Below are 72,089 nucleotides of genomic sequence, written 5' to 3'. Positions count from 1 at the left end.
GAGAGCCTAGTATGTGTTTTGATGCCCTAATGAGGCACTATGAATTACCCAACCCAAACCAATTAAGTCTTAGCCCAGATAGAGGACTACTGAGGAGATGAGGACACAGCGTGCATTTAGGACAGAATTAACGGCTTCCGTAGCCTGGAAACATGTTGGGGGAAAGCCAAACCTTGTAGGCTCTCTGCCGTCCCTAAAACTGGCAGTCAAACTGTGATCCAGCCCAATGTTAGCTTTTGATGCTTTTGCTTCTTTGGCCTTACATTTTAAAAATGTCTGTAAAACATAAAATATGTTTTGAACATTACATAAGGCTATTAAGAGAGGGTGAATCATGAAAACATGGTATGTCAGAGACAATAAAGTAAGTGAAATGAACTGCCACTGACTAGCTGTTTGACCTTGGGCCAGTTGCTCAGTCCTTTCTTGTCAATCAAATAGGAAATTATAGCCCAATAATGTGGTTTTGGATTGCAGCTCAATAAGCAAACTCTAATCTCTTGGTTATGCCTTACTGTGCCATGGGAAACCAAGCACTTATTTTCATTTTAATGTGATCTCTTCCAGTGGACTGTGACTTCCTAAAGCACCCAGCACAATACCTGGCTTGGCTCAGGGACTCAGGAGATATGTGTTGAATAAATGTGAAATGAATAGTGGAAAAAGTTATTTCAACTAATATGGTGTACCTAGAAATATGTGAATAAACATACCATCAACACAAAGAACTGTTTGAAAAAGGATGATGAAAACTGATACCTTTTGCAGCCCATGCGCATTAATGGGGAGGAGGAAACATACCAGGAGTGCTGCCATTAGTGAGAAGTCTGGCCAGTGAGAAGTGTCTTCTGTGGTGACTGAGACACAACCTGCAAAGTCAGGCAGACCTGGGCTGGAGTCCTGAGTCTACCACTTGCGAGCTGTGTGTCCTTGTGCAAGTTACTTGATTTCTCTGGGTTTCAGTTTCTACTTCTGGGCCTGAAGTTTATAATAAGGTTCTTGTAACTTTGCAACATCTCAAAGGGCTTGAAGGACAATATATGATTTAAAAGAGCTCAGTCCAGGGTGATCATCATGGATACACACGAAGTCTAAAGTGAGGTGGAAAACTTCTTCCACTGGGTTGCATTTTAGGCCTACTGGATTTGTTTCAATGGGTATCAGAGCAGATTTTCTTGCCCCAATCTTTCTCTCTTTCTTTTTGCCTCGAATTCCCCCTGCCTCCCAGGGTCCTAGCTCTATTTTCCTAGCACTCAGTTCAGTTTAGTTCAGTCGCTCAGTCGTGTCCGACTCTTTGCGACCCCATGAATTGCAGCACGCCAGGCCTCCCTGTCCATCACCAACTCCCGGAGTTCACCCAAACTCATGTCCATCGAGTCGGTGATGCCATCCAGCCATCTCATCCTCTGTCATCCCCTTCTCCTCCTGCCCCCAATCCCTCCCAGCATCAGAGTCTTTTCCAATGAGTCAACTCTTTACATGAGGTGGCCAAAGTATTGGAGTTTCAGCTTTAGCATCATTCCTTCCAAAGAAATCCCAGGGCTGATCTCCTTTAGAATGGACTGGTTGGATCTCCTTGCAGTCAAAGGGACTCTCAAGAGTCTTCTCCAACACCACAGTTCAAATGCATCAATTCTTTGGCGCTCAGCCTTTTTCACAGTCCAACTCTCACATCCATACATGACCACAGGAAAAACTATAGCCTTAACTAGACTGACCTTTGTTGGCAAAGTAATATCTCTGCTTTTTAATATGCTATCTATGTTTGTCATAACTTTTATTCCAAGGAGTAAGCGTCTTCTAATTTCATGGGTGCAATCACCATCTGCAGTGATTTTTGAAGCCCCACAAAATAAAGTCTGACACTGTTTCCACTGTTTCCCCATCTATTTCCCATGAAGTGATGGGACCAGATGCCATGATCTTAGTTTCCTGAATGTTGAGCTTTAAGCCAACTTTTTCACTCTTCTCTTTCACTTTCATCAAGAGGCTTTATAGTTCCTCTTCACTTTCTGCCATAAGGGTGGTGTCATCTGCATATCTGAGGTGATTGATATTTCTCCTGGCAATCTTGATTCCAGCTTGTGCTTCTTCCAGCCCAGCGTTTCTCATGATGTACTCTCCATAGAAGTTAAATAAGCAGGGTGACAATATACAGCCTCAACGTACTCCTTTTCCTATTTGGAACCAGTCTGTTGTTTCATGTCCAGTTCTAACTGTTGCTTCCTGACCCGCATATAGGTTTCTCAAGAGGCAGGTCAGGTGGTCTCGTATTCCCATTTCTTTCAGAATTTTCTACAGTTTATTGTGATCCACACAGTCAAAGGCTTTGGCATAATCAATAAAGCAGAAATAGATGTTTTTCTGGAATTCTCTTCCTTTTTCCATGATCCAACAGATGTTGGCAATTTGATCTCTGGTTCCTCTGCCTTTTCTAAAACCAGCTTGAACATCTGGAAGTTCACGGTTCACGTATTGCTGAAGCCTGGCTTGGAGAATTTTGAGCATTACTTTACTAGCGTGTGAGATGAGTGCAGTTGTGCGGTGGTTTGAACATTCTTTGGCATTGCCTTTCTTTGGGATTGGAATGAAAACTGACCTTTTCCAGTCCTATGGCCACTGCTGAGTTTTCGAAATTTGCTGGCATATTGAGTGCAGCTCTTTCACAGCATCATCTTTCAGGATTTGAAATAGCTCAACTGGAATTCCATCACCTCCACTAGCTTTGTTCGTAGTGATGCTTTCTAAGGCCCACCTGACTTCTCATTCCAGGATGTCTGGCTCTAGGTGAGTGATCACACCATTGTGATTATCTTGGTCATGGAGATCTTTTTTGTACGTTTCTTCTGTATATTCTTGCAACCTCTTCTTAATATCTTCTGCTTCCGTTAGGTCCATACCATTTCTGTCCTTTATCGAGCCTATCTTTGCATGAAATGTTCCCTTGGTATCTCTAATTTTCTTGAAGAGATCTCTAATCTTTCCCATTCTGTTGCTTTCCTCTAGTTCTTTGCAGTGATCGCTGAGGAAGGCTTTCTTATCTCTCCTTAGGATAAGCCAAAGCTGGTGAAACTCTTACTCCAGCCTCTACCTTCAGAGGGTGATCAGAGAGTGATGATGATGGCTCATTGGGATAGATGATAGTTTCTCAAGATCCTCCATATTATAAGTATGAGTGTTCTGCATGCTATAATTTTTCAGAATATTCTTTTGCACATATTGATCACTTCTTGCAATACACTTTGAGTAACTATGCTGAAGTCAGCACCTGAGGTGAAAGTGGAAAGGCACGGAGGGCATGGAGAGAACAGAGAACCATTCCCATCCATCCTGGGCTAAAGCAATGCATACAGCTTTCTAGTCCTTCCCACATGGTTGATGGTTGACACATAATGGCTATGCTCAATCTGTATGGTGTTTCTACAGCTTTCTAGTCCTTCCCACATGGTTGATGGTTGACACATAATGGCTATGCTCAATCTGTATGGTGTTTCATAGTGGTCAAGGGACATTTTTTTACCTCTACCTGCTTTATCTCTTTAGACTTGTTTTGAGTGAACAAATGTGTCAAGGAACACAGAGGGTGGTTGAAAATCACACAGTTTGGGTCATCATGAACCCTTAGGCAAAGATCCCTGATTGGAATCCAAATAGATTGGATCCTAGTTCATTGGTCTCCAAGTGAGGTTTGATTTCTTGTCTACCTTCCTGAAATGAATGTCCATTTCAGGGCCGCTGGTGTGTGAGCACCTTCACATTCCTCTGGGGGAATTCCACATCCCTCCCTCCCAGCTCGTGACTGTGGAAATGATCAACAACCACTTCTTCCAGAAATCCTGGGAACCGTTCTCTTAGGTCACTTTAAATAGAGGCTGGCTCAAACAGTAAAGAATCTGCCTGCAATTCTTTGGAGGAGAACCAGGAGACCCAGGTTTGATCCCTGGGTCGGAAAGATTCTCTGGAGAAGGGAATGTCTACCCACTTCATTATTCTTGCCTGGAGAATTCCATGGACAGAGGAGCCTGGCGGGCTACAGTCCATGGGATCACAAAGGTTCAGACACAACTGAGCATCTAACAACCATGGAAAGGCTTTTGAAAAATACCTATTTAATCTACTATGAAATAATTGACTACTCAGTCTTTCCTGTTTACATATTTCAAGAATTTAAGCAGTGCAAGAATCTTAAAGCAAATATATCCCAACTCCTTTTTACTTTAAAGAAGAGAAAATATAAACTTTGGTTTTCTACAAATCCCTCATGTCTTTTTTTTTCTCCTTCCAATATTTCTGGATACCAAGAGCTTTGTTTTTGGGGAAAAAAAATCTAAAAATTATATGCCTGTAGACTATTTTGTGCAGACTGATGTTTAAAAAAATTCCTTAAGATAAAACAAAATTCACAGCTAAAGTTATGTAGCCGCTTGGTGAAGTAGTAACATGGCATAATGCTTAATATAGCTTATTTTTATTTATTTTTTTACACCCATGTAATAGCAAAAAGACACAATGACATGGAGAGCCATAAAGCCAAACAACTCTCCCATTTCATTTTATAGCACAAGGCAGGGAAAGGCACAATTTGGTATCCTGACCATTTTTATAGGGGTTCGGAGACAGGTTAGACATGTCTGAAATATGTCCTTCAATTCTTAGAACTCTTTCAGGCATTCCTGCTGAAGGATGTTCCTTGGAGAAATACTCCTATAAATACAGGATGTTTTCATTACTGCATGTGGTTGATTCAGCCTGTTGGCTACATGACAGTGAGAAGAAGTGCCTGAGAAACGACTTCATATAGTCCGCGTTCAAACAGTCCCTAGAGCTCCCCAGATTAGAATGACTCTAGTGGGAGTGCTTGGAAATGAACGTTCATATATCACGGGGGTCTTTAAAAAAGGGTTTAAGGTTTTGTAGGCTGTCTCCCTTAGTGCAGCGAAATGATGGAATGATAGCATGTATGGAGATGAATTTCTGCCTATGAAAATTTTCACTTCATATAGAGGAAAGCTACAAAAATCAATAGCTCAGATAGCAAGATAACAAAACAAATGTCCCACCCCCAAACCAAACCAAAATCCATGAGACAAACCCATGCAAGGAGATGGCAGGATAATTTATTTGGGAACAAATAGTAAATATGGAGTCATATGTTGTAGGCTCAATTTGGGTGTTTTCTTCAGGACTGTAGAGCTACCTGCCAATGGAGTGGAAGCTGGGCCTTTAAAGACTTGTATGTTATTTTAAATTATAAAATAATATTTCCTGTTTATGTAGCTCTTTACAGTTTTCAAATATTTTTACTTCTTTTTTTGAGCCCCCAAATAACTGTAGAAGATGGGTGATACTTTTATAGGTGATGAACCTGAAGCCCAGAAAGATGAAGGGACTCATACAAGGTTGCACAGCAAACAGGTCTCTAGATCTTCTGACTCCCAATCTGAAGATTTTTCTACCATCCCACACTGACAAATAAAATACTGCTTCTCTGTTTCTGTAATATTGCTGATGTTGTAAAACTATTACAACCCCCACTTCCCTGATCAAAAGTTAACTTTTCTTTATTGAATAGAGATTTTATGGTGTGAAAGACTAGGGAATACAGTGCTCTTGATGCTGGGTGAGAAAGAAATGACTTAGGCACGCATCGCTTTTGGAGAGATGCTGAATTGATAATGAAACGTGCAATTTCGTAGTAGCTTATTGCAAAACTATAGAACATAATGGGCAGGTTGGAGAAAAGCAGAATTGTGAATTTAGAAAATTATTTACTATAATTAGATTGGTCTGTGGGCAGGATAAAATTTATGAAGAAGGCTAACCTTTGTCTGCTAAGACAAGGGTAATACAATCTCATGTGTGGAATAAAACGAATTACCATCAGGAAGAACTTTTTTTTTCCCTCTTTCTTTGCTTGTTGTTGCCCTGGGTATTATAAAAATTTCTATCTGACCATCTATCTTAATTTTTTTTCCTTGCAACAACCTAAACAGTTTAGGAACTGTTGTCAGAGAAGTTTAAGAAAACACAAATAGAAATAAGGCAGTAGAAGAATTGGATTCTAGCTTGATATTGAAAGCTCATCACTTATGAGCATGTCCGTTCTTTTAAAGAGAATGTATTTAAGACTGAGTTGAAGGGTGATTTCTGGGTATTTAGCAGATATAAAAAAGCCAACCGACCATAGAACAAAACAAAACACCAATCCACAAATGAAAAATACTACCAACTCATCATGACATGCAACTAAAAGATGGGCCAATGTTGGCCTTCACAGCACTAGATCCCTCACCCATGTATTTCACCGACTTCCTTTCTGCATGTGTGACCTACTCATGCTTTTCTTGCCTGCCTACTGCCAGATCTTCCTGTTCAGCTCAGGACAACGTCTCAATCAGCACCCTTCATGGTAGCTTCCTAATATTTGTGCAAGAAATACAGAAGATTTTCTAACAAACATCTGTGTACTTCCCACCCCAAGTAAGTGCTAATGTTGGTTCTAAAGCAAATGTAACCAACAATTTGTTTATATTTACTTCCACCTCATAAACTTTCATGGATCATGATGATCAATCCAGGGGTGAATATACGAAGGATGAGAGGTCTGGATCTAAAAATATGCATATTTCAATCCAAAATTGAAAACAGAAATACTGGTTTGGCACAGTGAAGCTTCACTTGTTCAGATTATTTTTAGGGAGGACTGAGTTAGGGAAAATTGAAATTATACCACATTGTGTAAAGAAGTGTGGATGTGAAGCTTAAGAAGTTATAGAAATGTATAACTTGAAGAAAGTTAGCAGAAATTTTCCTAATAAAGTTGTTTTTACAAAGAAAATAAAAAAGAATAATTTTTGATGTGCACAGTTATTGTTTTTAGGTGAATGGAGTCAGAAGTATTCAGAATGTGGTACTTTGAAACAGCGAGCCTTTAGTAAATATTTATTGAATGAATGTATACTATTTGCTCTTCCCCGGTAGCTCAGATGGTAAAGTGTCTGCCTGCATTGAGGGAGATCTGGATACGATTCCTGGGTCGGGAAGATCCCTGGATTGGGAAGACCCCCTGGAGAAGGAACTGGCAACCCACTCCAGTATTCTTGCCTGGAAAATCCCATGGATGGAGGAGCCTGGTGGGCTACAGTCAACAGGGTCGCAAAGAGTTGGACTGAGTGACTATCAGTTTCACTTTCACACTTTTTGCTAGGCACTGCACCAGGCACTGGAAATGTAAAAATAAGGAAGATCTGAGTTCTTTATAAATGAGATTTTGTCTAAGAAAAGAGATATATGGATAAGCAGTTACAATGCAACCTGGTAGGTAAAACTACTATAAATGCAAAAAAGTTGCAGTTTTAAAAAGTACAATAAGTTTTCCTAAACATTTTTCATAAAACTTTATGTTTACACAATTCACTTGCATTATAAGTCTTTTGTGTCAGATACTGCTACTGCTGCTGCTAAGTCGCTTCAGTCGTGTCCGACTCTGTGCGACCCCATAGACGGCAGCCCAACAGGCTTCCCTGTCCCTGGGATTCTCCAGGCACGAACACTGGAATGGGTTGCCATTTCCTTCTCCAATGCATGAAAGTGAAAAGTGAAAGTGAAGTCGCTCAGTCATATCCGACCCTCAGCGACCCCATGGACCGTGTCAGATAACGTCCTGCCAAATTTATTATAGATTTCAAATGAATAGAATTCAATTTAAAGATGGTTTATTATAGAATAAGAAAGAATGTGTTTGTCCATCTTACATTTAAAATGCAACAACTCAGTGTTTTTAAGTGTATTTTCAGTATTGTGAAACATCGTTTTTTTTTTAGAACGTTTATTCACCCCATAAGAAACCCTGTACTCAGTAGCAATCATTTCCCAAAAGCACCCACAATCTCCCTATTCTTAGGCAACCACTAATCTACTCTACTTTTTATCGCCATAGATTTGCCTATTTTGAATATTTCACATGCATGCAATCATGAATTTTGTGACAGTTTTCTTCCACTTAGTATAATGTTTTCAAAGTTCATCTACGTTGTAGCATATGTCAGTACTTCATTCTTCTTATGGAGGAGTAATATTCTATGGTATGAATATAACACATTTTATTTATCCATTCATCACCTGTTGGACATTTGGGTTATTTCCAGTTTTTGGCTATCATGAATAATGCTGCTTTGAACATTTACATACAAGTTTTGTGTGGACATACATTTATTTTCACTTCTCTTGGGTATATACCCAAGAGTGAAATTGCTGGGTTGTATGGCAACTTTGCAGAGAAGGCAATGGCACCCCACTCCAGTACTCTTGCCTGGAAAATCCCATGGACGGAGGAGCCTGGTAGGCTGCAGTCCATGGGGTCGCTAAGAGTAGGACATGACTGAGCAACTTCACTTTCACTTTTCATGCATTGGAGAAGGAAATGGCAACCCACTCCAGTGCTCTTGCCTGGAGAATCCCAGGGACGGGGGAGCCTGGTGGGCTGCTGTCTATGGGGTCGCACAGAGTCGGACACGACTGAAGCGACTTAGCAGCAGTAGCAGCATGGCAACTTTGTGTTTAACCTCTGGATTAACTGCTACTGCTAGACTGTTCTTCAAAGTGGTATTTCTGAAAAAACATGTAACTGTATCATTTCATATTTCTATCAGCAATGTATGAGGGTTCTAATTTCTCCACATCCTTGACAACACTTATTTTTATCTATCGTTTTGGTTCTAACCATCTTAGTGGGTGTGAAGTAGTATTTTATTGTAGTCTTGATTTGTACCTCCCTGATGGTTTGAGTACCTTTTCGTGTGTTTATTGGTTACTTGTATATCTTCTTTGGAGAAATGTCTATTCAAATTCTTTGCCCATTTTAAATTGTCTTTTAATTATTGAATTGCATGTGTTCTTTTTATATCCTAGATACAAGTCTCTTAGCAACTATATGGTTTGCAACTATTTTCTCTTATTCTGCCAGCTATCTTTTCACTTTCTTGATGATGTCCTTTACAGCACAAATTTTAAAAATTTTGACAAAGTCCAATTTATTTACTTTTTCTTCTGTTACTTTTGCTTTTAGTATTTGTATGTAAGAAACCACCACCAAATCTAAGATCATGATTGATTCATATATTTTTTAGTTTTAGAGTTTTATAATTTTAGATCTTACATTTAGACTTTCACTCCACTTTGAGTTAATTTTTTTATATGGTGTGAGGTAGAGGTCTCACTTTATTCTTTTGCGTGCTTATTTATTTGTCTTAGTATCATTTAAAAAAAAGACTATTTTTCCTTATTAATAATCATCTTGGCACTCTTACTGAAAATCAGTTGATCAAGATATGGGAGTTTATTTCTGGACTCTCAAGATTTATTCCATTGATCTACTGATCCATCCCTACACCAACCTCACACTGTCTTGTTTACTGTAGCCTTGTCATGAGTTTTGAAATCAGGAAGTGTGAGTCCTTCTACTCATTTTTCTTTTCCACATTGTTTTGACTACTCTGAATTTCTTGAATTTTCGTAAAATTTTAGAATCAGCTTACCAATTTCTGCAAAGAAACCAACCACAATTTTCAAACACCACATTAAATTTTTAAAAATTTATTATTAAAAAAATAAAATCTCTAAATGCCTAAGGAAACATTTAGAAATACCCTGCAATTTTATAGCTCTGAAAACTCCCTTTGATTCATTAATACACTTTGGTAATGTGGACACATGTTTGCACAGAAGCATTTCCCTCTGATTAGACACACATTCTGGAAAAGTCAGAGGGCTTCTCCAAACCTATTTACTAATCTATTAGAAAGTGAGATAAATTGGACTAAACTAAATTTAGAGCTGGGCACAATTAGAGGAGTAAGGCAAGCCACAAAGTGAGAAAAGAATTTGCAAAGCATCTGACAAAGAATTTGTATTCAGGAAAATATAGAAGACCTAATAAATCAATAAGAAAAAGGTAGATCTCCCACTAGAAAAGACTGGAGCAGGAACTTCACAAAACAGGAGATACAATTTAAAGGGTGCCCACTTATAAGCAGAAAAGTACCCTCTCCCCCAGAGATACATTCACTTTCTAATACTCGGAATCTGTGAATATCATCTTATATGGCAAAAGTTATCTGGGTAAGCTCTATATGAAATTACCAGTACATGTGTTCTTATGAGAGAGACAGAGGAAATTTTAACACAGACATACACAGAAAAACACACAGAGATGGGAGGTGAGAGTGATGTAGCTACAATTCAGGGAGTGCCACAATCAAGGACTAGATTTTCCCCTGAAACCTTCAGAGGGAGTATGCTGCTGCTAAGTCGCTTCAGTCGTGTCCGACTCTGTGCAACCCCATAGATGGCAGCTCACCAGGCTCCCCCGTCCCTGGGATTCTTCTCCAGGCAAGAATACTGGAGTGGGTTGCCATTTCCTTCTCCAATGCATGAAAGTGAAAAGTGAAAGTGAAGTCGCTCAGTCATGTCCGACTCTTCGCGACCCCATAGACTGCAGCCTACCAGGCTCCTCTGTCCATGGGATTTTCCAGGCAAGAGTACTGGAGTGGGATGCCATTGCCTTCTACTGATACCTTCATCTCAGTCTTCTGGCCTCTTGAATAATAACTGAATACATTTATGTTCTTTTCAGCCACCACATGTATGGTAATTTGTTACAACAGCCATAGCAGACTAATAAACTGTCTTTATCAATATTAAGGATAAGCAAATTAAAAGCACAATGTGATACCTCTATCCACCTCCAGAAAACTAAAGTGAAAAAGATGGATAATTTTAAGTGTTAGTGAGGATGTGGATGGAGAAGGAAACGGCAACCCACTCCAGTATTCATGCCTGGAAAATCCCATGGACCGAGGAGCCTGGTGGGCTACAATCCATGGGGTCGCAAAGAGTCAGACACGACTGAGCAACTTCTGTGTGTGTGTGTGTGTGTGTGGATGTGGAACCACTTAAACACCCATGTTGCTGGTGAAGTGTACATTACAACCACTAGGCTAATAGTTAGAGGTATCTTCCAAAGTTCAGTAGATGATTCACCATTTCACTTATACGTGAAAATGCACACTTTCATCCAAAATCAAGAATGTAAATGTTCAGAATAACACTGTTACAATAGCTCCGACTTGGAAACAATTCAACTATCCATGAACAGTAGGATAGATAGTTATATGAATCCATAATACATACTGTGGGACACTGTACAATAATGAGAATGAATAACTACAGCTTCATACAGCAACACAAATTAATCTCACAAATACAATGTTGACAAAAGAAGCCAGGCACAGAAAAGTACATATGTATACCGTATGATTCTGTGTTTATAACATTTCAGAAACAGACAAAACTAGTTCATTGTGTTAGAAATCAGGGTAGTAAATACCCGTTAAATTGGGTAATAACCAGAGGGGCATAAGGAGTTGACTTTAATAAAAGGAGTTGATATTTATAACATCTGTCAGTTCATAGGATGTCTTATCCATTGATTCATTTATTTAAAAATATTTATTTAATAAACATTTATATTTGTTGAGCTTCTGTTGTTTGCCAGGAACTCCTCTAATGCTAGGATTGTAGCAGGATGCATGACGATGTTCCTGTGCTCATGCAGTTGACATTCTAGTAGTCCCTCCCTAAACACTCGAGTACACCGTCACTGTGTTGGCTCCCAAGTCCCACATGAAGCTCACAGCTTTAGGTAGTTCTTTCTCACATTGCTTTGGATGTGGCCACGTGAACTGCTTTAGCCATAAGACATTAGCAGAATACAAGCAGACACTTGGAAAAGTGCTTGCTCACTGGGGCTTTAGCTCTTGGAATGCTCTTTCTGGAAGCCAGCTGCTACGTCGTTAGAAGCTTGGGACTCCATGACTAAATGTTGAAAGGCTTCACACAGGAAGTGTGTGAAGATAAGAGCCCATCTTCAATGTTTCAGCCCCAGCCAAGTTCCCGGCTCAACGAAACTACATAAGTGACCTCAGCTATGTCATGTTAGGCAGAAAAACCACCCAACCTGTGCCTGGTCAATCATGGACTTGTGAGAAATAATGAATTGTAGGTTTTTTTTTTTAAGTTTTGGGAGTGGCTTGTTACACAGTATTTAATAATAAAAACATAAAAAAAAGGATGAGTAAATAAATAAGAAATACAATTGTAGAGTGTGATTTGAACTATAAAAAATTAAACAAGGTAATGCTATAAAGACTGAGGGGAAATTCAGAGAGACTGGTGTGACTTTTTTTAAAGACTTTAAGATTTAAAGACTTTAAAGATTTTTAAGACTTTATTTTTTTAATTTGATTTTATTTAACTTTACAATATTGTATTGGTATTTCCATATATCAAAATGAATCTGCCACAGGTATACATGTGTTCCCCATCCTGAACCCTCCTCCCTCCTCCCTCCCCATACCATCCCTCTGGGTCGTCCCAGTGCACCAGCCCCAAGCATCCAGTATTGTGCATCGAACCTGGACTGGTGGCTCGTTTCATATATGATATTATACATATTTCAATGCCATTCTCCCAAATCATCCCACCCTCTCCCTCTCCCACAGAGTCCAAAAGACTGTTCTGTACATCAGTGTCTCTTTTGCTGTCTTGTATACAGGGTTATTGTTGCCATCTTTCTAAATTCCATATATATGCGCTAGTATACTGTATTGGTGTTTTTCTTTCTGGCTTACTTCACTCTGTATAGTAGGCTCTAGTTTCATCCACCTCATTAGAACTGATTCAAATGTATTCTTTTTAATGGCTGAGTAATACTCCATTGTGCATATGTACCACAGCTTTCTTATCCATTCATCTGCTGATGGACATCTAGGTTGCTTCCATGTCCTGGCTATTATAAACAGTGCTGCGATGAACATTGGGGTACACTTTCAATTGGTGTCTCTTTCAATTCTGGTTTCCTCAGTGTGTATGCCCAGCAATGGGATTGCTGGATCATAAGGCAGTTTTATTTCTAGTTTTTTAAGGAATCTCCACACTGAAGACTTTAAAGTCATATGAATTTGTGTGGAATTACTAGGGTGTTCTATACAGAAACTGAGGAATCAACTGTTTCTAGTTAGGAATGTCAGATACTGTGTGGGATCAACAATTGAGGAAAAACAATGAAATTTATCAGAGCTGGATTGGAGTTAAGATTCTGCTTTTGACCTTGGGTGAAGCACTGGTTCCTTGTGAGTCTCAGTTTCTTCCTCTCTTATATTGGGGTAATAACACTCATCTTGTCTAAATTCCAGGATAGCTGGGAAGGTTATACTTGATAATGTTTGCAAAAGGACTCCAATGTCTTAAAACATTATTTAAGTGAAAGCATTTCTAGGAAAAAAGACATTTTGATCATCCACTTACATTCTGAAGTCTCTGCTCTGTCCGCAAGATGATACATTCAAAGTCAATGAAATAAATTTTATGTGCCAAACCCACACTCTACTGGCATGGTCTTTGTTATACATTAGCCTTTTTTATTTATTCAACATCCACTGGGACCAAGGCTCTGCAGTTTTGAATAATCCACGAAGTTGTCACTAAAAGCTGATATTCTCTATGTTGATAATGAAGAAAAACACCAATGAACAGCCTTATTAGTGTAAAAAGTCACACACTCCAAAGCCTCTATCCCATTAGGAAAAAACTCAACATATGTCACGTCACATTAATAAATACTGCATGTGCAAAGTGTGCCTTATTCTAACAGTAAATTCCCCCTTGGAAAACTGATTTGCTTTTAAATTTTAATTGACTTCTTTTCTCTTCTATGGACCCTAGTTAGTCCCCCCCCCCCTTTTCTTTCACAAATGATGTAAGTTTGCATGAAAAATACATCATTCTCTAAACCCAACAGCAAAAAAAAAAAAAAAAAGAAACAAAATGCAGAAAAAAAGAGGTAAGGGGAAATAAAAGGGGAAAAATAACAAATTGGTCATTAAAAGCGAAAAGATGCATGAGATAAAAGAGAAGGAAGCAAGACGAACATCTACTATATTGGGCTTCGGTGCAGATGTAAGTATAAAATGCTCCACAAGTCCTGTAATTGAGAAAATCTATCAAATGTCCTGACAGCTGCTCGGGCATTTCCAGAAGCGATAAAACTTGAATTTATTTCACTCCTAGAAAAGGGGCAGTATCACCTTCTGGCGGCTTTAATGAAATGCCATAAAATTCGAGGAAAAACTGTGTTGTAAAGTCATAAAAAGGTAGTCGGAAGTGGATTGTTGGAAATGGGGCGGGAGGGGTTGCCCTGTCTGAAGAGTTACCGAAGGGGACCAGAGGGCTCTGGGCTTGGCCCGCGATCACCAGCCAGGCCTTCAGTTTCCCACCAACCCTGACCCCTGCAGCCCCGCCTCCAGGGCCAGGGGAGGGAGTACTAAGAGGAGGACGCAGTTCCTGTGCTGCTCCACTGCTCACCCACTCTCAGAACTTGGCTGCATGCTCTTTGACTTCTCACCTCTGACCGCACGCAGGACTAGGTGTCACCGCTGAAAATGTGACGCCTACTCCATTTGTATTTTGTGAGGGTGACCACAGGAGTACTCTTACCTGCATTTCTCCAGATGGAAATATTACAGTACATTGGAGTGGATGCTCCCCAGCCATAATGTCAGGCATCCTAGCTGCAGACCTGGAGAGGAGGGTGCTGGTTCCTAGGGCAGGATTTAGAGCAAATGTAATTAGACACACATTCTGCTTTAGAATCTGGTTATTCAGGGCTTGGCTCCCTCAGCCTTCTTCCAGTTCTTTCTGGCCTTGGTTTACTGTCAAAGTAGATACTGTTATCTGCTTTTCCTCTTAGATGATGAGTGACTCGGAGGGTAAGAATTATCTCCAAGTTCCTATTTTCACCCCTTTGGCACCTTGCCTCACATTGTGCACGTAGTATGAGCTCACTGGGGCTTCCCTTGTGACTCAGGGGTAAGGAATCCACATGCAATGCAGGAGACCCAGGAAGCATGGGTTCGATCCCTGGGTTGGGAAGATCCGCTGGAGGAGGGCATGGCAACTCATTTCAGTATTCTTGCCTGGTGAATTCCATGGACAGAGGAGCCTGGTGGGCTACAGTCCCTAGGGTTGCGAAGAGTCGGACATGACCAAAGTGACGGAGCACACATGCAGGCATGAGCTCATTAGATGATTCCAAAGGGATAGAATTTTTGAAAGTCTCAGATTGTCAGGTGAGGTCTTTTGTTATTCAGTCAGTTCTATGGTTGAATAACTACCCTTGGTATTTTCTATAGGTTTATGAGCTAAATTCATTTATTGAAGATTATTGTACAAGGAGCAGTTACATAGTATTTTACTTTATATTTTCAGTTTGATATTTTAATACAGTCACATTAGATCCATACAAGAATTCTATTTCAAAAATAAATAAACAGAGGCCCTGAGTCTTACAGTGAATTTCTTTGCACACTAAACTCTGTGCAAAGATGATGAAGTTAAACTGCAAACATGGAGAATAAAGGGCCTAAAATGAGGGGTTGACATGTGAAGATGCCTATGAAATAATATTGTTCAAAAAAGAGAAGGTGAAGAGAATGTTATTCTAACTGGCAGCAACTCTAAGAAAAATTTTACCAGAGATGTTTTGAGGCCATCCTAAAAAAATAAAAAAAATAACCCGAACAAAACTTAACTAAATAAGTAAAATAAATGATGATTTTGGGACAGTGCAAGGAAGTGAGAGAATCAATAAGGTTAATGAAGACAAAGAAAATAAAAATGGATTGTGAAGTCTGAAAGTGGGAATGGGTTGTTTTTCTTTAGTGAACTGATGACCTCATGCCCTTGGCCTAAAGGGGAATTTCCACAGTATAGGTTTCACCCAAATCACAGGTTGAAGGAATATCAGTAAGAATGTCGATCTTTGGAAAATCTTGTGAGCACTGTTATTGAGTTATGACTGTCACTTGAGCAGTGTCTTCAGTGGAATAGGATATAAATTTCCCCAAGGCAAGAGCAAGGGCTTGGAAGCCAACAAAGTTTAGTGATCCTCCTTTCATTTTTCTATGCTCAAGTCCTTTGTCAGCTTCAGAACCGGGAAGGCAGCTATTAAATTAGAGATGAAATAACGCCAGACTCCAGATGTGGCTGCCTCACACTCCTGTCTGTAGCCAGATGTGCCCACACCATCACATTCATCATGATTAGAGTGAAGGTGGTGGGAAAGCAGCAATACAACACACTCAAAAGATTCCCAGCTCATTCACACAGGAGACTCCTCCGAGCAATTGGAGAGTTGCTGCTCAGAGGCAGGAAGGAATGGTGAAGACTTTTCCAAGGTCCAGTAAAAAGTGGGATACATTTTCTTTTTAAGGATAATTGACCCCTGCTCCAAGTTCCAATGATCTCCACTGGGTCATTTACAAGTGGCTCAGACAGTAAAGAATCCGCCTGCGATGCAGTAGACCTGGGTTTGATCCATGGGTTGGGAAGATCCCCTGGAGGAGGAAATGGCAACCCACTCCAGTATTCTTGTCTGGAGAATCCCCATGGACAGAGGAGCTTGGCAGGCTACAGTCCATGGGGTCACAAAGAGTTGGACACAACTGAGGGACTAAAACATTGCATGGCCATATTTAATCAACCACCTCTGGTCTCAGAACTATCCTGCCTTGGTACAAATCTATCCTTGCTTAATCTCTTTCTATTTGGGGATAAAGCCTTCCACTTTCCTTTCATTCCCCTTCACCCACTTTTGATTGGTGAGAAGCTTACCTCAGCACTAAATGGTGTGGGAAGAACACTGAGGGCAACAGGGAAGGAGCTTTTAGAGGACACTGAAGCTTCTGGGGGTGGCAGTGGGGGCTGGACAGGCCAGAATAAAAAGTCCTACCAGGGCTTAAGGGCACTTGGGCACAGTCATCCTGGTCTGGACCAGCATGAGCTGGTCTCCAGGGTGATGTGAAGAGTTCACAGATTATCACTGTCCCTCGGATGAGAATCTATCTATAAATCACGTGTCTTTCACAAGTAGGGATGAAACTGGGGAAACTGCAGGGTGTGAGAGCCTGGAAGTCATTGTTCAGACCTGTGTGGAAATGAGCGTGTGCTCTGTCATTTCCTCCACAGCCTGCGGCCCACACAACTGTAACAGGTTCTGTCAGGTGTGAGGTGAGCCACTGTCGGAACACAACTTGGAAGGAGTGAGCTGTGTCTTGTGTGTCATTTAAGAAGCATGTTTATCAGGAATGATTTTACTTAGAGCCGTGAACTATCCTCTGAGAACTCTTTGCTCAAAGAGAGGCGTCTCTGCTGAATAAAACAGTAGTAACTACTTGGATTGACTGGTTGCTTCTCACATGAGCTAAAACAAAATGGACAATGGCAATAAAAATGGTCACAAGCAGGTTCTAGGCATTGTGTGCTGGCCAAGCATGATACGTCTGTGTACGTGCTCAGTCGCTTCAGTCGTGTCTGACTCCTTGTAACACTATGGACTGTAGCCCACCAGGCTCTTCTGTCCATGGGATTCTCCAGGCAAGAATATTGGAGTGGGTTGCCCTCCTCCAAGGGATCTTCCTGACTGAGGGATTGAACCTGCATCTCCTGTGTCTCCGGCATTGCAGGGTTCTTTACTAATGCTGAGCCACCAGCGAAGCCCCCAACAGAGCATAATAGATCACTTCTAAAAATTCCCAGACAACATGGTGCTTTTCTTTAGGCAAGGATATTAGGATTCTTCGAAGAAAATCTTTAAGATATTCTAACATTTCTAATTGGCATTCCACTACAGGTAGAAAAGTGTGCATTATTCTCTGAAATGTTTTCTAATAATATTCTCCATCTTGACAAAGTGGAATAATTTCAATCTTTTCTCATTCCTTCTACAAGCAGAGAGAGAGAGAGAGAGGGAGAATGGCAGTAGAAATCACGAACAATTTTAGTTCATTCGGAAGTTGAAGAGACTTATTTTTCAAATGTATTCTTTCGAATCCAGATTCCTATAACAGATGCTCTTAGCTCCCAGGATCCTTCCATCTGTAATTCAATTTCCTTCCAAACGTGATGCTGACATCTGTTGCAATGCAGATACACACTCAAGTACCTGCAATTTCTCTGTCAAGCTCAGTGTCATGTTAAAGAACTGTGAACTTTGCAGGGCTGGGGAGCAGACACTGGAATCCTCAGGGCTGCTAGGCAGAAAGAAATGTAATGTCTCTTTCATGATTCTGATGTCTCAGCATCTTTCCCTCTCTGACACTTGGGCTTTTGTTAAAGATTTTTCAGGGAACATAAAGTGTTTGTTTAATAGTGCAATTAATTGTTTCAGCTTCACTTCTGGAGCCACCTGAAATCAGCACATGCTAAGATTTAGCGGGGAGGCAGAGATTGCGTCTTCAGATTCTTCCTGACAGAGTGAATTAGATAAATTACCACCCAATTCTCTAAAGTATTTTAAAAACAAAGACAAAGCACCGCATATTGCATTTAAAGATGCTGATCTTTGCCCTGTTTCTTTTCTATCCCATCCCCCAGTGCCTTTCCATAAAGCAAGACCATGTGAGGCATGGATTGAGTTCAATCATTCCATCATTAATTAATTCATTAAATAAACATTTATCAAGTTTGTATTCTGTGACTGGTATTGTGCCAGGTGCTGGGGAAAGAAATGATACAGGATCCACCAGGAATCCTTCAGTAGCGCTTTATTTTAGAAAAAAGTACTAAATCTTACTGAGCTTCACGGTGGTAGATGAAATCCGAGTTTTATGCCAAAGGAAAATTTTTATATTCTGACAGGACTACAAACCTATTATTGAGTTAAATACTCTTCTGTTAGCAAGAACTTGTTTTTGAGCTTCACAGGAAGGTAGAACTCTTTGCTATTTATCATCTAATTTGGAGCTGATGAGAATAGGGGAGAATGGACTGTTCCTTCTGACCCTGCCTGCCTTTCTGATACAGACAATCTCCACTGACATCTGAAGGGTGACCCTTGATTAGCCATGTCATTTCTTCAGGTGGCTTTGCTGGGGCTGTGTTAAAATCATGAACATTCATCCAGGCCTTTAAAAAGGGTTGTCACAATATTTAACCTGGACACCTTCTCTACCAATTACCATCTTTTCAGTTTTGTACAACACCGTCAAAAGGCTCAGCGGGCTGTGTGAGTGTGGTTTGCTTTGTTCGGTAGCGACTCAAGGATGAGTCTTTCTGTGAGAGCCAGGCCAGTTGTGACTGGCAATAGGCGGAGACAGAGGATAGGACTGTAGGCTGGGGCCACCAAACTGCTTGCAGGTGGATCTGGTGTCAAGGATAGATAGGGAGAGTCTGAATTACTCAATGTAATTTCTCAGGCGTTTCTTTAACTTAAGATATTACCAATTGCTGGGCCTGGGCTGGACCTGGTCCACAGATGTGTGATATTGGGCCCCCATTGTATTATTCTTTTTATTTTTTAAATTGGTTGCTCTTATGTAAAATTTGGGCGATTTTATCGTCTGTCTAAAAATTGGAATATCTAGCAACACAGGGTCTACATGGCTACATGACAAGCATCACTCAGCATCACTGATGTAGAGCTGAATCGCAGTTGTCCCCTTAGATGTGTCCTGCATGTCTCCTACAGCCCCAGTCCCCACCACACCATATCGTCGCATACCTAGCCTGCTTCAGTATTCAGTTACCAGCGTGGGTCCCTGATCTACATGAATTAATTAAACAAAAAGTATTTTCAGTCGATCAGAACGTTTGTATTGGATCACTTCTCTTCTTTTAGATGCTTATTAGGTAGTGTAGGAGAAGCGAATGATGAAAAAGGTGAAAGTGTTAGCTGCTCAGCTCTGTCCATGGGATTCTCCAGGCAAGAATACTGAAGTGGGTTGCCATTCCCTTCTCCAGGGGATCTTCCTGACCCAGGGATCGAACAGCACTGCAGGCAGATTCTTTACAATCTGAGCCACCAGGGAAGCCAAAATATATTCCTGCCCACATGAGGAAGAAAACAGTAACACGTGCAACAGTTAGAGGCATGGCCTTGAATAGACCACAAATCAACACAAGAATTTGAAGAAAGGAATATTGATATACTTAGTCATTAGGCTTCTGTATTTTATTACTTCTATTTTCCAGAAAAGGAAAAAAACAAAACAAAACACTTCTTGTTCATGAAAAGGAAGTTCTTAGCAAGTTTAGAATGTAGCTATTTAATGTATCTAAGTGTGTAAGGCATTTGTATTCTAATCACATTTTTAAGAAAATCTTTTTGTTTATGTAGAAAAAGAACCCAATCCCAGGCAAACTAGTATTACTTATACCTGAGAGAATATAAAAGGCAATGATGCTGAATAGACTACAGAGATTTAGAAGAAGAAATAGCAATACCAGGTCTATTCTGCAGCTCTTTGGGAGCCTGCACAGAAAATCTAATGCTTAAAACGGATTGTAATTGTTGAGAAAGACCTGGGCAATGTTTTAAAATTCTAGGTTTAATTTAATATCAACTCTCTGGCTAGACTTGTGGTCTGGATTTGCTTTGTGAGAGGACGGCTGACATAGAAAGCAGGAAAGGTCAAGGTCTTATTGGCATTAAATAGGAAACAGTTGGCTACTTTCCCTAGGAGCAAACTCATTGTCCATTACCCCACTGCTTTGTTTATATCTGAAAACAAGAACTAGTCAGCACAGCTGGACAATTTAAACCCACCACTGATGGCTTGGAGATGCTAGTCTCTCACATGACAGTGCTCACATGTATATGCATGAGATGCCATGCTTCTAGTAGTGAATGCTGATCAGTGAGGACACTAAGCAGCTAGGAGCATCCTTGTTTGAGCCTTAATAAAAGTTAACGTTTATTGACCACTTATTATATCTCAGACGTTGTGCTAAGTGCTTTATATAATACAACAACCTTACGAAGTATGCTCAAGTAATACCTCCTTTTACAGGTTAAAAAAACAAAAAGCAGGCACAGAGAGGCTCAGGAACTTATCCAAGGTCACCGGCTAGCAAGAGGCACTGATGGGAACTGAACCCACGCTTGATGCCTGTGTCTCTATGGTGAACCACAGGCTACACTTTAGGTACAGGACGCCTTGGCCTTTCCCAGTATGGGTTATCAGGCCTCAACCTTTCCTTCTTTGGAGGAAGCTGCATAATTTTTTTAACACCCTGGGACATCTATGGGCTTGCAAGCAGTCCCTAATAGTAAGGACAGAACTTCAGTCATTTTCTTTAATCCTACTCCTGCACTTACAGAATTTCTCCTTGCTAGAGAAAATTACAAAACCAGGGCAAATTGGTTTCATTTTGAAGTCCACAGAAACTCAGAAAGGGCCCCAGAGCTGCTGAGCCTGGCTTACATTCACTCGCAGGGGAGCCCAGCCCAGCAGCTGTTTCAGACAGGCCAGAATCTTAAGCTGTAGCTCCCACACAAACCCTCCAGGGTTAGAGACCTCAGCAGATACCTTTGTTCTAATTCCACAAGAAAATGAGACCTAGGGGACACAAGCTAGCCTCCCTTGTCTTACTAGAACACTCTGTGTGCTCCCCCCATTTCGATTCTTTCCCTCTGATCTTGGCAGAAGAAAAACTCAAATCTTTCCAAGATTCACCTGCTACTGTGCCCACCAACCTCTCCCCTCCAAGCCCTGCTTCCCTGGTTGCTCCTGGTATTTCTTGCATCTATAATCTGTCTCCTCCCCATTGCTCCTTCCAGGGCAGCAGGGAGGCAGTGGCCTTGTGACTGGAGCTCAGGCTCTGGGTCAGGCTGCCCACCACATGCCTATGTCTTAGGCACTGCCACTGACCTCTGTGTGATCTTGGGTAATTTACTTCATTTTCTTATGACTACACTTCTTCTAAGCACTTTGCTCATAATAACTCATCTTAAACTTCTGAACCACCCTAAAGGGAGATGAGAAACAGACACAGAGAGGTTAATGAAAATTGGGAGTATAATAAGCGCTTATTTCTTTAAGGGGACGACAGAAGATGAATTGGTTGGATGGCATCACCGACTCAATGGACATGAGTTTGAGCAAGCTCCAGGAGATGGTGAAGGACAGGAATGCCTGGCTTGCAGCTGTCCATGGGGTTGCAGAGTTGGACACGACTGAGCAACTGAACGATAAATTTCTTTAAGAGGAAGAAACCTCTTTCTCTTAGAGTAAGTAGTACCAGAGGGTCTAGGTAGAACAGGAGAATCATGCCCCCAGGCTCTGAGATCTTACTGCATGTGTCCGTGCTCAGTTGCTTAGTCACATCCAATTCTGTGTGACTCCATGGACTGAAGCCTGCCAGGTTCCTCCGTCCATGGGATTTTCCAGGCAATAATACTGGAGTGGGTTGCCATTTCCTTCTCCACTGGGATCATATTAGCTATGTTCAAATCCCAGTGTTGCTTCTTTTTCTCTGTGTGGCTTTTGGCAAGTGCATTAATCTCTCTGTGTCTCAATTTCTCATCTCCCTATAGAGTTGTTGAGAAGTTTAAGTTTTTATAAGCCAAGTGCTTAGAAGACTGCTGGTTATGATTAAGCTTTTGGGTAAATGTTACTTATTATTATTAGAATTGGCACTTGGAGACCTCTTGTGTCCTGGATCAGTAGATCAAGTAAATACACAGAATTACAGGGATCTTAACATCACATGCAGAGGCAAAGGAAGCGTATGTTATCACCAAGAAGCTCTGTTTAATAGATAAGGAAGTATGGGGCTACTGTAATGTTCAGTTCAGAATAATAAAGGGCTGGAACCTAGCCTCGTTCCTGAAGTAGTGGCCTGGGAATCTTGAGACAAGTCCAGAATTCCTTTTAGGTAGGTTTAAAGTCCTCCTGCCATACCAACCTCATTTGTTCTGATATTACTTTAATTAGGACAGTCTGCCTCTTGAAAGAAGTTGGGAGCACAAGCACAGCACGTGGCAAAGCTTAAAGGGATTTTGGGATCCTGGTCCAGCTTTCAGTCTCTACAAGCTGGGAGAGTGTGCTGTGATATTCACAGACTGACCCTATCATTTGGAAAACAGTGGGCTTCTAGACACAGGGAGCCCCTCTTCCAGACAGTGAGAGGCGGACCTCAGAGAGACATGTGCTGACTGTTGACTCATTTTGTGCATTTCCTGTGTGGTTCTTGCATCTTACATCTTAAGTTACTGACTCAGCTTAACCCTGCTTAGCTTGCAAGACCTTTCAGGGAAATCAGAGAAGGAGATGCAGTCACTGCAAGTTGTCACACATGATTAAGGAGCTGGAGGGAGTGATTTATGTGGAAAGATTAAAATCCCTAAATATTGATGCCAGTGCTGTCCTGACTGAGTGGGGCCCTAGGTATTTGCAAACTGCCCCCGGGAAGGCTGCAGACTTCAGTGGAGGTAGGACTGCTTTAAAGGAGTTGAAGGGCGATATAGATAACAGAAATGTGATGATATGAAAACAGGATACTACTTCCTGATGAAGCTGAAAAGACTTGATTCAGACAGGAAATTCTTCTGTGGCTTTTATCAAGCAACTGGCTGTCTCTGGAATTTTCTACATGAACTTCAAGCTCTGTGCTTTCAGATAGCCCTCAGTAGCTCTTACTTCATCCTCTGCAGTGTCCGCATTCTTGGGGTGCCTTTGCTTCCTCCCACTGTCCCTGCACTACGGCTCCAACCCCCAGCGTGTCTCCTGCTACTTTGTTGCTCCCCGCCTCCCCAGTACCCCTCCTCCACACACCCAGTCAACTGGCATTTCCTGGTGTTCTGACTTTAAGTTAGGACTATGGTGCTAGAGTTAATTGGATAAACTACTTCCTGTTAAACTTAAGCCAGATAATTAATTATCTGGCTTTCCCAGATAACACTGACCAAGCCTTTACCAAGTGTGAGACTTTTCAACACTTGGTGTATGGGCGAGTATTGTGTGTGTGTGTGCCTCTGTGTGTGTGTATAAAGAAGAGAGGAAAGGGAAGGGTGCTTTTTAGCAGTCTGTACATGATCCTGTGCAAACCAGACTACTCTCAAAATGGCTAAGCACGGCTGTGGTCATTGACCAATCAGAGTGATCAAGGAGGACTTTTAAGGAAGTGATGCTAAAGCCAAAGACTGAAGGCTGAGTCTGAGTTATCAAGGTAAAGGAGGTAGGTAAGAAAGGGGATATATATTAAATTTCTGAGGACAGTCTTATTTTTCAATACTCTGCTCCATGCAATGATTTGAACAATTTGGTTACTATACCATTAACTGCAATAAACTAATTTAAAGAAATGGTGCCCTAGCTGCATAGATATTTTTTTTCTACAGAGTAAGTCAAAGACAATCTATCTGTGCTTCTTTCCTACCCTAATGGCTGTATTCTGGCATAACAAGCCCTCAGCAGTCTTCACCTGACCTTTCTCTAATGTTCTTTATGCTGTATCCCAGATCACACTGTTCTTTTTGGACCTCTGTACCCTTGAGCAGTCTTTTTTTTTCCTCTGAGTTATTCCCCTACTGTTTGGATTTGTCTGCCAAGCTCTTGACTTTTTTTTGCCAAAAGCTAACTTAAAAATTATCTCCTCTAGGAAGCCCTCCATGATTAAGGACATCTTCCTCTATAGCATTCTAGTGTCTTATGCTTTTCCGTATTTGGCACATATATCAGTATCGTGTTTCTCTGAATATAAGTTACCCCTCTGGCCTGTCAGTAGTGCCTACCATAGCGTTGGGCATAGGGTAAGTGCCTAGTATATGTCTCTTGAATGAACACATAAACACTGGCATACCTTTCTATATTCCTTAATTGTAGTGTGCATGTATAAACATTCACCCAGTAGCAATAAACAGGAGCTCAGATAGTGAACATTTGGACTTTCTGTTTTGTTGGGTAATTGAAAAAAGGTACATACTCAGTCTGTCCATGAAGTATAATTCTATGTTTTAGTGGGTAAACTGCAGATATCTCTCTTTAAAAATAATTTCCTTAAATGTGATAAAATTTATTTTTTGGTTCATATTTGTTAGGTTGTCATAGTGTTTTAAAATGTCTGGCTTAGATCACTTAAATTTTTAAAATTATACTTCAAGCAGCTATTAGCATAATGATATTATCTATTAATAGAAATTCCTACAAGAGTAAAGGTACCTGCAATTTACATGAAATCAGAAAACTTGGTGTGATTAGTAGCATCACAACAAACCCAGCATGACTATTGTAATGACTACATTTCCCATCACTGTAATTATCTCCTAAAACTCTTATTGGGAACATTGATTGCCATTTGCTCACTCATTCAGTTTGAGAAAGTGGACTGATGAACACGTGCCAGGAGTGAAACAGTGGCTGTGCAGGTCCTCTGGAAAATACATGCTGGATGATTACAAAATGAATCATTTGTATCAGCCAGGAGAACTGTCTGATCTTTCTGGGTCCAAAATAAATGATAGATTTCTTATTTCTTTCAATTACTAAGAATTTAAGTGAAGAAGATGAACAGGAGATGGTATTCTAAGAGAAAATGTGAGATGATTATTCCTACTTGAAGGACGTTAGACACAATGTCACATCCCCTCCCCGCTGTAGGGTATCGTTCCCCGTCATGCGATTGAGGGAAGGTGGAGATTTGGCTCCTTGAATCCGTCCACTTCTCTCCATTTTCACTGTCAAGTCTGTAAGCCAAGCTGCCATTGGCTCTTGTCTGGACTACTTCAACTGCTTCTAACTGCTCTCCCCACCTTTCACTATGCTGCTTTCCAATTCATTCTCTCTACTGCAGACAAAGTGCCCTTTCTAAACAGCAAATCTGATCATGTCACTCCCCTGCTTAAAGTACTCTGACTCCCTGAGTCTTTATTCTGGTTTATAAGGCCTTTCACTATCTGACCCTCTCTATCTGTGCAGTCTTATAACTTACCATACCCTGGCCACACAGAAGCAGAAGGGCTCTTCTTCCTTACCACTCCCCTCCCACCCTGTCTTTGATCTAACTTCTGATCACCTTCCAGGCTTAGATATTCCCCTCTGCACTCCAAGGGCATCCTTAGCTGACTTCTCTTTTTGCACTTATCACACTGTCCTGCAATTGCCTCTTGTCTGTTTCTGCCCCTGTTCTGTAAATTTGATGAGAGCAGAATCTGGGTCTGTCTGGTTCATCTTGTATCCTTAGCACTAAGCATGGAGAGAAGACAGCCAGACATGGCTAAGAGAGGGAGCGCTTCTGTTTTCCAGTTTTGCTTGTTGCTGCTTTTAAGTCAGGTCAAAGGCAAAATGTTAATTTAGCCTCAGTGTCTATTTCTAGGCATTGCTCCACACTTTCCCTGTACTAGTGGATTTTCTTTGTGGAAGATCGCTCAAAGAACAGAATAAAAAGTGAGATCGTGGTTCTCATTGGTTGTTCTGAGTGTAGGAAATATCAATGTGGGTGACCATGTTTAGTCTGTCCCTCCCAGACCCAGGCAGTGAGGACTAGAGGCTGATCAAACAGAATTTCAGGGTGTGTGTGCACGCATGTGTGTGTGAATGTGCACACACATGCCTGTGTGGGCATTTAGGTCTATTGTGTTGCTGGAAACAGGGATGGGTTAGCTTTGTTAGAAATTAATGCTTGTGAGTTCTTCTGATAAAGAAGTTGCTGGGCTCTGCTTTCTTTGCCAGAGAATGACCCATGTGTGTCAAAACAGTATGTTTCAGAAAGAAAAAAGCTGCCAGTCCTAGAAGGTTACCCTGAGATGTATGATCACTACTCTGGTCATTAAAACTAGCCTGGTTTTAATGACCAGAAAAGTTTTCTTTTAGTCTTTTTGGATATGGCTATGTATGTATGTATATGTGATTAGCACCGGATAAAACCAACTTAGAAGAATGTAGCTTTTATCAAGAAAATGAAATTGCAGAATATGAAAAAGGTAACCCGGCATATCTATTTACAGATAGGGTGTAGAGATCTTGATTTGATTTTTTGGCATTTGTTAAAATTATTTTGAATGCTCATCTTTTTTAAAAAAAGGTGTTTTTTTTTTTTCTCAAAGTCTCCCTGTAGCTCCCATTGAGCCCTCTTGGGAGGTATGCTACACAAACCTTGCTGGAGCACTTCTTTCTGTCCCAGACTAAGAGAATTGTGGCAGCCTTCTGACATCACTTAACTGTGTGGCTGCAAGATCACTTTCAAGCCGCATGAAGCCCTTTGTCTCACGAATTTAGTGCAAATTGGGTAACGTGTTTGAACAAGCCTGATGGATTCCAACCAGGATAAAGACAGAGTAAAGAGTGAGGGAAATCTAAAAGATGCCTGTTTCACTCCCTCCCTACCCTTCCCAATGCTGGATCCACAGAGTCCAAGGCAAGCACCGAGCAAGTTGGCTTACAGAGATATCACAGAGCAAGGCTATGTGTTATTTGCATTTCCTGAAAAACAGTCAGGTGGTGAGAGCCTGCCGTGGGCTGCTGGCAAGAACTTCAGTGATTATATAGCCACCCAAACAATTTCTTCTTCCCTCACTTTTCCATTTGGGGCTTTAATTTGTATCTTGTTTCTTTAAGCAAAACAGCTGACTTGACTTGTGTCTGACTTCTGGGAATAACTGAATTCTTCTGGCAGGGGCTAAGTAACCAGAGAGTAGCAAATGAAAAATTCACTCTGAAACACACCCACACTCATCCACACACAGACTTGTGGGCTTGTCCGCAGCACTCTCTGTGGTTTGGAGAGAGAGATTTGGAGAATATTTGTGTATTATTTGCCTTTTTAATTTACCAGCCCATTTTAAGGGGTCAGAGCTATAAATCTCAACATGGGATGTGGGAAAGAGAATTTTTGTATGATCAAGAGGCATGTAGATTCTTAACAGTTGAGAAAAATTGTGATGGTGAGAAGCTGGGTTACTTTGTGATCTCTCTCAGCCCTGCTTTTATGGAAAAACCTTGTTAGGGAAGGAGGTCAGAAAGGCAGATAAACTAACAGTAGTTGAATGTTCAGTTCCTGTTCATGCACTTTGAGTGAATTAGCGTATTTAATTTTCACAGCAAATCTGCTGTTCCACCTATTTACAGATGATGAAAATGAGGATTGGAGGGAATCAGTAATGTGCTCAAGTACACCCATCCCGTAAGAGATAGAGTCAGAACTCAACCCAGATTTCTCTGATGCCAAAGATAGATCCAATTATATCACTTTAAATCACTGGGGTGGGGGGGGGGAATATCTAAACCTACATATCTGTGATTGTAGAGTTGCTTCTCCACTTGTCACAGCCCTGTCTCTTCTCTTGCTCCCTTGCTTGCCTGTCTCCCTGCTTTGGAACACCTCATTAATGCTGAGTAGCTCCAGGGAACAACCTAAGTATGGCAGGCCTTCCTTCCTTGTGAAGTTGTGCATGGCACCAGCTTGCATGTTTTTACGCAGAATTGGGAAGGAACATTTTTTTCTTGTTTTTAATTTATTTTAATTTGGAGGATAATGGCTTTACAATGTTGTATTGGTTTCTGCCATACAACATGAATCAGCCATAAGTATACATATATACTCTCCCTCTTGAACCTCCCTCCCACCTCCTCCCCCATTCCACCCCCTCTAATTGTTACAGAGCACCAGGTTGAGCTCCCTGTGTTATATAGCAACTTCCTACTAGCTAGCTGTTTTCCATATGGTAACATATATGTTTCCGTGCTACTCTCAGTTCATCCCACCCTCTCCCCCTCCTGCTGTGTCCATGAGTCTGTGCTCTATGTCTGTGTTTCTATTCCTACCCTGCAAATAGGTTCATCAGTACTATTTTTCTAGATTCCATAAAAAAATCTTAATTTATGATATTTATTTTTCTCTTTCTGACTTACTTCACGTTGTATAACAAGCTCTAGGTTCAGTTTACTGAACTAAAATGAAATTCATTCCTTTTTAAGGTAGAGTAAGGTTCCATTGGGGCTTCCCTGGTGGCTCAGCTGGTAAAGAATCTGCCTGCAATGCAGGAGACCTGGGTTCTATCCCTGGGTTGGGAAGATCCCCTGGAGAAAGGAAAGGCTCCCCACTCCAGTATTCTGGCCTGGAGAATTCCATGGATGGTATAGTCCATGTTGTCACAAAAGAGTAGAACACAACTGAGTGACTTTCACAATATCCCATTGTATGTATGTGCCACAACTTCTTTATCCATTCATCTGTCAATGAACATCTAGGTTGCTTTCATGTCCTGGCTGTTGTAAATAGTGGCATGCATGTCTTTATACCCAATTAGGAAAGAACATTTAAAAAAAAAAATTTTTTTTTTGAGCAGCTTTAGGTTCATAGCAAAATTGAGAGGGAATCTCAGAGATTTTCCATCTACCGCCTGCCCCTACACATTCACAGCCTCCCCTGTTATCAATGTCCCACACCAGAGTGGTGTATTTGTTACAACTAATGAACCTACATTGACGCGTTATTATCACCCGAAGTTTACATTATCATCCAGAGTTTACATTAGAGTTCACTTTTAGAGGTGTACATTCTATGGTTTTAGACAAACGTGTAATGACATACATCCATCATTATAGTATCATACTATATTTTCACTGCCCTAAAAATCTTTTATGTTCCACCTATTCATAATTCCTCCCTTGTTCCCCTAGTCCCTGGAAGCCACTGACCTTTTTACAGTCTCTATAGAAGTAGTGTTAGTCACTCAGGTGTGTCTGACTCTTTGTGTCTCCACCTACTGTAGCCCGCCAGGCTCCTCTCTCCTTGGGATTTCCTAGGCAAGAATACTGGAGTGGATTGCCATTCCCTTCTCCAGAGGATCTTCCCAACCCAGGGATCAAGCCTGAGTCTCCTGCACTGCAGGCAGATTCTTTACCATTTGAACTACAGGGAAGACTACAGCTTCTATAGTTTTAATTTTTTTTTTTTTAAAGCTGGAAAGGTAAAGCTATGGGATGATTTGTTGAGCTCCCCATTACTTTTCCATCCATTCAGAACTGGCTTGTATATTTACATTGAGTCAACAATCAACACACATTTATAAAGACCTGTCATGAGTAAACCGTAGTAGTCGTCTACCTGGGAGATACAGGAGAACTCTAGCTGCAGTTAGGGCTTGTGAGCAGCTTAACAATCTGGTTAGTAGGATGGACAAGATATATCCATTTCCATATCTGTTTAGATCTCTGTATCTATGTCATTGACTATAAAATTAGAGCAGAGAGAAAAATTTTCAGGGCTTCCAACACCTGCTAATTGAGAAAGTGAGTAAATACAACAAGAAAGTTTTGAAAAGACTTGAAATTGAACATGTTATTTTTTAGAACCTGGTAATGCCTGCTTATTAGCCTTTCATGAGGATAGATAAGGGTTATTTTTTTAAAAGCTCCTCTTTTGTACAACAGTAGCCTGAATAGTCAGGAGTTGGCAAAGCCTTTTCTGATGTTTATTGGAGCAGCTGTGGAAATAATTTTGTACCATTAGGAATAAATTTGGGATTGGGGTTTATTTTAAGGCTTTCAAAAACTGGAAGTGCTCTGGTCTCAGAATTATTTTTTATTAAACATTGTCTCCCTGGCTATGTTTTAGGTGCTGGCTGAATTCCTCACAGTGGATTGTGTTAGCATTAGAAATGCTGTTGAATGATAGTAATGACAATAAATTTCATTGGAAAAGACCCTGATGCTGGGGAAGATTGAAGGCAAGAGGATAAGGGGGCGACAGGGGATGAGATGGTTGGATGGCATCACTGACTCCATGGACATGAGTTCTAGCAAACTCCAGGAGATAGTGAAGGACAGGGAAGCCTGGCAGTGCTGTAGTTCATGGGGTCACAAAGAGTCAGACACAACCGAGCAACTGAACAATAGCAATAAATACATGTATTGATGGAATTGGGTTCCAATTCTATTTGGCTAAACTTGATATTTGACTTTGCTGACTCAGTTTGGGCATCCTTAAATATAGTTTATGTGTACTCTTATCTGGGCACAATCATGCTTGAAAAAAAAATGTGAACCCTTGAATACAGGTGGTTTGAATGTAAATCATTGTATATTTCCATCAGTACGTTTTACAGATTGACATCTCAGTCCAGAAGGAAATCTTCCCTGTACCGTCAGTTCAAGACTGACTTCCAAATGAGGCTTGAGTAAACAGGGTGGACAAGGAGGCTGGGAAGATCTCGACTCCGCAGGGGCCGCACTGCCGCCTTGCTGCCACCATGGATGAGGACTGCCATCTTTTTCTCACAGTATCTGATTCTGGAAAGACAAGTTGCACATTTTGCTCCCAATACATGGCCATGTACCCCAGCCTCTTTCTCACTCCATTCTCACTCTCTCTTCCCTCAAGCTCACTCATTCTCTGTTTCCATGGGAGCTTCCAAGAGAAATGGAGTGAATCATTCAGCAAGGAGAAAACACCAACCAAACATCAAACATCAAACACCTAGAATCCTCAACACTGATTTAGAATCCACTTTCTTACGGTATCTCGGTAAGACTATATAACAATGCACAGAAAAGAGGAAAGTGGTTCATCGAATGAGGGCCAAGGAGACAAAATGAAACGTACTGCATATACTCTGAATCAGGGCCCAAAGGAAATATACAAATATGAAACTTGTTTTTGGTCTCTAGGAGCATAAAATCAAGTAGGGAAGAAAAGCATGCTGACAGTTTATGAGACAGGATGAGACAAGTTATAGCTGTTACCACAGCATCATTTTGCTTCCATCTCCAAAATACAAAGCCCTCTTTCCTGGCTCTCAGGGCCCCTGGAAATCCATATGCCATCTCATTCACTGTCCACAAAAGTATGCTGGTAGCAGATGGACACCTTGTCTGGGTGAGGGAGACACAATCAAGATTGCCTCCTATAGTAGACTCTCTCCCAGTTCAATTCACAGCCACTCCCAGTACCATAAATGGATGCCCCAATGCTTGCACATGAGAGGTTCAGATTCTTGGTCTCAGAGTCCTGATCTCTTTTCTTTCTCTGTAGCCCTGGAAGATTGATCCCCAAGGTCTGGAAATGTCTTTTCATATATCCTTCTTTTGTAAAAAAATTGATTTTATTTTTGGCCTCACTGTGCAGCATCAGTTCAGTTCAGTTCAGTCGCTCAGTCATGTCCGACTCTTTGCGACCCCATGAATCGCAGCACACCAGGCCTCCCTGTCCATCACCAGCTCCCGGAGTTTACTCAAACTCACGTCCATCGAGTCGGTGATGCCATCTGGCCATCTCATCCTCTGTCGTCTCCTTCTCCTCCTGCCCCCAATTCCTCCCAGCATCAGTCTTTTCCAGTGAGTCAACTCTTCACATGAGGTGGCCAAAGTACTGGAGTTTCAGCTTTAGCATCAGTCCTTCCAAAGAACACCCAGGACTGATCTCCTTCAGAATGGACTGGTTGGATCTCCTTGCGGGCCAAGGGACTCTCAAGAGTCTTCTCCAACACCACAGTTCAAAAGCATCAATTTTTCGGCGCTCAGCCTTCTTCACAGTCCAAATCTCACATCCATACATAACCACTGGAAAAACCATAGCCTTGACTAGACGGACCTTTGTTGGCAAAGTAATGTCTCTGCTTTTGAATATGCTATCTGGGTTGGTCATAACTTTCCTTCCAAGGCGTAAGCATCTTTTAATTTCATGGCTGCAATCACCATCTGCAGTGATTTTGGAGCCCCCAAAAAATAAAGTCTGACACTGTTTCCACTGTTTCCCCATCTATTTGCCATGAAGTGATGGGACCAGATGCCATGATCTTAGTTTTCTGTATGTTGAGCTTTAAGCCAACTTTTTCACTCTCCTCTTTCACTTTCATCAAGAGGCTCTTTAGTTCCTCTTCACTTTCTGTCATAACGGTGGTGTCATCTGCATATCTGAAGTTATTGATATTTCTCCCGGCAATCTTGATTCCAGCTTGTGCTTCTTCCAGCCCAGCGTTTCTCATGATGTACTCTGCATGTAAGTTAAATAAGCAGGGTGACAAATATACTGTGCAGCATGTGAGATCTCAGTTCCCTGAACAGGGATTGAACTCATGTTCCCTGCGATGGAAACACAGGTTCTTAACCACTGGACCAACCAGGGAAGTCCTTAGATCTTTAAAATACATAATTTACAAATTTGGAAAAATGAAACCACCTTCCTATTCTCATTAGGTAGATACTCTGATGATGAATACTATCTTAAGGACTGCTAAGGTTATATTCCTTCTCATCTTCCTGTTAAAGGGAAGAAAAATAAATAAAGAAAATGAAAGCCCAAGAATGGTCAATTATCAAGTAAGCAAAAAAAAAAAAAAGTGCTGAGCAGCAGCAAAATAACAAACATTTTCATACACCTTATTCTATTTAATCTCCATAATAAAGACCACAAAGTGGTTGTTATTCTTCCCATTTTATTGAAAAAAAGTTTGGGTCTCATAGGAGTTAAACAACTTGCTCAAAGTCACACGGTTAACAGAGCCAATATTGCATATATTGCTGTTGTCCAGGACAGTGTTCCTTCTATTACAGCTTCTCCTAGGTCAAAAGAGGAAGGTCTCCCTGTGGGTTGGAATGTTCTCAGGGCAGGTTTATGAGGAGGAGGTATCTGAACTGGCTCTTGACTGAATTACAGGCTTTGGCTAGACAGTGGAAGAAGGCAAACCTATTCCTGGACTGGGAGGATTTGCATGACTAAAACCACAGATTGGGAAAGTGGAAGGTGTATTTGGAAGACTATGTCTAGTCTGCCTTGGCTGGAGAGGAGGGTTCTTTCATACGATGAAATGGCATCCAGCCAAAGAGAGGAGAACAATGAAGACGGTTCTGCCATTGTTGCGATTCGGGAGTTTCAGGCACCTCTGTTAAATGAGGATAAACAGGGCTGACCTTCCCTCACAGGCAGTCTGGGATTCTGAATCATCAGTGACTGGGAAGTGGCATGCTCCATTATTTGAGGCATGATATTATATCCACCAGCTATTTTGTGCAGTTGAATTTTTGTTCCATTGAAATGATTCTCTCAGTGTGAGCTCAATAGCAACGGGCATGATGGTGGTTTTTCTGTGTTGCCAGAAACTAGGTCTGAATTTCTTCCAGCGCCTCCTGCTCTAAAGCACCTCTTATGATTAATTAACCTTTTGTGGAGTAACTAGGACATCTGTGTGGGATGAGATGTACTTTGGTCAGACTTCAGTTTTCAGTTGTTCAGCAAGAGGGTAATTAATTATAAGAGCTGAATCTGAACAGAAGATTGTTGGAGGAAATCCAAATGAAGCAAAACATCTAATTATCAATGAACAGGAAGGTTTTTTTTTTTTATTGTTGTTGTAGGAGTGAATAAAATACTTAATGTGATGTAAATAAGAGATAGTAACAACTTAAGATGTCTTCTTGTAGTGTACACATAATGCAAAAAAAAGTGAGATATTTGTATTTTTGGAGATACAATACGATGAACTAATCATAACTAGACAAATAGGAAACAGAGGCCAAGTTAGTGTCTGAAATAAATATGTATTCCCCTTTGAGATAATTGCTATGTTGACTTTAACAAGGATATATCTAGAATCATCTGGCTATTATTGCTCCTGACAAATAACAGTAAACACCTCTTGCCTAGAGAAGCAGGTTGGATAAAGATGCAAAATAAGAGATAAAATTCAGAAGCTAAAAACAGTTTAAAATCAATTTCTTTAACATCAGTGGTTACTGTGATAGACATGTAGTTAGCTTTTTGAGGTGAGTCACCTCTAGCATTTAACTCATGTCTACTTGATACAATCTCCCCAACTCCCCACTAAGCCTGACACAGCCAGATTCTAGCTTGATTTACTTACCTGCTGAGGGGGTACCTTAGTGGAAATGTGAGAAATTTCCACTCTCAAACAAAATGATTCTCAAGGTGTTTGTTGTGCCCATTCACCGATAACTTCTATACAAATGTTGCATGATTCAATTTCAATAGGGGAATGTGATTCTGTTATCATAAAGGGGGACCCTTCTAGGGCCCAAGAATGGACTCTTGTCTAACACTAGGAAATGAATTGTCTAAGGAGACACAGGTACTGACAAAGCAAAAGACTTTCTTGGAAAGGGAAAGTGAATAGCAGGGTAAGGGAAGCTAAGAGAACTGCTCTGCCACATGCCTCAGTCTCAGGGTTTATGGTGGTGGGGTTCCCCTTCCAGGTTATCTCTGGCCAATTTTCTTGCCTATGTCCATATTTGGTCCAATTCAAGGCCATTCCTGGCAGTGTGTGCATCTTTCAGTCAAGATGGATTCCAGTTCAAGGATTTCTTTGAGATTGGTAGGACATATTAAGTGTTGGGGTCTCCTCCCTCTTCTTCAGTTCAGTTCAGTTCAGTCGCTCAGTCATGTCCGACTCTTTGCAACCCCATGAACCACAGCACGCCAGTCCTCCCTGTCCATCACCAGCTCCTGGAGTTTACCCAAACCCATGTCCATTGAGTCAGTGATGCCATCCAACCATCTCATCCTCTGTCGTCCCCTTCTCATCCTGCCCTCAGTCTTTCCCAGCATGAGGGTCTTTTCAAATGAGTCACCTCTTCACATCAGGTGGCCAAAGTATTGGAGTTTCAGCTTCGGCATCAGTCCTTCCAGTGAACACCCAGGACTGATCTCCTTTAGGGTGGACTGGTTGGATCTCCTTGCAGTCCAAGGGACTCTCAAGAGTCTTCTCCAACACCACAGTTCAAAAGCATCAATTCTTTGGTGCTCAGCTTTCTTTATAGTCCAACTCTCACATCCATACATGACCACTGGAAAAACCATAGCCTTGATGAGATGGACCTCTGTTGACAAAGTCATGTCTCTGCTTTTGAATATGCTGTCTAGGTTGGTCATAACTTTCCTTTCAAGGAGTAAGCGTCTTTTAATTTTATGGCTACAATCACCATCTGCAGTGATTTTGGAGCCCAGAATGATAAAGTCAGCCACTGTTTCCACTGTTTCCCCATGTATTTGCCATGAAGTGATGGGACTGGATGCCATGATCTTAGTTTTCTGAATGTTGAGCTTTAAGCCAACGTTTTCACTCTCCTATTTCACTTTCATCTCTTTCCAAATTCTTCTGGCTGGCAGTAACTTGTCAGTTCTGAGTTCCTTATCAGGACCTCCCGTTGTGAGATAGCTCACAAAAGTGGTTATTATCATGCCTGGCCAGGCCTGGCAGTTTTGGTCAATGGTTCCCTAACAACACTAGTTCATGTTTATAAATACTACCAGGCTCCCACTGGTATGAAGATGCTGTGTCCTCTCTTACCTATTTCTTCTGCTGCTGTCAAATAGTTTCACTTCCTATTTTTCTTTTCTCTCCTTCTGCCGTCTTGTGTTAGAACTTGCTGCCTGCTCTTTGTGTCTCTTAGGTATCGTAACTTGCCATTGCATGTTGTTGTTGGGGGACAGTTCTTTGTGGGTCTCTTGCATTTCTGCACGTCTTTCAAGCAGAGGCACTGACAACTTATTCGAGATCATCGTTTCATGAGTGTTTATATGGTGAGCAGACTTGGAAGATGGAGACAGTGTTTCCCTCTGGAGCAGAGGGCAACTTCTTTGCCATTCAGTATAATAATATCTCTCTTAGGAGGGCAAAGATAGGAAGATTTGCTAGTAACTCATTATGAAAGATTTAGGTTTCCTAAGTTTGAATTTTCTTGGTGTTAATCGTTTAGTTGTGTCTGACTCTACGACCCCATGGACTGGGGCCCACCCAGGCTCCTCTGTCCATGAAATTCTCCAGGCAAGAATACTGGCTGCTGCTGCTGCTAAGTCACTTCAGTCTTGTCCGACTCTGTGTGACCCCATAGACAGCAGCCCACCAGGCTCCTCTGTCCCTGAGATTCTCCAGGCAAGAATACTGGAATGGGTTGCCATTTCCTTCTCCAATGCATGCATGCATGCTAAGTCGCTTCAGTTGTGTCCAACTCTGTGCGACGCTATGGACAGGAGCCCACCAGGCTCCTCCGTCCCCAGGATTCTCTAGGGAAGAATCCTGGAGTGGGTTGCCATTTCCTTCTCCAGGGGATCTTCCTGATCCAGGGATCGAACCCAGACCTCCTGCATTGCAGGCAGATTCTTTACCATCTGAGCCACCAGGGAAGCCCTGAGTTTCCTCTGTTGTGATGCAAACCCACTGCATCACCGGGCTGCTCTGTGTCACCCTTTTGGTGACTAAAGGGGTGAGGGACAAGGGGAACCAAGGCAAATATGAAGTTTACGCTGCCTGCTGTGCTGTAATAAGTCCCTTGTCTCTGACTCGTCTTGTGTCTCCTGCCACTATCCACAAAAGTGTGGCAGGGTAATTGCTAGCTTGCAAGAAAAGTCAGATTTCTTCATACTTCTTGACCTGTATGTCTTACGTCCAAACTCCCCCAGAGAATCTGACTGGGTCAGGTAATCACCATCTGGTACAGAGGATGGTGTACAGGTGAACAGTACAGGATGGTCCTGTAATATTGACTTCTTTTTTTCCCTTCTAGTTTTATTGAGATATGATGGACATACAGCACTGTATAAGTTTAAGATGTACAGTGTAAGTATTTGACTTGCCTGCATCATGGAATGATTATCACAATAGATTTAATGAATATCCATCATCTCATATCGATATGAAATTAAAGGAATAAAAAAAGTTCATTTTCCTTGTGATGAGAACTCTCAGGATTCACAATCTTAACAACTCTTGTATACAACATATGGTAGTGTTAATTATATTTTTCACACTGTATATTCCATCCCTAGGACTTTATCTTATAACTGAAAGTTTGTATTCAATACATTCGACTGCCTTCATCCAGCTTCCTCTCCCACCACTGAACTCCCAGATAAGACCCTCTTATAGGCTAGTCAGTAGATTGCTGCTTTTGGATCAGGTACTTGTGCTTCGACCAGTCATCTGTGGCCAATTTTTCAAGGTCACTTTGTTCAAATATTGGAAACAGTAAATGAGGGACAGGAACTCATTGAAAGGGGATGTGAGCTTGGCAAACCCTGTGAAGTTCTCAGAAGCAGACATTGTACCTTGCACTTTTCATGGACCATATAGGAAAAGTTACTGAGAAATAGCAAATTCATCTTAACTCTCCTTAATAATCTGGGATTTGCAATATTATATTAGTTTCAGGTGGACAACATAGAGATTTGATATTTTAGACTATACTCCATCTAAAGATGTTATAAAATATTGGTTATGCTTCCTGTGCTATATATTATATCCTCTATCTTATTTATTTTATACTTTGTGGATCTTTTCAATAAATACTATACTATTACATGATCCATGGTTGGTTGAATCCATGGATACAGGACCATCACTATGAAGGATCAACTGCAAATGTACACATGAATTTTTAATTGTTTGGGGGTTCGTGCCCCTGACTCTGCATTGTTCAAGTTTCAGTTGAACACAACTTTATGTGTGGAGATTATATATTAATATATTACACATGTTCTATATCTATACATACGTGTTATTGTTGTTGTTCAGTCGCCCAGTCATGTCCGAGTCTTTGCGACCCCATGGACTGCAGCACACCAGGCCTCCCTGTCCTTCACCATCTCTTGGAGTTTGCCCAAGTTCATATTCATTGCATCAGTGATGTTGTCCAGCCGTCTCATCTTCTCACACCCTCTTCTCCTTCTGCCCTCAATCTTACCCAGTGTCAGGGACTTTTCCAATGAGTCACCTGTTTGTGTCAGATGACCTACATACTAGAGCTTCAGCTTCAGCATCAGTCCTTCCAGTGAATATTCAGGGTTGATCTCCCTTAAGATTGACTGGTTTGATCTCCTTGCTGTCCAAGGGACTATCAAAAGTCTTCTCTAGCACAACAGTTCAAAGGCATCAATTCTTTGGTGGTCTGCCTTCTTACGGTCCAGCTCTCACAACCGTACGTGACCACCGGGAAGACCATAGCCTTGACTATATGGACCTTTGTTGGCAGAGTTACGTCTCTGCTTTTCAAGACACTGTGTATACATATAAAATTTATATTATATATAAAATTTATATTTTATATGTATAGACAGTATGCATATAAAATACAAATTTTATACATATATACATATAAAATACATATAAAACATATAAACTTTCCATACACACATACATGTTTCTATCTATCCACACACATATATATAATCCACACATCTCTATCTACCCATATACCTGCCTACATATATCTATATTTATCAATCTGTCTTTCTGTTGAGAGATATTTGTTATGAGGAATTGGCTCACGAGATTTTAGAGGCTGAAAATTTCACAGTCTGCCATTGTCAAGCTGGAGATTCAGGAAAGCCAGTGGTCTAATTCAATCTGTGTCCAAAGACCTGAGAGCCAGGGAGCTTGATGGTACAAATACCAGTCTGAAGATAGGAGATGAAATGTGACAGCTCATGCAATGAGGCAGGAAAGGAAGGTAAGTTTTTTCTTTCACCTTTTGTTCTATGCAGGCCCTCAACTGATAGGATGATGCCCCCTCACACTGGCGAGAGTAATCTACTTTACTGAGACCGCCAGTTCAAATGTTAATCTCATCCAGAATATCCTCACAGCCCACCCAGGAATAGTGCTTAATCTGGGCACCCTATGGCCAGTTTAGTTGACACAAAAAGTAACTATCACAGTCACAGGAGGGAAGTTAGCTTGAAAATAAAAGTGATACTTGGAGGAAGAAAGAGCCAAAACAATAGCAAAAATTGGAGCCAGAGCCCTAATCAAATTATCCCCAAAGTCTATATAGTTTCTGGGCATGTCACTTATGTAAGCCAATAAATTAACTTTACTATTAATATCCGTTTGAGCTGGGTTTTCTATTACCTACCAACAAAAACATCCCAAGTGATTCATGTAGTAGCTTTCGTAACATCTAAAGTCACTCAAGGATAATGTTGGGGGTTATACAGGTCATACAGACATCTTTCTGAAGTTGGGAGAGTGCACTTCAGGCCTGGAAAAGTCAGATGCAACAGTCTCATGGGTGCAATTCACTGTTCTTTCCAGTGCCAGAGATGATATTACCCATAAGCTGCTGTGGAATAAATCCATGAATACTGCCTGTTGCTTCTCATAACTTATCTGTTATTTCCTGACTCTGATCACACCTGTTTCATCATTGTTACTGGGCTTTTGCTGCAGAATTTGGAGGATGAGATTAGTTACTAAAGAGTTAAATGAAAGGACCAAAAAAAAAAAAAAAATCATGTTGTTTCCACAAACAGCAGTGACCCATGTCATCTTGGCTTCCACATTCTTTAGGGGTGGGTTTCCATACTGGTGATTCAGCAGGCCAGGCCATACTACTTAATCAGAAGTTATAATTTTGGTTTGAACTGTTCAGTGGTCCATTATAGTCTACAGTTTACATCTTGTGGCAAATGGAAAGACTAATCATTTTGCTGGAGTACAATCTTATTTTCTTCAGAAAATAATTAGACCTAGAGCTGTGTTTTAGATCTCAGCACTGCCCTTTGATATTTAAAAGAATATCCTCTTTCCTAACTGAAAACTGACAGATTAAAAAAAAAAAAAGTAAAGACAGAGATGGTCCTACCTCAAGTACAGGAATCACTACCATCTGTTATAAGAGGAAGTACCAACAAGAACCACACCCAAAATGAGAGAATAATACAGCCTAGCTAACCACGGCTGAACCATGTTAAAATGATGAAGAATCCTGATGGGAATGCAGGTTAATACTCCCAGCTTGCCAGGCCACATGCTTGCTGATATCAGGATTTTTTAGTAGATGTGGAAAACTGTTGAAGTCAGAATATCTGGGTCAGCATAACTGAATGTGCACTAACTGACAAAAATCTAACATGAACAGCCTTCCCCAATGTGTTCTTTTCTCTCTTTCAAATGCTCTGTGATACTCGAAGAATGGAATAACTTCTCAGAATGTGGCCCGTGGACAGCAAAGCCAAGTTGCACGTTGGTAACAAGGTTCTTATGCAATGGTGGACCGTCCGGGAATAAGGCACAAAGCCTTCTCCCCAGAGGTGCATCATTTATACCACCAAACACACCCACAACCCTTAAAATGTCTTTCTGGAATCTCAACGGTGGTTCATAGGGAAACCCAGGCCAAATAATTGTCTTATGCTGCTGCTGCTGCTAAGTCGCATCAGTCATGTCTGACCCTGTGTGACCCCATAGACAGCAGCCCATCAGGCTCCCCCATCCCTGGGATTCTCCAGGCAAGAACACTGGACTGGGTTGCCATTTCCTTCTCCAAAGCATGAAAGTGAAAAGTGAAAATGAAGTCGCTCAGTCGTGTCCGACTCTTCGCGACCCCATGGACTGCAGCCTACCAGGCTCCTCCATCCATGGGATTTTCCAGGCAAGAGTACTGGAGTCGGGTACCATTGCCTTCTCTGAATTGTCTTATAAGTAGAGCTAAATCCAAGGCCATGCATCACTGTGGAGAGCAAAAAGCTTGTTGGAATTTTAAGCAGAAAAGGGCTTTTGGTCCTGGTCAAACTTGAATTCAAAGAAATCCTTTGGTTAAATTCTCCATGGTTTCTCCAAATGACTTTCATTTCAATGTTCATTATTCCATTAATATAGCTTCATGTACATTTATTTTCTTAAAGTAAGTCTGTCTCCATTCATTTTCTTTAGTATTTAGAAGTCCAAAATATTATCATGCTATCATCACTTTCCTTCCAGGGTCAAGAAGCATCTTGACAGGTTTAGATAGCCAACTGACTTTTCTCTTTGGATCAGAAAAAAAATCCTGTTAACCATTTCCCCATAGTATTCTTCTCAGCAGTAAAATTCACAGCAAGGCTACTTAATTTCTTAGGTGCTCATTTTTTCTTTCCATAAATGAGACTGCCAACAGATGGCCATATGATGGAAATCACCATTGACTCTCATGGGTTATCTCTACCTGAGCTTTGTAATCTGCAACAGGAAAGCATTTTCAATATCCTCTGTCTTCCTGGATCGTCTGTTTCGACAAATTATCTTCACTATGTCTCTACCTTCTTGTGTGTACATTTCCGTAGTATATCCCTTTATTTTTATTACAGGTCTTGATTGTACTTACTTTGCACTATTATTTTCTTCTCTAGTGTCTTTTTTTTCTTTTAAGAATGGATTTATTCCATCCAGATCGTTCCAAGAATAAGAAGCGTATCTTCTAATTCTTCTCATGCCTCTAAACACCACTTAACAAGTTGAAGATAGAGAATAAATATGCTTCTCCAGTAACGTCAGTTTCCTAGTCCTAGCCTCATTTGCATTGGTTTCCTTTCCCTTGAAGACATCCCTCAAATTGATTTTTTATAATTAATATTTAAATTGTTTAAAGCCATTTGCAGTCCTCTTATAAGCTAATTTCACCTGGTTGCAAATATATTGAAACTGGATCTGATTAGAAAGGAATCTTAAGTGTATGGACTATGACTGGATATATTCCTTGTTTATCTTAGCATCTTGTTTATGTTTTTTTGTTGTTAACGCTCTAACTGGTTTATTAAATGTGCCTAACTCAGTAGGGTTTAACCAAGAAACAGTATTTATCTTTCTTTCTTGACAGCCATTAATTATGCTTGCTCAGTTTTCTCTGCCTCCTTGATGACAACTTGAACAGATCACGTAGCTTTTCAGTCAATTTCTAGGTGTTAATAAATAGGTTCACTCTCAAGTATTAAATGGCAACTTTAGGATCTCATCTAACTGAGGATCCCTCCACTCCTGTGTCCTCCCGTCCCCCTCCACTGCCCACCCAACGCTCAGAGAAGACAAGAGCCCTGGGCTGGTGGGCTTCCCAGGTGGTGCTTGTAGTAAAGAATATGTCTGCCAATGCAGGATACATAAGAGACCTAGGTTCTATCCCTGGTCAGGAAGATGCCCTGGAAGAGGGCACAGCAACCCACTCCAGTCTTGCTGCCTGGAGAATCCCATAGACAGAGGAGACTGGTGGGCTACAATCCATGGGGTCACAAAGAGTTGGACACGACTGAGGCGACTTAGCTCGCACACACGCTTGGCTGGTGGCCGGTCTGCGAGGCAGGTCCTAGCTTCCCTTTGCTTCTTCACTTTGCTCTTGCCCTCCAGGTGTCTGCTCAGAAGGCTGCTGCTTCCATCCTCTTCAGAGTCAGGCTGGCAAGTGGGGAGGACAACTAGATGATGACAGTTTCTGACTCTCCTGGTACTGGTGTAAATGATCCCCATGTTCTCTCTGGCGTATGCCCCAGTGCTAGGATTCTTTCAGGAGTGTGTTTCATGACATCCAATGGCACCCCGCTCCAGTACTTTTGCCTGGAAACTCTCACGGATGGAGGAGCCTGGTAGGCTACAGTCCATGGGGTCACTAAGAGTTGGATACGACTGAGCGACTTCACTTTCACTTTTCACTTTCATGCATTGGAGAAGGAAATGGCAACCCACTCCAGTGTTCTTGCCTGGAGAATCCCAGGGACGGGGGAGCCTGGTGGGCTGCCGTCTCTGGGGTCGCACAGAGTCGGACACGACTGAAGTGACTTAGTAGTAGTAGTAGTAGTTGTCCTGCACAAAGGGGCTTCCCTGGTGGCTCAGACGGTAAAGCATCTGCCTGCAATGCGGGAGACCCGGGTTCGATCCCTGGGTTGGAAAGATCCCTAGGAGAAGGAAATGGCAACCCACTCCAGTACTCTTGCCTGGAAAATTCCATGGACAGAGGAGTCTTGTAGGCTACAGTCCATGGGGTTGCATAGAGTCAGACACAACTAAGCGACTTCACTTCTACTTCTTGTCCTGCACAGGTCACATATTCTCTGGCTGACCTCTGTGATGCCCTCTGAGTTTCTTTGCTCTGGCTGTGTACCCTACTGAGTGTTTTTTGGGGTCCCAGTGCCCTGCTAGCTGAGCCCTTTCAAGACAGGGCTAGCCTGGCTCCTCTCTGTGGCATTCAGATGATCCAGAGTGCCTTTATCCTACTGGGACACATAGAAGTTCAGCATGCTCACTCTGAGCTGCTATCTTGGTGGACAGTTCAGATTCTCTTAAACACTTTCTAGTTTTATTCTCTGTGATCATCAGTCATGAACTAAGGTGCTCTTATTCATATATACAAATAGTTGCGCTGCAGCACTTTCTAGTTGGCTGGGTGTTTTCCATGGGGGAGGGGAGGCAGAGCACTCCCTGCTGCTGCTAAGTCACTTCTGTCGTGTCTGACACTTCGCGACCCATGGACTGCAGCCTACCAGGCTCCTCCGTCCATTGGATTTTCCAGGCAAGAGTACTGGAGTTGGGTGCCATTGCCTTCTCCGAGAGCACTCCCCCCACCCCTCAGTTCCCTTCTCCATGGAAAAGGGACTGAGAAATCCACTCCCATGAATTTTTCTAAAGAATCTTTTATTTTATTTTTTCTGCCAGGCTATGGGCTCAAATTCTCAGGACAGGTTTTGGCAACATCTAAGCTAGTCCTATAGGGAGGGTTTTTGGATTATAGGGTGTGTAGTTCCTTATTCTCAGCTTTGGTTCATCAGATGAAATTCCAATTAACACTATGTCATGATGCAAAACAGCTTTTGAAACTAAAAGTTTTATGTTTCTCTAGTGAAAACTAAAGTATGAATGCACCTTCTTTCAATGTTTATTCCAGATTCTTCTATAGGGTTCCTATAAATGAAACAAGGCATTTTGAAAGCTTATATGTTTCTAAGTTTAGTATTACACTGTATTACCAAAGTCAGTGCATATGATTAAAGAAACACAAATTAGATGGATAAAAATTAGATTGTAAATTTGTTGACTGATATTTGAGTTTGGATTTCTTTTACTCCTCTTTTAGTTGGTCAGTTATTTTCATTGAAATATTATTTGGTTGAGAAACCTACTATAAAGCGGGCTTCCCTGGTAGCTCAGTTGGTAAGGACTCTGCCTGCAATGCAGGTGACTAGGGTTTGATCCTTGGGTCAGGAAGATGCCCTGGAGAAGGAAATGGCAACCCACTCCAATATTCTTGCCTGGAAAATCCCATGGACAGAGGAGCCTGGCAGGCTATAGTCCATGGAGTCTCAAGAGTTAGACATGACTTAGAGACTAAATCACCACCACTATAGAGTAAAACATATTGTCTGTGATTCTTGACTTTAGAGAGTCTAGTTTCTGATATGGTTTAGAGGTGTCTTAATGCTGAGAATTGGATTCGCACCAATGGGTTTCAAGTCAGGTAAACCTTTATGATTTAGGACAAGGCATTTTTATGGGACTAAGTAGTACTGTTTTTAAGTTGAGAACATATTAGTGGGTAATTTTTAAAGTCTTTCAGAGCTGTAACAGTTTGTGACATTTGGATAATATACATTTGTGTTGGTGTAAATTAAAAAAAGACCAGCTTAAAAAATAACTGGTTTTTTAAAAATATCTGATTCAACATTCATATTATCAATAGTATTATTAGACAGAATTTCATCATTCACTATAATTCATATAGTCTTAAATTTTATTACTTAGTTTTGCTATACTTTCAATAATGGAAAGCTTAATGATCAGTGACTTTGATTAACCATTTAATCTAGCACTAGCATTTTCCCTTTGCTAGTTGTGAAACAAGTTACTGTTTCCTTCAGCATATATACTAAAAATAAATGTTATTTATTTATTTTGTAGACTTCCTAATACTAAATATATTTAGTTTTCCCATCTGGTCAATGGGTACAATAACAGCCAAGAAAAGCTAAGCTTGTCTTCAGGGAAAGCATTCCTCAGACCTTCCTGCCAGAGAATGTTTCACCAAGTCACAAGACAGGGAACTCCCATGACTCTTCTTTCCCCTGAAACTGACATCTAATCAGCTAGAAAATCCTTGGCTCAACTCCAAAGAGGGTCATGCATGCTGTTACCACCGATTCTATAAATTCTTGCCCAGATTAAGCAGCCACAGTGGTCTTTAAATCCATAAACCAGGTCACCCCCATCCTCTCCTTGGAACCTTCCAGTGGCATTTGTATGCAGTTTGAATAAAATCCAAGTTCCTTGTCAGGGTATATTAGTTAAGGTGGTGATAAATAAAACTCAAAACATCCATGGCTTAACACATGAAATTTTACCCCTGGCTCATGTAGCAGTTCAGTGTAGGTGATCCTGGTTTTGAGCAGTTCTCCGCTGATGATTCAGGGACTCGGGTTTGTCATCTTGTGGTCCTGTGCTTTGCTAGCTGCCTCAGAATCTTCTGCATCTTGTGGGCCGGTGAGGGACAATGGGTGGAAATGGTACACCCACTTAGTTGCAGTGGCACTAATATGGCTGCATTACAACACTCACATTCCATTGGTCATATGACCCCCACTAGAAGCTACGGGGGCTGGGAAATGTAGTCTCTGGCAGGAACCACATCCCAGGCACCTCTCTCCCCTCTGGAAAGGGTGCATAAATTTTTAGGGGACATTCTGCCATACACAGTCTTGAAAGTTCCCCCGATTGTCCCATCTACTTCTCTAGCCCCCTCTCATACATTTTCCCCTGGCTGTATTCCAGCTACTCTAGCCTTCTCCTCTTTTCATCTTAAGTTCATCCTTGCTTTAGGACTTTTGTGCTTTCTTCCTTCTGCCTGGAAGGGTTTATGCCCAGACCTCTTTCTGGGCCATTCTCTTTAACTCTCAGGTCTCCATTCAAATACTGAAACCATCCTCTCAGGAGTTCCCTGCCTGACTACCAGTATAGTCCTCTACTATGTCACCGGGTTTAGTTATCGTCACAGCATGAGTCAACTCTCTGGAATTGTCTATGCTTGATTGCTTAGTTATTGCCCATTTTTCTCCCTGCTCTCACTCCTTCTGCCCTACTCCCCACCCTTACCGTATGCAATATAAACTCCGTGCCTGGCTATCTTGCTTACTCCCCTATGTATTTGCAGCATACAGAACTTCACTGGTAAATATAAGTCACTCAATACATATTTATGGAATGAATCCTGAGTCAAAATCCATAAAGAAGAGTTTATATGGGAAGGCTGGCATCACTCCACATTTTCAATCACTAGGATTCAGTTCAGCTAATCAGTCATTCAACCGATACAATCACCTATCTCTGTTGCATTAAATCCTTATTGTCGTATCCTAGAAGGTATGTTAATCCAATGAACAAATCTAGGGCCTCCGTTTTTGCAAGATTTTTAAAACTGTACTTATGTCTCTTGGAATTTTAAAGCAGTCCTTTTCTGGCTAAATGTGAATATGCATTACAGGTGGTATACTTTGCTTGTGAATGACTCCCATTGCTACTAATAATACAACCGGGGAATACAAATGAATCAACACAAAATAATTGTAATGCCTGCTCCACCAGTCAGTTTCAAAACTGCTAATGGAATCTGAGACTTTTGAGTTTTTTATATACTCACAATATTAGAATGATTATTTACTTCCATTTCCCTACTATTTCCAGAGTGGAAATTCAAAGCCCTTTTGAAATTTCTTGATTAAAGTATTCACACAATTGTGTTTTAAGATGATGTATTTCACTCTACTGAGAGGCGACATAAGGGGGGGAGTAGAAAAATATTTATTTCAGAGCCCCAAACCCTGAATTTGAATACTTTGAGTCTGCCACTTACCAATTGTGTGACCTTGTGTAGGTATTACACAAGGGCTCCAAAATCACTGCAGATGGTGACTGCAGCCATGAAATTAAAAGATGCTTGATCCTTGGAAGAAAAGCTATGACCAACCTAGACAGCATATTAAAAAGCAGAGACATTACGTTGCTGACAAAGGTCCATCTATTCAAAGCTATGGTTTTTCCAGTAGTCGTGTATGGATGTGAGAGTTAGACCATAAAGAAAGCTGAGCACTGAAGAATGATGCTTTTGAACTGTGGTGTTGGAGAAGACGCTTGAGAGTCCCTGGGACTGCAAGGAGATCCAACCAGTCAATCCTAAAGGAAATCAGTCCTGAATATTCATTGGAAGAACTGATGCTGAAGCTGAAGCTTTAATACTTTGGCCACTTTGATGTGAAGAACTGACTCACTGGAAAAGATCCTGATGTTGGGAAAGGTTGAAGGTAGGGGGAGACGGGGACGACAGAGGATGAGATGGTTGGATGGTATCACTGACTTGATGATGAGTTTGAGCAAGCTCCAGGAGTTGGTGATGGACAGGGAAGCCTGGCATGCTGCAGTCCCTGGGGTTGCAAAGAGTCAGACACGACTGAGCAACTGGACTGACTGTGTAATTGTTTTTCTGTGCCTCAATCTGTAAATAGAGAAAAAAAAAATCTGTCTCATTGGACTTCTGTAAGGACTAAATATGACTGGTTAGTCTAAAGCCAGCACTTAGTAGGTACTTAAAGAATGTTAGTTTTTTTTCCTTTAGAGTATGTGATTATTTCTTTACTCAACTTAGCTCAAAGTTCTTTAGAAGACAAAGCCTGATGGGACAATTGTTCCAAAAAAAAATATGGAACAATTTTACACAAAATTTTTCACACACACCCAGGAGCAGATTAGACATGTTAGAGTCACCTCTTTTCCAATTGATTATACATTTAATAAGTTATAAGTGTTGTTGACTCTACTCCTGAATTATCCGTAGAGGCCATCCACTCCTCCCTGGACTTCACTTCTGACTTTCTCACTAAGATAATTCCCAACTGGTTTTTTCAGCTCCTTTCTTTCAGCTCTATCTTCCACACTGTGTCAGCATCATTTTTCTAAAGTTCAGATATAATCATACTACTTTTCTTCTTAAGTCTCTGTGATGGTTAATTTTATGTGTCAACATAAAATTATGTTGTTTAATTTTAAAATTATGATGTTTAGTTTTATGCTTGTGGGTTACCCAGATATTTGGTTAAACATTATTCTGCTGTGTCTGTGAGGGTGTTACTGGAAGAGATTTGAATTGGTAGACTGAGTAAAGCAGAGTGGACATTGGTGAAAATCCATTGGGGTCTTGAATAGAACAAAAATATGGAAGTAGGGAAAAATTCTCTGTCTCTGCCTGACTGCTGCGCTGGGACACAGGTCTTCTGGGGCCCTGGAATTGGGACTTAGACTCAGTCAGCTCCAGTTATCAGACTTCTGGACCTGGGCTGGAATTGACCTGGGCTGGACACTGACTTTCCTGGAACTCTAGCTTACAGATGGCAGACTCTGAGACTTCTCTGCTTCTGTAATTTTGTGAATCAGTTCTTCATAATAAATCTCTTTATGTATCATATTGGTTCTATTTCTCTGGAGTTGCCCATAGGTAAAAATTTGTCCTTACAAGTACTTAGCATAGTATCACTCTAACAACCTTACTAGCCAATATTTCTTTCTTTCTACCCTCTTACATGCAACATTCTTATTATAGTGACCTTTCTATCATTGCCCAAACATTCAGTCTTCTATAAGACTTTCTGCTTGAAAAGTAGTTTTCTCTGTTTAGGGTACCCTACCCTCTGTTCCCTACATGGTACACACCTGCTCATCCTTCAGGACCCATTATGTCTTCAGGTCAGTTGACCATGTAGCATTGGTGAGAGTCTAGAGTTGCATCTACTGCTGAAGTATAGCCTTGTCTAGTAGAATAACAATTGGGGTGGGTAGGTGGTCCCTTCTGCTGACAGCCCAGTGATGACATATAAACATTTTATAAGATTCAAAACTTTATGACATTAATTTAATTATATTACTTAATAAGGTAAATCCTATGCTTAAAAATTTGAAGATAGAATTTAAACAAAACATATAATATTTTAAAAAATGCTGTAAGAAACCACATTTTGCAATAAGAGGTCTACAAATTTAGTTAAGGAAGAATAACATAAGCCAGCTTCAAAAACAACTTACTCAACAATAAAGCTTGATCACAGGTACAACATTAAGATCAGATACTGCTGTGTGTGCTAATTATAAAGTATATGAAATTTTAGCTTGCAGTGAAAACCTCTACTGAAAGTGAATAAAAGAATAATGCTTAAGTTGGTGATATTGCATTTTCTGATAAAAATATGGTATCTTTTACAAATGTGATCTGCATACTTTAAATAAAGTAGTTATTGGTTAATCTACATGCAGACTCTGGGAGACAGTGAAGGACAGGGAAGCCTGACATAGTGCAGTCCATGGGGTCGCAAAGAGTCGCACATGACTTAGCAACTAAATGACAGCAACAACAATATGCAGAGAATACTGCTCCTCACTGCTTTAGTCAACCCACCAGGAGTCAGTCAGCACACATTTTCAGAGTGTCCTCTATGCTCTGGACACTGCTGGGCATTGTGGGGATTATCAAGAAGTATAAAGAGCTGGTGCTTGTCCTCAGGGGGCTTTCAATCTGTTCTCTTGCTCAGCCTTGCTTCATCTCTCATTTTGTCTCCTAACCCTGTACTCAAAACTTTGATTAATGAACACTGTCTGTATCCATACCACTCTTCTGTGTTGCAACACCAGCCCACCAATCCCCTGGCTCCAGTTAGGACAACCCTGGTCTGTATCTGTGCCTCTTACAAAAGGGGATTTGAAACTGGTTAATGTAACTTCCGTCTTACCCCAGAGGTCTCACCACTGTTTATAAGAATTAGTGCCCCTTATTTACATTTAACTGTATTAACATCTGTCCCTCTGATTCTTCCTCTTTACACTCTCATTTCCAGATCCTCAGCTTATTGTTAGTTATTTATGTTAAGAAAGCTTTTTGTTTTCTTCTTCTTTTTTTCTGGAAGACTCTTGAAGTCCAAAAAGACCTAGGGTAAGTATTATGTCACAACTTAAGCTCTTTCACTTGAGTTTTCACTCATGTCTTATCAGGAGAGAGGAAGAGTGAAACTAAGGGTAGGTGGAGGGATTGAAGAACCTGGAGTGGGGTGAGGACTCCTGAAAAAAAAGAGAAACTCACAGGAGAGGTGGGAGACAGAGTTAATGATATGCTGTCTAGTCTATACTTTCCTCTCACAACTGGCCCTGAGTAATTAAAATGGCTTCTCTATTCAGGGTCTAGTTTCGTGAACTTTGCTGCTCGACACTTTTTTTCTAGTGAATATTTATTACCCCAACTGTAATCCTTCATTTAACATAATATAAAAATTGTAGAAAAAGAGAGTAATTAGTAATAAATCATCATCTCATCCATTAGCAGCAAATAATGCCACTTTGTCAAAGTCATAATCATCAAGCAGTCAGTTAGAGGTGATTATGTGTGCTCCCCAACTGGAATCAATCCAAAAACAAACCACAGCTCCCGTTTATTATCCTAATTATGCCTTAATATGATGCTGTCTTTTTCTCGCATAAACTTGATAACAATAAAAGAGTAACAATGAAAACTGACAGGATAAATGAGCAAGAAAGGTGGTCTGAGAAACTTCCCAGAGCTGCCGCCCTCCATCCTCTCTAATTTCTGATGCTGTAAAGGTTGTAAGACTGAGGAGGGAGCCGGACAGAACAGGGTAACTCTTGGGGTGTTGGATTCATGACTCTATGGGATAATCTTTTGTCCATTAGTCCCTTAATCCAGTTAGAATACAGGCAGTCCTCACTTTACACCATACCACATTAACTGAAATGTGTGCACACCAGAACCGTGTCATTGTTTTACATGGTTCAGTGATACAGAGATTGCTACCGTGGAATTGTACAGAAGAGAGGACATTGTTCCGATATGCAGACAATCGAGTTAGCATGGTACCATGCAAGGCAAGAACTTCTGTGTTCAGTTCAGTTCAGCTCAGTCGCTCGGTCGTGTCTGACTCTTTGCGACCCCATGAATCGTAGCACGCCAGGCCTCCCTGTCCATCACCAACTCCCGGAGTTCACTCAGACTCACGTCCATCGAGTCAGTGATGGACGTGAGTCAGCCATCTCATCCTCTGTTGTCCCCTTCTCCTCCTGCCCCCAGTCCCTCCCAGCATCAGGGTCTTTTCCAATGAGTCAACTCTTCGTATGAGGTGGCCAAAGTACTGGAGTTTCAGCTTTAACATCATTCCTTCCAAAGAAATTCCAGGGCTGATCTTCAGAATGGACTGGTTGGAGCTCCTTGCAGTCCAAGGGACTCTCAAGAGTCTTCTCCAATACCACAGTTCAAAAGCATCAATTCTTTGGCGCTCAGCCTTCTTCACAGTCCAACTCTCACATCTATACATGACCACAGGAAAAACCATAGCCTGTGTAGTCTACTGCAAACAAATCTTTGTTAACTTGAGGTTTATCAGACTGTTTGAAAGTGGTGAAATGGATGGAAAATGGATGCAAGAGCTATAAATGAGGCTTTATAACATCCTAACCTATTACCTGGAATGAAAGGTATACATCCTGTGAGTTAGGTGGATCCATAGCAGAAGGATGAGACTTCTGGAGCGGGTGAGTGAAGGGTAGGGTGGGGGCTCAGAGAGCTAGTCGTCTGAAGATCAGAGTTAGGTGGAGAAAGCAGATTAAAATCCAGAGCAAGAACGCAGGTATGGTGACTGATATGGTTATGGGAGGTCCAGCTCAGGAAAACTAGGACACTTCCCAGAACCAGGAGAAAGTCAGTAAAGGACCTATGTGGAGAAAGGTTGGGAAATCTCCTTTGAATTTGCTACTTAGGTGACTGTTATGATAGGATTTCTGACCTTTTGTGGAAATTCCCTAGAGGATTTGCCCAACTCAAATGAACACCTGACTGCTCCAACTGGCCACAAACTCAACTTTCTGGTTTAAGTTAGTCTGAGAAGGTCTCTATTCTTGCAATCAAACAATCCTAATATACGATAGATTTTAAACCCTAAATGGTTTAGGATAGAGAGAATGAGGATGAATGAGATCTTTATTGGGAGGAAAACCAGGTTAGATGAATAAAAAAGGTCTTGGTGACCAAAGGCTGAGTCCGGGGCAGTGGCTTGTGGCCAGAAAGTTCACAAAAATCTCTATTACTACTACTACTACTACTTAGTCGCTTCAGTCGTGTCCAACTCTGTGCGACCCCATAGACAGCAGCCTACCAGGCTCCCCCGTCCCTGGGATTCTCCAGGCAAGAGCACTGGAGTGGGTTGCCATTTCCTTCTCCAATGCATGAAAGTGAAAAGTGCAAGTGAAGTTGCTCAGTTGTGTCTGACTCTTAGCAACCCCATGGACTGCAGCCCACCAGGCTCCTCCGTCCATGGGATTTTCCAGGCACGAGTACTGAGTGGGGTGCCATTGCCTTCTCCGACAAAAATCTCTAGTGATTGGAAATAGCTTATACCCTGTTAGGTGATATGAGATTTACTTGTGATGGGCCTCAGCTATAGAAGACTGATGCTCTGCAATTTAAAAATGTTACCAAACAAGATCTATCATTTTCTGGTCCTCATCCTTAAGTCTCACTTTTAGCCATTTGTTATTTCATCCTATTCAGTCACCTTCCAGCTGAATCTCTTTCAGTTCCTTTAATGGACTGTGTGGCTCCTAGGCCCTGTTCCCCCATTTAATCTTGCCTGGAAAGCCCTGTTTCTTCTCACCTTCTCTACCCACTAGGTGTCTCCTAGATGTCATTTTAGGCACCTTTTAAAAAATAAATCTTCCCTAAACCCTATAAGCAGAGTAAATCTCTTCATCCTTTACCCCACATACTGTCATTGCCTACCTGTTTTTATGTCTTCCTCACAGACTTATAGTTTGTTTAGGGCAGACAGTAGGTCTTCATCATCTTTATTTCCTCAGTGTGAACACAGTTCATGAACCGTATTATATGCTCAATAAATATTTACTGGCTCAACTTAATGACTATTTTCAAGCCTGAATACAGATGGAGGAGATTGTCCATGAATGGTGTAAATGTGCTGATGTAGGTTTGCTGGGGAAGGTGTACCTCTAGTGAACAGGGGATGAAAAACACTGGGAACTGAGGAGCTGTGATTGCTTTGAAGATGGTATCTACTCTCTCCCTGATTTTTACCTATTCCAGGTTCTGGAGGTAGAAAGCCACTCAGGTGAAAATCAGAAGAACCGAGGCTGAAGGCACCTTCTCTTCGGGGGATGCTCTGAGGATGACCCATCTAAACACACAGACACACAGTCCAGGACTTGAAGGAAATTGGATTTTGCTGATGCCCATCATGCTACAATGTCCAAATCTGAATCTCTAGTCAAGTTCTGAGTGTCATTACAACATTATCAGCTGCCTAATGGACATTGTGGATGGATGTTATTGGAACTTCAAACTTAATGAGTGTAAAACTGACTCATTATAATATCCCCCACCCCAGCTCCTTCTCCAGCCTTGTTAAGGTATCATCATTTTCTCATTCACCAGCCTCAAATGTTGTAATTTTTTCCCTATAGCCACTGATTAACCTTAATCTCCTCTACTCTTCCCTTATTGTGTCTTTTAAATACTTTCTCCCTTTCCAGTTTCAAGTCACTGTCCTCCTTCAGCCTTGTTGTTGTTTAGTGGCTCAGTCATATCTGACGCTTTGTGACCCCTGGACAGAAGCAAGCCAGGCTTCCCTATCCTTCGCTATCTCCCAGACTTTGCTCACACTCAGGTCCATTGAGTCAGTGATACCACCCAACCATCTTATCCTCTGTCACCCCTACTGCAGAGCAAAAATGAATCTGCCTTCTTTCAAATAAAAATAGTATTCCATGAAAGAGATAGATCAATTAGCAACTCAAACAATTCAGTTCAGTTCAGTTGCTCAGTTGTGTCCAACTCTTTGTGACCCCACGGACTACAGTATGTCAGGCTTCCCTGTCCATCTCCAACTCCTGGAGCTTACTCAGAATCATGTCCATTGAGTTGGTGATACCATCCAACTATCTCATCCTCTGTCATCCCCTTCTCCTTCCAGTTTCAATCATTCCCAGCATCAGAGTCTTTTCAAATGAGTCAGTTTTTCACATCAGGTGGCCAAAGTATTGGAGTTTCAGCTTCAGCATCAGTCCTTCCAATGATTATTCAGGACTGATTTCCTTTAGGATTGACTGTTTTGATCTTGCAGTCCAGGGGACTCTCAAGAGTCTTCTCCAATACCACAGTTCAAAAGCATCAATTTTCTGGCACTGAGGTTTCTTTATCGGAGAAGGAAATGGTTTCTTTATAGTCCAGCTCTCATGCCATTGTCCATACATGACTACTGGAAAAACCAAAACTTTGATTAGACAGACCGTTGTTGGCAAATAATGTCTCTGCTTTTTGATATGCTGTCTAGGTTGGTCATAACTTTTCTTCCTAGGAGCAAGCGTCTTTTAATTTCAGGGCTGAAGTCACCACCGGCAGTGATTTTGGAGCCCCCCCAAAATAAAGTCAGCCACTGTTTCCACCGTTTCCCCATCTATCTGCCATGAAGTGATGGGACCAGATGCCATGATCTTAGATTCCTGAATGTTCAGTTTTAAGCCAACTTTTTCACTCTCCTCTTTAACTTTCATCAAGAGGCTTTTTAGTTCTTCACTTTCTGCCATGAGGGTGGTGTCATTGGCATATCTGAGGTTATTGATATTTCTCCTGGCAATCTTGATTCCAGCTTATGCTTCATCTAGTCCAGCACTCTGCATAAAAGTTAAATAAGCAGGGTGATAATATACAGCCCTGATGTACTCCTTTTCCTATTTGGAACCAGTCTGTTGTTCCATGTCCAGTACTAACTGTTGCTTCTTGACCTGCATACGGATTTCTCAGGAGGCAGGTCAGGTGGTCTGGTATTCCTATCTCTTGAAGAATTTTCTACAATTTGTTGTGATTTACAGTCAAAGGCTTTGGCAAAATCAATAAAGCCGGGATAGATGTTTTCCTGGAACTCTCTTGCTTTTTCCATGATCCAGCAGATGTTGACAATTTGATTTCTGGTTCCTCTGCCTTTTCTAAATCCAGCTTGAACATCTGGAATTTTATGGTTCACATACTGTTGAAGCCTGGCTTGGAGAATTTTGAGCATTACTTTGCTAGCATGTGAGATGAGTGCAATTGTGCAGTAGTTTGAACATTCTTTGGCATTGCCTTTTTTGGAATTGGAATGAAAATTTGACATTTTCCAGTCCTGTGGCCACTGCTGAGTTTTCCAAATTTGTTGGCATATTGAGTGCAGCACTTTCACAGCATCATCTTTTAGGATTTGAAATAGGTCAGCTGGAATTCCATCACCTCCACTAGCTTTATTCATAGTAATGCTTCCTAAGGCCTACTTGACTTCACATTCCAGGATGTCTGGCTCTAGGTGAGTGATCATACCATTGTGGTTATCTGAGTGATGAAGATCATTTTTGTACAGTTCTTCTGTGTATTCTTGCCACCTTGTCTTAATATCTTCTGCTTCTGTTAGGTCCATACCATTTTTGTCCTTTATTGTGCACATCTTTGCATGAAAATTTCCCTTGGTATCTCCAGTTTTCTTGATGAGATCTCTAGTCTTTCCCATTCTATTGTTTTCATCTATCTCTTTGCGTTGATCAAGGAGGAAGGCTTTCTTATTTCTCCATGCTATTCTTTGGAACTGCATTCAAATAGGTATATCTTTTCTTTTTTCCTTTGCTTTTAGCTTCTCTTCTTTTCACAGCTATTTGTAAGGCCTCCTCAGACAATAATTTTGCCTTTTGGCATTTCTTTTTCTTGGGGATGGTCTTGATCACTGCCTCCTGTACAATGTCATGAACCTCTGTCCATAGTTCTTCAGGCACTCTGTCTATCAGATCTAATCCTTTGAATCTGTTTGTCACTTCCACTGTATAATTGTAAGGGATTTGATTTAGATCATACCTGAATGGTCTAGTGATTTCCCCTACTTTCTTCAATTTAAATCTGATTTTGGCAATAAGGAGTTCATGAAACTGAGCCATAGTCAGCTTCCAGTCTTGTTTTTCCTGACTGTGTAGAGCTTCTCCATCTTTGGCTGCAAAGAATATAATCAATCTGATTTTGGTGTTGACCATCTGGTGATGTCCATGTGTAGAGTCTTCTCTTGTGTTGTCGGAAGAGGGTGTTTGCTATGACCAGTGCATTCTCTTGGCAAAATTTTGTTAGCCTTTGACCTGCTTAATTTTTACTCCAAGGCCAAATTTGCCTAATACTCCAGATTCCTACTTTTGCATTCCAGTCCCCTATAATGAAAAGAACATCTTTTTTTGGGGTGTTCATTCTAGAAGGTCATGTAGGTCTTCATAGAACCGTCCAACTTCAGTTTCTTCAGCATTACTGGTTGGGGCATAGACTTGGATTACTATAATATTGAATGGTTTGCCTTGGAAATGAATAGAGATCATTCTGCCATTTTTTAGATTGCATCCAAGTACTGCATTTCAGACTCTTTTGTTGACTATGATGGCTACTCCATTTCTTCTAAAGGATTCTTGCCCATAATAGTAGATATAATGGTTATCTGAGTTAAATTCACCTGTTCCAGCCCATTTTAGTTCGTGGAGTCCTTAAATGTCCATGTTCACTCTTGCCATCTCCTGTTTGACCACTTCCAATTTGCTTTGATTCATGGACCTAACATTCCAGCTTCAGCCTTGGACTATTTTAATAACCCTAAATTCTCTTGGCCTTAACACATCTCATTCTACAATTTATCCTGTATGCTATTATAACTGAATTAATCTTCCCATCTCATCATGCTAGTCTCCTAATAAAAATATTCAGAAGTATGCAGCACAGTGCCATATGAAAGTTTGTAAGTTCATTAAAATTACAAATTTTATTGCCCTTTGGAATTCTGACCATAAGATTAAATATTTGAATTGCTGTAATACCTTCACTATAATAAATAGAATAATTTATATAGATTGCTAGACATTTTGTACTCTTAAAACTATTTTTTCTGTATTATTGTACTGTATGTGGTAGAAACTGTATAAAGAGAAAAGTAGCAGTCTTTCATGTTCAGTGGAGCAAGTGAGACACTTAAAGTGCAATTCGTTTCTTTATCTATTCAACACATATTTATTAAGTACTTACTATGCATGGTGTTAGGTGCTTGGGTGTGTCAGGGAGAGAAGAATGGAGTGAGGAGAGATAAAGAGAATGTGATCCTGTTATAAAGCAAATGTTTGTGTCCCTCCAAATTCACATGTTGAAATCTTAACCCCCCCAGTGTGATGGTATTAGGACGTGGGGCTTTTGACAGGCAATTAGGTCTTGGGTGTGGAGCCTTCATGTATAGGATTAATATCCTTTTAAGATGAGATAACCAAGAGCTTGCTCTGTCTGCTGTCTGCCATGGAAGGACCCAGCAGGTAGATGGCCACCTACCTGTCAAGCAGTGGGCCTTCACTGGACTTTGGACTATACATATATAAATATACAGGAGGCGCAGGAGATGTGGTTTCAATCCCTGGGTTGGGAAGATCCCCTGGAGGAGGAAATGGCAATCTAGTCCAGTATTCTTGCCTGTAAGAATCCATGGACAGAGGAGCCTGGAGGGCTACAGTCCATATGGTCACAAAGGGTTGGATATGACTGAGCGACTGAGCACACACACATATACACAGATGTCATCTTTTCATCTCCTGGATGCAGTTATGTGCCCTAAATTGCTCAGCTACACGTCCCAGGAAAATCACCCCACCTCTTCTCTAGCTAGTATTGTTGCAGATGGTTTGACCTGTATTTTCTGACACTAGCAACTGGATTTTGATTAACAAAGGGATTGCAGAGGGACCTAGTGAAGAAGTGGAAAATGTTATAATTATAGAGAGGGCTGAAACAAAGCAAAAACTATTGTGTCTGGTGACATAAGGAAGACACCGCAGCATGAAATGCAGGGCACTGAAATAATTCCTCAATAGGGTGATGTTTTTGCCACTGGTTGAGGTGGGGCCATATTATAAGATAGCAGCTTTTCAAAGCTTCAACTGTAATTTAAAGAATGTATGTAGGAAAATTAATATGATTTAAAAATTTAAAACTATAATAACTTTTGCATATGAATAATTTAATTGAGTAGTGTGAATTAATTAGCCCTGCACCATATGATAAATCACCTAGTTAATTAAAAAATGCTGTTATTGAGGATATTAATAAATACAACATCAATTCTTGATTGGCTGTTCTCATTTTAGATACAAGGCAGTCCCAATAGCCACCTCTTTAACACAGACTTTGTTGGCAAAGTTATGCTTTCCTTGACTAGTGAAAGAAGCTGTGAACTAGTGTGGCAGACAGGTAACTGAATTAGCATTTACACTTGCCAGTGTCAGAAGTACAACTTTAAAGGGAAGCAAAAGGCAATTGGGAGAAAACAACAGAGATATCTAGATAAGAGTGGGGTGCCAAAGAATTCTTGAGGAATAAGCTTGAACTGATATTGGAGGATGAGTAAGAGTTACTAGATGATGGAGGGGCTGAGGGCATCCCGGCATCATAGTTACAGACGCATGGAGGACACAAACAGCTCAGGATGCCAGAAATGAAATGTACACGTGGGAGAGGTGGGAGATGATGGTAGGAAGGTAAGCAGGGACTAGGGACTGTGTGTTAAGCTTCAGAATTTGAACTCTGGCTGTAATTTATGGATCACCACTGAAGGACTTTAAAACAGAACAGTGACCATTTATTTAAATCTCTCAAGACATTTTTTAAAAGCCTTGACTGCATTTGGGGCTAGTCATAATTGCATGGCAAATCAGGAAATGAGCAATTACTCCTATCTGTAGGGTGTTATAGGCAAATCCTTGACTATCTATGAGGCTCTTATCAACAGGACTTCCAAGGAGTGACTGGGTCATTGTTCTCATGGGGCTTAACCAAAGGCCTTAGGGAGAAAGACAGTACTTTGAGAGAAGGAGGCTTTGTACCAGAGGGTGGGTACTGATTCAAATTCATGTGTGTTGAGTCCCAGCTGGGGCCTTGACATTGATCGTCTGTACTCCTGGATCTGAAATAAATTCAGAAATATCATCCTTTGGATTGAAAGCAAAAATGAGGGTGGGAGAGAAATGGGAAAAACAGAAAAGAATTAGCCTTACTTTAGTGAGAAATTCCCAGCAGGGTATTCTTTTAAGTAGCATGTATTCTGTTCTGTTCCATTAATTTTAAAAGGAGAACCACTAGAAATGACTTATCTGAGTAACCCAAAAGATTCAGATCAGCTAGTCAACTAATGGGACCCAGGTCACCTTTTACATGAATGATGCATGAGTAGATGATAGATACAAAGAGCTTTGCGAAGTCTGCTGATGTTCAGTGTCTAAGAAATTGAAGGGTTTCAGTCAGATGAATAAAGATTCTTCCAGTGTAGTGATTTCCCATGTTTTAGAAGATTAACTAGTGTATACTTTTGCTAACAGTTTATTTTTCTGCTTTGACAAAGAGAAAAATGAAAGAAAAAGAAAGGGTGATATGTACACGTATTAGGAAGATAGGGAATGTACAGAACTGTACTGTTTTACTGTTTCTGAACGACCCGTTTCTAATGGAAAAGAGACCTGTGACCTTATTTGCATTTCAAATATTCTTGGAGTGGAATGGTGAAGATCAATGAATTGATTGTCAGAGAAACAGCATGAGTGACAAATTTCTTAGTCAAGAGAAAAGAAATATAAAGGAGGAGGATAGTAAGGTCTTCTCAATTCAGAAGTAATGGAACAAAAAGTCTCCATTCTATTTCTGGTCTCATTTTTTTGAAAATTCAAAGGATAAGAAGAAAAATGCTGATCTGAAAAGTGCAGCTTAATATTTTCTCAGTGCGTAATTATGTGACATTTGATTACGGCCTGACATGTATTTTAGTGGTGGGCTGCATTTATCTTGTCCGTAATATTTTGAGAGGTGATACAATGTAATAGAAAATGGGTTGTATTTAGAAGCTGAAGGCCACCTTTCCAGAAACCCAGTCCTCAACCATTCAGGGCCAGAGGGTGGGCTTCTTTTCAGAATGAAAATTCTTCTCGGAGTAGTGGAAACATTTATATATTCAGAGGAAGTCTCATTCTATAGAGCAGGATGTATATTAATACAACTCCTATGTCTCTAATAAAATAATCACTTCATATGTCATTGTTCCATATCTGAATGGCTTACAAGTACTTATCTTTACTGATCACTGACTGGGTTAGGCGTCTTGAATAGCATCACCGGTGGGATATCAGGTGTCCTGTCTGGTGTAGATGCAGCAAGGTCAGGGCAGCTCCTTTTCACGTCCCTCCTCCACTGAGGGGTACAAAGCTGGTCTGTAGACTTTCCATACCGTTCATTACATCTCATTTCCCACCTTGTCTGAATGGAGGGAGACTGGATAAGGACTTACCCTGATTCATGAGCAGGTTGTGTAGGGACATGGCAAGAAGAATGAGATTGCTAACTTAGGGGTTTGGGGAATGGAAATATGATTAGAAATCTCAACATGAGCCCAGAGTTAGATAATTTGTATGTCCTATGTGGATGCTCATTGTAGAATTGAGTTGTGTCCCCCCAGAAGAGATGTCTAAGACCTGACTTTTAACAAGTGTGAATATGACCTATTTGGAAATAGGGTCTTTGTGTGTGTGCTAAGGCTGTGTGGCTTCCAGCTCTGTTCAACCCCATGGTCTGAAGCCCACCAGGCTTCTCTGCCCATGGGATTCTCTTGGCAAGAATACTGGAGTGGGTTGCCATGTTCTCCTCCAGGGGATCTTCCTGACCCAGGGATAGATCCTATGTCTCTTAAGTCTCCTGCATTGGCAGGTGGGTTCTTTACCACTAGCGCCACCTGAGAAGTCCCAGGGCCTCTGCAGATGTATTTAAGTTAAGAATCTCAAGAGGAAATCATCCTGAATTTAAGGGGTGGGCCCTAAATACAATGACTGATGTCCTTATAAGAGAAAAGGAGATTTGAGATACAGAAGCCTCTCACATGGGGAGAGGCCATGTGCAGACACGGGCAGAGATTAGAGCTATGCTGCCATAAGCCAAGCAATATCTGAAACCACCAGAAGCTGGAAGTGTCAAACAGCCTTTGGAGAGAGAATGACCCTACTGACATCTTGATTTTGTATGTCACTAAAAAAGGTCTCCACAGTCTGAAACTAAGTGAGAATAAATTTCTGTTGTTTTAAGCCACCAAATTTGTGGTAAGCTGTTAGAGCAGCCCAAGAAACCTAATATACTTCTGAAAACACCACTGCTTTGGGGACTCCAGTAAGAACCCCCCACCATTGGGAGAAGAGGTCCAACAGGGGGTTATGGTTTTGCTGGCTTGACTGACCCTAACATCTGAAGCGAAATGGGGTCACTACTACTGTGCGAGAGGGAGGTGGCTGGACACCCAGTGGCAGAAATTAATGGAACACTCTAAGTCATCCTGTATAAATGGGACTGCCATGGACTCAGATCCTGCAGGAAGAAAACTCTGGGTCACTCTTTGAGGCCAAGAGTACCCAATTGAGGTTCTGACTGAAGGCAGAGAAACCTTTAGAATGGGTAGGGAATCCATCAGTTCAGTTTAGTCTCTCAGTTGTGTCCGACTCTTTGCAACCCCATGGACTCTAGCACGCCAGGCTTCCCTATTCATCACCAACTCCCACAACTTACTTAAACTCATGTCCATCGAATTGGTGATGCCATCCAACCATCTCATCCTCTGTCGTTCCCGTCTCCTCCTGCCTTCAATCTTTCCCAGCGCCAGGGTCCTTTCCAGTGAGTCAGTTCTTCACATCAGGTGGCTATTGGAGTTTCAGCTTCAGCATCAGTTCTTCCAATGAATATTCAGGACTGACTTCCTTTAGGATTGACTGGTTGGATCTCTTTGCAGTGCAAAGGACTCTCAAGTGTCTTTTCCAGCACCACAGTTCAAAAGCATCATTCTTTGGTGCTCAGCTTTATGGTCTAACTCTCATATCCATACATGACTACTGGAAAAACCACAGCTCTGACTAGACGGACGTTTGTCAGCAAAGTAATATCTCTGCTTTTTAATATGCTGTCTACGTTGGTCATAGCTTTTTTTCCAAGGAGCAAGTGTCTTTTAATTTCATGGCTGTGGCCACCATCTGCAGTGATTTTGGAGCCCCTCCCCAAATAAAGTCTGTCACTGTTTCCATTGTTTCCCATCTATTTGCCATGAAGTGATGGAACCAGATGCCGTGATCTTGATTTTTTGAATGTTGAGTTTTAAGCTAGCTTTTTCACTCTCCTCTTTCACTGTCATCAAGAGGCTCTTTAGTTCCTCTTCACTTTCTGCCTTAAGGGTGGTATTATCTGCATTTCTGAGGTTATTGATGTTTCTCCTGGCAGTCTTGATTCCGGTTTGTGCTTCATCCAGCCCAGCATTTCTCATGATGTACTCTGCATATAAGTTAAATAAGCAGGGTGACAATATACGGCCTTGACGTACTGCTTTCCCAGTTTGGAACCAGTCTGCTGTTCCATGTCCGGTTCTAACTATTGCTTCTTGATCTGCATATAGATTTCTCAGGATGCAGGTAAGGTGGTCTGGTATTCCCATCTCTTTAAGAATTTTCCACAATTTGTTGTCATCTACACAGGCAAAGGCTTTGGCATAATCAATAAAGCAGGGATAGATGTTGTTCTGGAACTCTCTTGCTTTTTTCTATGATCCAATGGATGTTGACAATTTGATCTCTGGTTCCTCTGCCTTTTCTAAATCCAGCTTGAACATCTGGAATTTCATGGTTCACATACTGCTGAAGCCCGGCTTGGAGAATTTTGAGCATTACTTTGCTAGCGTGTGAGATGAGTGCAATTGTGCAGTAGTTTGAGCATTCTTTGGCATTGCCCTTCTTTGGGATCGGAATGAAAACTGACCTTTTCCAGTCCTGTGGCCACTGCTGAGTTTTCCAAATTTGTTGGCATATTGAGTGTAGCACTTTCACAGCATCATCTTTTAGAATTTGAAATAGCTCAGCTAGAATTCCATCACCTCCACTAGCTTTGTTTGTAGTGAGGCTGACCTAAATCAAATCCCTTATGATAATAGAGTGGAAGTTAAAAACAGATTCAAGGGATTAGATCTAATAGACAGAGTGCCTGAGGAACTATGGACGGAGGTTGGTGACACTGTACAGAAGGCAGTGATCAAGACCATCCCCAAGAAAAAGGGAATCTGTAATTACCACTTATTGACTCATGACCAGCTAGAGTCTTTTTGATTGGGTTAAACATATTTTTATACTTTAATCTTCTTTCTCTTCCCTTTTCCTTTTTTTCTGTTTCCTCCATTATGTTCATAGGGTGAATTTATGGGAATTAGCTTAACACTTTGTTTGGTTTAGAGGGTACAGAATACAGAAGGTCAGGATAGAACTAATATAAGAATGGGCCCTCAGAGATCTTGGAGCTGGGTACAGGCCCTGGTGAGACCCTGGGTCTTTGGATACTCTTCATACTGTGGGCATAGGTGATATGTCATTGATTAAATGAGGGATATTATGTTAAGCAGCAATATTTTTAAAAGCAGAAGCATGGGAATAAGGATGCAAGTTGATATTTAAAAGCTAAAATGTGGACATTTATCAACTGTTTTGACACACAACATCTGAAGTCACTATCTCTGTGTGGGAGATTCACTACCTTATGAGTGTTGGGGGAGGCAGAGCCTGCTTCCTACAGGAAAAGCCAAATAGGTTCCCAGCCTTCCTTGCAGATAAGGCACAACAAGTATGTGACCTGGGCCCCACCAATCGGACTTACCCACCCAGAGCTGGAAACTAGAGACAGCAGGTGAGATGAAGCAAGGGTCACAGGGCACCTGCTGGCTGCGGCTATCCTCTGTCCAGTTTTGAGAGGCAGTGTGGTAAGGTTCTCGTGCCCTCATCAGAGTCCTGTGCTGTTGGCTGGCGATGTAAGCTGTAGTGTCTGTGTTCGGTGGTGACTTCTCAGGGCTGGCTCTGCTGCCTGAGTTCTTGGTTGACCCCCAGACTGGCCTTCCAGTCCTTCCGGCTATCCTGTGATCTGCCCCGTATCTTATTAATAAGATCTTTTTCTGTTCAAATAACCCAAGGTTGGTTTCTTTGCCTGGAGGAATCTGGCTGATAAAATACACCCATAAGGCTTGAATTATCTTTTGAAAATACATCTTTTTATTTTACACACACCAAAGAACACTCACACATATATTACAATATGTATTCAAGATAAGACCTAGAATATTACCTTCCTTCATAGGAGATAACCACTATCCTGAAATTTGTGTTTATTGCTCCTTTGTTTCTTAAAATAATTAATTTTATCACCTATTCAGATTTGTCTAAACAATATAATCTTTAGCTTTGCTTATTTTTGAGCTTTATTAAATAGTATGAATTTTGCATATAGTCTTCCGGGACTACCTTTTTTAAAAAAAAAACAACACTATTTCATGTATCTAGGTAGCAAGTGAATTAAATTAGTGACATGTTTACTTTTTGACTTTTAAAATATTTATCATATATTGAGGTAGACAATTTTGTTACACATTCTCCACTAGAATTGCTTGTAAGAAAATCTGACCGACCTGGAGAAGAATTGCACTTTCTAGGGAATGCCTTATGCTTTTCTTTCATGAACAATGGGAAGGAACAGGTACATGGGATAGGTACCGTTTAGGTACTGTGTCATCCAGGTTTCCCGAGAGGCTGTGACTGGCTGGCTAGAAGAGAAGTCTTTTCTTTTAGTGTGGCATGCGGGACCTTAGTTCCCTGACCAGGGATCAGACCTGCGCCCCCTGTATCAGAAGCTTGGAGTCTTAACTGCTGGACCATCAGGGAAGTCCTGCGGAACAGAAGTCTTGACGGTGACACATTCAGGAAGGGTGAGGAATGGTAACAAGGGGGATAGCATTTTCTCAGCAAGGGATAATGAGAGACCAAAACAATGCCATAGTTCCTGCGTTGTGTGTGTGCAGGTGTGTGTGTGCATATGTGTGTAGGGATTTAAAAGAGCAAGAGGCTCTGGAGAAATTTTAGGTTGTATAATATCTATAGAGAAGAAGAAAGGGGATTATAAGAAATGTTTTTGTAAGACAAAAATATTATTTCCTCTAATACTCTTCAAAAGATGAGAACATAATTTGGATTGCCTTTAAAATTTTTTTAATGAACTTCATTTTTTTATGATAGTTTTAGATTTACAGAGAAACTGAGACAATGGTACAGAGAGTTTCCATATACCTGTATGCAGTTTTCCCTATTATTAGCATCTTACATTAGCATGGTACATTTGTTACAATTACTGAACCAATATTGATACATCATTACTAACTAAAGTTCACAGTTCATTCATATTTCATTTAGTTTCTACTTCATGTCCCTTTTCTGTTCCAGAATCCTATTCAGGATACTACATTACATTTAACTGCTATGCCTTCTTAGACTCCTTTGGGTTGGTAGTTTCTCAGGCTTCCCTTGTTTTTGGTGACCTTGCCGGTTTTGAGGGGTACTGGGAAGGTATTCTGTAGGATGTCTCTCCATTTGTCTCTTGTTTTTCTTATGATTAGACCAGGTTATATGGAGGAAGACCATACAGGTAAAGTGCCAATTTCATGGTATCATATCAGGGGCACATACTATCTATGGGTTGTCTTGTGCAGTCATTTTGTTTCTTGGACTTAAAAAAAAAGTGCTGCTTCATGTAATAGCTGAAACTGAAGAATTATAGGATTTATTCTGGTTGCAACTGAATATAGAAGAAACACCTGCTTGTTAAAACAACATAAGAATATTAGATACAGCTTGTAAAGAAGATTGTTACAGTATAGAAGCTGCCATTGAGTGTTGTGAATTATATTCTTTAACTCCAGCTGTGTCTCCTTCTCTGGGCCTCTGTGCTCCTGGGGGATAGATGTGTCTTGGGCAGCTGGTCTTGGCTGGTGCCTATTTGGTATGTTATTTACCTTGCTTTGCTCTTGTTTGTACTTGGAGTGTAATATTAGGAAGAGGTAACTCTAGATCTGGCCTCTCTCTTTTTCCCTCAATAGACTCCCTGTTTCTTATTCAAATCTATCTTGTCTGTTATAGCCAAAATGGTTAGGAAGCGGGAGTTTTGGGTTTGTTTGTTTATTTTCTGAACATCATTGGAATTATCTTTATAGAATTCTGGAGACCCTAATTTGTACATACCTTTTGGGATGTACTACTATACAGAATGTCATCCTAGACACTTTCTTGTCACATGCAATGCACATGTGTTCTGTTAGAGTCTGCAAAGTGCTTTTGCATACATAAAGACTTGACTCCCACAACTATTATTGTCTTGCCTTTGTAGGAATTAGAGGGCTAAAGAAGTAACTTGCCCAAGATGACATGACAAGTAAATGATGAGGACAGAACTCCATACCAGGTCTGTTGATTGCAAGTTATTAACAAGTATATTAGTTTGTTAGAGCTGCCATAACAAAGTACCACAAACTAAGTGGCTTAAATAACAGAAATTTACTGTCTCACAGGTCTGGGTGCTAAAAGTCCAAGATGACGATGTCGGTAAAGCCATACTTGCCAAGGAAGGACCTGTTCCAGGCCTTTCCCCCAGCTTCTGATGGTTCCTTAACTTGTGGCAGCCTAACACCAGTCTCTACAGAGCATTCTGTCTGTGTGGGCCTCTGTCTCTTGCACTCCTCCTTTAACCATTAAGCCACCTGGCCTCTCTCATCATTCCTCGTTTCTTTCATCGGCACCTGGCTGTTTGGTTTCTATCAGAGATCTTCACAAAGTTTGGAAGCATCTCTAATTTCAGGATCTTAAGCCTGTCCCTCCTGTGAGTAGGAAGAGGTTCATCTCTGTGTCCAGTGTTGTACCCCTGCCCCCAAAGGTGCAGGCAGGCTGAACAGCCCTGACTGACGTCCTTTTAAAATGCCAGAACCATTAAGTACAGCGAATTTGTTCTACTAGAGCGGGTGGGGTGTTGTCAGCGGGAGTAAAAGCCATGCCACTTACTTGTCTAAAAAGGTATTTAGCAGCTACAAATAACCTCCAGGATTAATGGAATCAACAGCCTTTAGGTCTCCAGATGTAAAGGGACCATTTATTCGACATCCATTCATTTATTCAACAAGCCGTGGTGCCGGTTTGGGTTTAGCTAACTCAAAATCCAGGCTGCTGTCCTTCCTCTTAAGGCTTTCTTCAATAATTATTCTGTTATTGACACATCAGTGACCCAGGCATGACTAATGGGTTAGTATTACTGAGAGATGCAGCTAAAGGTCACCTCAGGGTGGGGGGCGCCGGGGGAGAGTCGAGCTGACATTTCCGTGGTGCAATGTGGAGCAAATGGAGATTTTTAAGGGGGCAGACCCCATTCAGTCTTTATAGGAGACTACAGTGCCATTATAATGCTGTGTAATCAGATTTCTTCCTTTTCTGTAATCTTTGTCCCACTTATTAATTAAGTGAAATGACACAAGAGGGTGAGTGCTGGCGGTCTGTGACACACTTCGGTGTATTGTTAGGACCGCGGCACAGGCTTGATTACAGTCCGTGTGAACAGTAGCAGGTTACTTATTGGGTAATAAGACTGACCCAGGAGTGTCTTTATGGGAGTTGAAAGAGAAATTTTCAGATAAAAGAGAAAAAAAATGTTTTTAATGAAATTTAGAAAATGGGGTCAGAGTATAATTTACGGACTACATCTTGCCCTCTGGCATCTGCAAAAATAGCTAGAAGCCAGGGAGGAGGAAAGAGTCCAGAGCTTAGGAAATTTCTCATTAGCTCTGTCTGTCCTGTTCCTACCCATCTATGACTCCATATCAGTGGACTGCCTATATTGGCAGGCAAGATTTGCCGTCATCTCCTCAGGATGCCATTTTTTCCTTTTAAATACTGGACGGTTGACCTGTAAAAGAGTTGAGCTGATTGCTTTTCTTCATCATCAGTTTTCTTATGTCTAAAATGGGCAGGTGCATCCCTGATACAGTATTGCCTCACAGAGACTTCTGGGGGCATGATGAGTATAAAGCTCTTTGTGTTCTCTGCAGGCAGACATGCTGGAAACGCTCATCAATCATTGTTGATGGGAGCCATGCCCACTGAAATGATGCAACAAATGTTTGCAGAAAGAATGTGCATGCGTGCTCAGTCACTCAGTCATGTCGGACTCTGCGACCCTACAGACTGTATAGCCTGGCGGGAATTTTTCAGGCAAGAGTACTGGAGTGGGTTGCCATTTCCACCTCCAGGGCCGTGCCCATTGAAATGATGCACCAAATGTTTTCTGAATGAACAGATGAACCCCAATAGGCCTGTTCTACTTGCTTACTGTGGTGCTGATCAGATCCCTTCTCTGTCCTATGGGTTTGATACCTCCAACTGCTGGGATGCTGCAGGCAGCCAGTCCCTCTGGGTTCTCTCTGGTGAGGAGAGCTGCTTTGAACAAGGCCATAGCCCCTCCCTGGGACAGCTGCATCCAAAGACTGCCTGAGCAAGGGGTAGGAGCCCTGGCTCTCTCATCCAAACGGGACAGCATTGAGAAGCCAACCTCTAGAATGAGGTCCACTGAAACTGCATTACAGGGACTTCCCTCGTGGTCCAGTGGTTAAGAATCCACCTGGCAATGCCGGGAACGTGAGTTCGATCCCTGGTTTGTGAACTAGGATCCCACATGCTGCAGAGCAACTAAGCCCACACACCACGACTAAGACCTGACCCAGCCAAGATTAAAAAAAGAAAAGAAAAAAAAAAAAAAAGAAACTGCATTGCAGCCCGAATTCTTTCTCTGTCCAGTTTTCCTTCCTTGTCTTCCCTTCCCTTCCCTTCCACAGGTGCTGGTATTGCAAGAGCAGCCCCCTAAAGATGTCCTGCACTCTAATCTCTGTCTCAGAGTCTGTTCCTGGGACACCCAGGCTGCCACATTCATGAAATTCTGTAGGTGTCATGTGCTGTACTACAAATGCAAAAAGATTGGGGGGCTGACAGGGTAGGGAAGACATGTGCTGCTCATTAACAGCTGAGACAACTCTTGTTTGTAATGAGAACCTTAATGTGGCATTTGCAGGCTAGAACACGGCAAATTCTGCCAGCAGTCCCACCCCACCCTGTCCCTGTTTTAAGCTGGTGTCTCATGGCTATGGCTCCCTTGGAGCCAGCCTCTTTTTGAGTCTCTCCCTTTTAAGGCTGTAATATGTAGGACTGGTTTACTGGAAATGTGACTATGAGTTTAATAGTACTTTTTGATTGGCTTATTGCATTGCGAAGAGAACACTGAAGCTATTAAAATGTGCAGTTGGGAAACAGAGCCTATGATGCCATCTATATATTCCTGTGACTCATATTTAAGGGTTTCATTCAGTTCTCTAATAAGTGAAGGGAACAGTTCTGACAGTGCCTGCTCTTTGTTATCTTCCTCTGTTTTTCTTTTTTTCCAGGGCTGAGGACATGCAGACCTTCTGTGCATCCTGGACCTATGTTTATTTGCTCTTGCCACTGGCTTGGTTCTATTGTTTAGGGAAGAGAATATGAGAGAAGAAAAGTTATGCTCCTTAGAGGCTTTTCTAATTAACTGTTTGAAAGAGACTTTTAAAAAATTCCTAAGTGTGAGGTTATTTGTATGCCTAATTTCGTTTTTATGTTACACTTACTTTTAAGTGTAATTTACCAAGGCTTAACACTTGTATTTTTTCAGGGGCATTACAAAGAGCATTGAACATTTATTACAGCCCTTTAAATGGCTGTGTTTTATTTCCATATGCTTTTAAATGGTTATTGAGTGGATTTGGTGCTCTTCCTGTAGTTAAAGTGCATTTTTTTTTATTGTGCATAAATGGTAAATAATTGATACCTGCCATATGCTTCGCTTTCCCTTCTTGAGCTCCCCTTTCCCTTTCCCTCTTCATTCTCTTCCTTTCTCTGTTCCAATTGGTTTCTGCCCTTACCTTGCTCTTTATCCTTTCCTCTGCTCTCTCTGCAGGTCTCCATTGCTTTCAACACCATTTCCCTTGCCTCTAAATATGCTCATTTGAGAGGGGGCTTTTACATGAATTCTTGAGACCATTGCATTACTCCGTGGGTGTGAAGAGGGTGGGTAAAGGCATCAGCTTTTTATTAGGTGATGCCAATATCAAGAATTTAAAATAAGAGAATGGTTTTAGAGAACATTTCTTGAATATATTCTTGTCAGATTGCAAATTGATGCAGGGCTAATTATTGTTGCCTCCTTCTCTGACTAACCAGTGACAACCTCTAAAGCTTGGAATTAAGAAAGATGTGGCCAAGTGTCTGAGATTGTTCTTAGCAGGCAAAGCTTCTCAAGCTGAACAATTTTAAAGAGTCTCTCATCAGGGAAAGAAGAGGATAAATAGTGCAAGGGTAAATTTAAAGAATGTTCAATTGGATGAATTTGTTTTGGGGAAATTCCTACTATACTGAAGCCAGACTAGAAAAACGTTTATTTCTTTGTTCTTATATCCCCAGAAAGAAAAAAAAAAAATTATATATGTGACAGCTCACCAACACTGGAAGAGCTTTTCTTTTTGAAGTTTTAGAAAGGAGTTGAAAATTAATATGCAAATGTAAGGAACCCAGAAAAAACAAAATAATCTTGGCAAAAAAAGAACAAAGTGGGAGGACTCATATTCTCAATTTCAAAAGTTACTGCAAAACAACAGTAATTGAGACAGTATGGTAGCAGAGTATGGATGGCCGTACTGATCAATGGAATGGAAATGAGAGCCCAGAAAGAAACCTACGTATCTACAGTCAACTGGTTTTTGGGGAAAAAATGCCAACATCATTCAATAGAAAAAGAATAGACCCATCAAATGGACAGCCATTCTTCATGCAAAAGAATGAAGTTGAATCTCTACCTTATACCGCTACAAAATTAAATCAAAATGGATCAAAGGCCTAAAAGTAAAGCTAAAACTGTAAGACTCTTAGAAGAAAGCATAGGAGTAAATCTTGTGACTTTGGATTTGGTGATGAATTCTTAGATATGACACCAAAAGCACAAACAACAAAATGAAAAAAAAAAAAAATTGGACTTCTCTAACGTTAAAAACTACTTTTTCCTTCAAAAGGTACACTATCAAGAAAGTGAAAAGACAACCTGCAGAATGGGTGAAAATATTTACAAATCACAGATCTTCTAAGAATACTTAAAATATATATTTACCATATGTAAAGAATTCTTACAGTTCAATAATAGCCAGATTTTAAAATGGGCAAATGATTTGAGTAAACATCTTTCCAAAGATGGTAACACTTGGAAGGAAACAGGAGTAAATCTTTGTCACTATGGATTTGGCAATGGATTCTTAGATATGACACCAAAAGAACAGGCAACAAAATGAAGGAAAAAAGAACAACAAACTTAAGAAAAGATGCTAAATGTCATTAGCTATCAGGGAAATGCATATCAAAACCATCATGTGATACCACTTTTTATCTGCTGTGATAAAGAAGACAGACAATGGCAAGTATTGTCAGGATGTGGAGAAATTGGAAT

General features: G+C 41.1%; 1 long non-coding RNA gene across 1 annotated transcript; it reads right to left on the bottom strand.

The window, feature by feature from the left end:
- Window positions 1–13,465: 13,465 nt before the first annotated feature.
- Window positions 13,466–38,511, bottom strand: LOC129647813 (uncharacterized). The gene is made up of 3 exons (XR_008712521.1): window positions 38,340–38,511; window positions 14,554–14,657; window positions 13,466–13,558 (listed from the first exon to the last, which is right to left on the bottom strand). It is a non-coding gene; the product is annotated as an uncharacterized LOC129647813 (long non-coding RNA).
- Between the last annotated feature and the right edge of the window lie 33,578 nt (window positions 38,512–72,089).

The sequence above is a fragment of the Bubalus kerabau genome, chromosome 3, assembly GCF_029407905.1.
Source record: "Bubalus kerabau isolate K-KA32 ecotype Philippines breed swamp buffalo chromosome 3, PCC_UOA_SB_1v2, whole genome shotgun sequence".
In the NCBI taxonomy this organism is placed as follows: Eukaryota; Metazoa; Chordata; class Mammalia; order Artiodactyla; family Bovidae; genus Bubalus; species Bubalus kerabau.
This window is presented reverse-complemented; position numbering and strand designations above follow the sequence as displayed.